Genomic DNA, 72089 nt, shown 5'->3' on the forward strand with positions numbered 1-72089 from the left:
TAGCTGGGACTGCAGGCGTGCACCACCATGCCTAGCTAATTTTTATATTTTTAGTAAAGACGGGGTTTCACCTTGTTGACCAGCATGGTCTCAATCTCTTGACCTTGTGATCTGCCCGCCTTGGCCTACCAAAGTGCTGCAATTGCAGGCATGAGCTACCGCGCCTGGCCTTTTATTTTTTTGAGAGGAAGTCTTGCTCTGTCTTTGAAGCTAGGGTACAGTGGAGCAATCTTGGCTCACTGCAACTTCCACCTCCCAGGTTCAAACAATTCTCCCTGCCTCAGCCTCCCAAGTAGCTGGGATTACAGGCACTCGCCACCACGCCCGGCTAATTTTTCTATTTTCAGTAGAGACAGGGTTTCACCATGTTGGCCAGGCTGGTCTCGAACTCTTGGACTCACGTGATTCGCCTGCCTCAGCCTCCCGAAGTGCTGGGATTACAGGCATGAGGCCCTGTGCCCGGCCTCAATCCCACTTTTTACTTAAATTGAAGCTAGAAAATCTACTTCAGTTGTTTGTTAGCTTTTGGGGGGAGGGAAGCGTGGGCAGTTAACATCACTACTCTAAGAGCTTAAGACATTTTACTGCCGGGCGCGGTGGCTCAAGCCTGTAATCCCAGCACTTTGGGAGGCCGAGACGGGCGGATCACGAGGTCAGGAGATCGAGACCATCCTGGCTAACACAGTGAAACCCCGTCTCTACTAAAAAAATACAAAAAAACTTAGCCGGGCGAGGTGGCGGGCGCCTGTAGTCCCAGCTACTCGGGAGGCTGAGGCAGGAGAATGGCGTAAACCCGGGAGGCGGAGCTTGCAGTGAGCTGAGATCCGGCGACTGCACTCCAGCCTGGGCGACAGAGCGAGACTCCGTCTCAAAAAAAAAAAAGACATTTTACTGACTTGCAACTTGGGCTAGTAAGTTTAAGTAGACTCTCTAAATATCTGTACAATGGACTAACATTTACTATAATAATGAAAGCAATGAAGGAAACCGAGAAAGGAAGGAGATAAATTAGACCAGAATGGTTTAAGTGCTCAAAATCTTTTTTTTTTTTTTTTTTTTTTTTTTGAGAAGGAGTCTCTGTTGCCCAGGCTGGAGTGCAGTGGCACGATCTCGGCTCACTGCAAGCTCCACCTCCCGGGGTCACGCCATTCTCCTGCCTCAGCCTCCCGAGTAGCTGGGACTACAGGCGCCCGCCACCACGCCCGGCTAATTTTTTGTGTTTTTAGTATAGACAGGGTTTCACCGTATTAGCCAGGATGGTCTCGATCTCCTTTCCTCGTGATCCACCCGTCTCGGCCTCCCAAAGTGCTGAGATTACAGGCGTGAGCTCCCGCACCTGGCTCAAAATCTTAACTTTAGGGACAAATGTTGGGGGTTGTAGGGAATGGATGAAGAGGGTAAGAAGAGCTCAGTTCTGGCTCATGGGTCATTTTGCTTCTCCTTGCATAACGACTAATATCTATCAGCTTAATCCTGAGTCTTTAAGAGGGTGCTCTGGTTCTCTTGAGGCCTCAGTTCATCCCTGCTTCTCACCATATATTACTGTGGTCAGGGATATGAACATTAGACTATGGACCCTGCCCAAGCCCACTTGTGCATTACCTATAAAGATGCCAGGCATCCCTAGCTTTCAGATTTAAGATCTAACTTGACTATCAGAACTTGAGTGATTTGCTGACAACAGCCCTGGCACAAACAGTTTTCAACAGCAGTTATTTTACTGAGCTAAACTTTCTTAACATATCAGATCATTACTCTTAAGTACAAATACATAGTCTTAGTGAAGTAACGGGGCATAGCTTGTATTGGATTTTGATAGTTCTGGCATTTGGTTGAGCAGCAACTTGACCCTTAGTTAATTAGTCTGACAATTCCTGCTGGCTGTTTAATCAAAATAGTGCAACTTTCAACTTCATCAGTAATTTAGTTCATTTGTCTTTATTATGATTCCGTGATTACTTCTGGTTAGAAGACTAGTATTTTTGAGAATTGCAATGTTAGTGATGAATGGCAATAACAATGTGTGCATGTAAAGAATATGCATTAATATATCTACAACAATATGTGCTTTAAAAATGAATTTCTTTGAAGGAAAGAAGATAGCTTTCTGTTCCTCTAATACTGAAACTATCTTTCCTATGTTTTGATAATTTAAATTACCATCCAACATAAGAAAACATTCAATCTAAGGAGAAAACAGTTTCTTCCCCCAAGTTGTTTTAATATTTTTTAAAATGATACAAGTAACTTTATACAAACTATAGCATTTTTGTAAAGAAACTCCTTCAATCTATTTTCTTAACAAATCAGTCACGTATTTTCCATGTTTTTTTGCAGTCTTGTTTGCATGCATAACCAATTTTATATAGTTGCAATTACAGTGTAGATTCAATTTGTATTCTGCTTTTTTCACTTAGCATTATTCTTCCATAATAATTTAAAGAGAGTTTTATTTACAGTTATTTCAAATGTAAAGAATATAATTTTCTGAACTGTACTTAAGTGCTCAATTTAAATATTTTAATGGCCAACCCAAATTATCAAATGTGCTCTAGATAAGGGTGCGTTATAGTTAATGCTTAACATTGCAGGAAGCAACTTGCATATACATTAGATTAAAGTCCAATGTTATATGCAAGTGGAAATGAGGCTATTAAAGGCTGGTTGTTTTTATGTATTTTGAAATTTTTCTCCTGTTAGACGTACTTCTAGAATTAGTGAGTCTGGCTGCTAAATTTTCATGCCCTGAACTAATTCAGCCAGTTGTAAAATTGTACCTTTCTGCAGATGACTTAACATGTGCACCTCATTTATACTTGAACTTGCTATGATTCAGATAGCATTATCCTAAATGATGTTAAGAAATTGTTCATTTTCTGTGTCAGCGAAAAATGAGGAAAGGCCAACTACATTTCGCCTGAAGAGAGTCATGTCAGAACTGACATCCTGGCAGATACAAAAATGCAAGTAAGATATTTTAACAGGGCATACTAAAACTAATGAACTGAGGACCAATATACACTTCTACATTGTATTAAAGTGGCATCTACTGAATTTACAAATGTTAAAAGACATGCTTTATTAGTTGCTATAGGAGTCCTGTTTCATTTAATCAGTTAGGAAAATAAATTTGTTGTCCTTTTGTATAATTTTTAACCCTTATTTTAAAATGTGGTTTGGGAAGATAGATTTTAAAAAATAATTGTTCCAATTATAAAATATTAAAAGGAAAATAGACTACCCATCTCTACATATTTATTAAATAAACAGGAAATTCAAACAATAAGTGTTTTGCTTGATAGACTAGCGTCATGGGGCCTTTCATGAGCAATGTTGTGCTTTAACCTGAAAAACTAATACGATACTTGGATATTTTTAAGTTATTGGGTTTTTTGCAAGAGCTGGGGAATGCTACTTCCACTTAATTCACTGTCTATTAGGTCCTTAATAACACATGATGTCCACTTTTAATTTATATTTTCAGGGTGATTTATTTTACCCAGAGAATTTAAGGAAGAGCAGAAGAATTGATTAAAGGGATATTAATTGGAAGATTAAATCTGATTGAGGTGTTTATCCTGAGGAGAAACTAAGATAGTTATTTATTACTTTCTTTAAGTGTATTGGTTATTTTAATGGCTAAGAAGAGTAATTTCAATTGGTTACTTCAATTTTATTTAGAACAGAGTTTCTCAAAACATGGGCCCCAAACCAGCAGCATCAGCATCACCTGGGAAATTGTGAGAAATGCAAATGCTTAGGCCCCAAAGCCGACCCATATCAGATCATATCTGCAGATAGGGACCAGCAATTGTTTTTAACAAGCCATACTGGTGATTCTGATGAAAAATAACGTTTGAGAACTAGTGTTTTAGAAGTAGGCTGGGGAAAAGAACAGATGATAGTAATAGAGATATCTTTTTTTTTTTTTTTTAAAGATGAACGAATTTGCTTTGACCTCAAGAAGAACCTTTCAAACTATTGTGGTTTTACTGTACCGGTATATTAAAGGAAGTGTCAGTATTTCTAGTCTTGTACATACTTACATGAGAAGCCAAGAACTGCTTTGTTGCGTTGGACTCATTGTGTAGTCAGACAAGACTGATTTGTGGTCTGTATTTCCAGTCACGTGTGCAGACAGGCAGGTTGGCTCTTGAGTCTTTCTCAAGTGGAAGGGAAAGCATCTCCGAAAGAGCTTAATTAGTTCCATCATTACTTTATTGAAACGTTAAAAAATTTGCATATTGCTTTGCGTATTCTACTTAATTCCTTCCCCCAAGATACCTGAGGCTATGTATAATTTACATCCACTTGTTTTAGAAGAGTAATTCGGTCTGGGATTGTAAAGTTGAACTAGCTTTTTAAATTATTCCCCTCTTTTGATCCTGTAAGATAACGTGTAGAAGAGCTTTGAAAATGAAAAAGACACTAATATTGAAATGTAAAGTAAAAATGTAAAAAATGTTTTTAACGTTTTTCTTTCTCAACGTTTTCTTTTTAAAGCTTGGGAAGGTAATAGCCCAAAGATCAGAAAAAAAGGTGACTTTTCTTCCACTGACTTCCCAGTCCTCCCAGGTCCCACCACATGATCGCCATGATATCTCTCAAACTTCCTGCAGCTACAGTACAAGACACGATCCGGGCATCCTCCCATCCGCACCACATATCTCTCAAACTTCCTGAGCCCAGTACAAACACATCCCATCCTCCCATCCCACCACATATCTCTCAAACTTCCTGAGCCCAGTACAAACACCACCTGGAAGGTCTCCGATAAGGAGACAGCCGTTCAAGGTTTTACTGAAAGCGCGGGAACCGAAAGAATTCCTTTGTTCCCCTGTAACTTTCGGGCTATAAAAAAGCAAGCACTCGCATTGTTCGGGGCCCTCTTGTATGCTGTGTAATGGAGGGACCAAATTCGAACTTGTCATAAAGATCCTTGCGGCTTGGCTTTGACTCTGGACTCTGGTGGTCTTCTTTGGGGAACAGAGGGTCTGGGCACAACAATCTAAGTTCTTATAATTAGAAGATGGGCACAGCTGGGCAGGCATTCAGTCATCACATCCTCTAGATTGGGCCTACAGGTTGTAAACTCCTGGAGGACAAAGACTACATGCTGCTTCTCTGTATTTGTGGTATCTTGGGGTCCAGTCCGAATTGCAGCCGAATTGCAGTTCAAGGAACGTTGTTATGGTTTGGATGTGTCCTCTCCAAGATTCAGGTGTGGCCAATGTGATAACATTGAGAGGTGGGCCTTAAAGACGAGATTAGGCAGTAAGACCCCTTCCCTTGTGTATGGCATTGAGGCCTTTATAAAAGAGGCTTCACACAGCCTTAGCCTAGTTTGCTCTTTTGCTCCAAGCGGATGAAGCAAGAAGGACGTCCTCTTACGTCAACCAGATGCTCCTTGAATTGAACTTTCCAACCACCAGGACTATGACAAGATAAAATTCTATTCTTTGTAAATTACCTAGTCTCAGGAATTATGTTATGGCAGCATAAGGACAAACATATTCTTTGTGAATGAGTTTGTAGTGCTTGAGGGGATTGAGGAAGGGCCTGCTCTGACCACAGTATTTAAATTTAGAGTTAGCTCCCCAGCCTGGATTCTTTTCCTTGCTTTATTTTTTTTCCTCATGGTAATGAACACTTTCTACTATTTCACATAGCTTACTTATTTAGCTTATTCCTATTTATCTCAGTCTACCACAAGGAGTTTTTTTTTTTTTTTTGCTTGTTTGGTTCCCTACTTTATGTTCCCATAAGACCACCTAAAACAGAACCTGGAGAAAGGAGACAATCAATAAATAGCAACTGAGTGAATGAAGAATTGCTGTCATGACAGTCATTCATTCATCCATTTGTTCAAGAACCGTTCATTAAGCACTGTGCCTAGTTGTAAGTGGTAATATAGTGAATGGCAGACTTTGCGCACATTCTGAATTAACAATTTAGTGTCATTCCATACCCATTCTAGCTCTTACTGCATTTTATGCACCTGTACAGTCAAGGTGTCTAGCATAGCTAACTCAGAAAATGCTAGAGGTGGGGCCCACCTAAGAGAGGAGACCAGCCCTCATATTGTCTTATGCCCAATTTCTGCCTCCAAAGAAAGAAAAAGTAAAAACTAAAAGGCAGAAACGAAATCCACAAGCAGACAGCCTGGCGCCCCACCCTGGGTCTGGTAGTTAAAGATCGACCCCTGACCTAATTGGTTATGTTATCTATAGATTACAGACATTGTATAGAAAAGCACTGTGAAAATCCCTATCCTGTTTTATACGATCTAATTACTGGTGCATGCAGCCCCCAGTCATGTACCCCCTGCTTCCTCAATCGATTAGGACCCTGTCACGTGCACCCCCTTAGAGTTGTGAGCCCTTAAAAGGGACAGGAAATGCTCACTCGAGCTCGGCTCTTGAGACAGGAGTGTTGCCAATGCCCCTGGCCGAATAAACCCCTTCCTTCTTTAACTCGGTGTCTGAGGAGTTTTGTCTGCAGCTTGTCCTACTACACACCCATCTGTGTTTTAACAAGCCCTTTAGGTGATTCTGATACACTCTCAAGTTTGAGAAACATTGTAATAGAGGACTCAGTAGAGGACTCAGTTCTAAAGCTATCACATGAGTACTTCTGAAAAAGAAACTTGGGGCTACTGATATACTGGTAATTTTTTTTTTTTTTTTTTTTTTTTATATTTTCACCCCTTTTTTATTAAACAGTGCCCTTCCAAGCTTCACACCAGTAATAATGCCAATTTTCACCCATAAATTATGCATATGTATAACATGGTCCTTTCTAGGCCCAGAATCCTATCATATTAACAGGAGTTTTGCATGTATAAGGAAGAACCTCCCATAATTCTCAAATATTTTGTTGCATTTCCCAAGCTGACAATTTATTTGTAGAAAGTTTATAATTATTTTATGAAAATATATCTTAATGCCGTCTTTAAAAAAAGAAAGTTTATGACTATCATGCACTGTTCTTTTTTTTTTAATTTCAATTTGAGAGCAGGCACTGTTTATTAACCAATCAGTTTAGAAAAGTAATCATGGTAGATACCTTAGTTCATTCTTCTAATAAGCCTGTTGATCTGATCCGATCTGTTACCAGCATCTCCACCTTCTACAAAATGAGTGGCCGTTTTCTTCACTCTGCCTAGTGGAAAACATAATTTGAAGGGCCACAGAAAGTTATTTGCTTCTCTGAAGTGCTTTCTAACAGTATAGATCTCATGAATCAGATCCTCCATGCAGATCATACCATATTTACCAAGAGATGGAGCGATCCTAAGCGTTACCTGTCAAAGCAATTCACTTCTGAGTGATTTTCCCATAACCATGCTTGTCGCTTAGTTCATTTACTGACTTCAGATTTGCGTACCCCCATGCAATATATGGCTCTACAATCCTCAGCATGTTAATTGAAGCCTTATTGAGCTTCACAAAAGTTCCCTTGAAGATTTGATGAAGGTGAAGAAGCAGCAACACCTTTCAGACCTCATAGGAAGGATGTGATATTCTTGTTTCTAGTGCTACATGGCATGTTTTTTGTGTATCTGAATTCAGAGTAACACAAGATGCAATAAGAATGTTCAATTGCAATCAAAGATTTGAATAAAACATGCCTGATAACATTGATACCTCTGATCCTGATGACAAACGTCAATTTGGGTTCTGCAGATACATAGAAGTTGCCAGATTTTCTTGCCATCCTCACCATTCGAATTTCAGTTCTGTACATCTGCCTATATTCCTTGTGATAGTGCTTCACTTTTTCCTAGATAAGCTTCCTCCTTGCCTTTCGAAGCATCTTTTGGGCAAACTTCTTTCTCAGGTGCTTGATCTTCAGCTCTGCAAAATTCCTTCGCTTTTTCTTAAGGGTTTCTGGCACAGAAGGAACCTTCTTCTTCTCTTCTATAACCTCCATGGTTCCAGCTATTTTCAGACCACTGTTGACCACAGGTAACTGAAACTCGTGAAAGAGAAACCAAGGATAAAAAGGACTGCTGTATACACCTATGTGTGTATCCAAAGCATAGTAGCCATTCCATTCCCTTGAGAGTTTCACAGGTCCAGTTCAGCCCAGATCGTTTGTCCACCACTTGGCAGGGGGAATACAGAGGGGAGGCACATTGATTGGCAGTTCCCACAAAGCTATAGAGAGTAGGGAGGGGTAGTTCCTTTAAAAAAAAAAAAAAAATGTTGGGCAGGTGCTCCCAACCAAGATCTACCATACTGCATGACTGTTCCCAGTCCAAAGATCTCCTCCCCAGTTTTCCAGTGATTGCTGAGATCTATACTGGCAATTTAACCTGTTCATTTTATGGGGCATATAGTATTTCCAATAATGTCACGCACATCCGTGTGAAGAGACCACCAAACAGGCTTTGTGTGAGCAACAAGGCTGTTTTTTTTTTTTTTTTTGAGACGGAGTCTCGCGCTGTGTCACCCAGGCTGGAGTGCAGTGGCGCGATCTCGGCTCACTGCAAGCTCCGCCTCCCAGGTTCAGGCCATTCTCCTGCCTCAGCCTCCGAGTAGCTGGGACTACAGGCGCCCGCCACCACGCCCGGCTAGTTTTTTGTATTTTTAGTAGAGACGGGGTTTCACCATGTTAGCCAGGATGGTCTCGATCTCCTGACCTCGTGATCCGCCCGCCTTGGCCTCCCAAAGTGCTGGGATTACAGGCTTGAGCCACCGCGCCCGGCCAACAAGGCTGTTTATTTCACCTGGGTGCAGGTGGGCTGAGTCCAAAAAGAGAGTGAAGGGACATAGGGGTGGGGCCGTTTTATAGGATTTGAGTAGGTAGTGGAAAATTACAGTCAAAGGGGATGTTCTCTGGCGAGCAGGGGTCAAGGTGCTCAGTGGGGGAGCTTCTGAGCCAGAAGAAGGAATTTCACAAGGTAATGTCATCAGTTAAGGCAGGAACCGGCCATTTTCACTTCTTTTGTGATTCTTCAGTTGCTTCCGGCCATCTGGATGTATACATGCAGGTCACAGAGAATATGATGGGTTAGTTTGGGCTCAGAGGCCTGACAAATAACAAAGTATCAAGAATAGAAAAAAATAATTTGAATTTGTTTCCTATTGCTCTTCCATCAAATCACCACAAATTAAAAGAAAACAAACGTGTTATCTTACAGTTTTGGAGGTCACCGGTTTGAAATATACTCCACTGGGCTAAAATCAAGGTGTTGGCAGATTATGTGCCTTCAGGAGGCTCCAGAAGCTGCCTGCATTCCTTGGCTCATGGTGCTTTCCTTTACTTTTTCTTTTCTTTTCTTTTCTTTTTTTTTTTTTTGAGATGGTGTCTCGCTTTGTCGCCCAGGTTGGAGTGCAATGGTGCAGTCTTGGCTCACTGCAACCTCCGCCTCCCAGGTTCAAGCAATTCTCCCACCTCAGCCTCCCAAGTAGCTGGAATTACAAGCACCTGCCATTATGCTTGGCTAATTTTTGTGTTTTTGTAGAGATGGGTTTTCACCATGTTGGCTAGGCTGGTCTTGAACTCCTGACCTTGGGTGATCCGCCTGCCGCGGCTTCCCAAAGTGTTGGGATTATAGGTGTGAGCCATTGCGTCCGGCCACTTTCCTTTACTTTCAAAGATACTTTTCAAAGATACAGCGGTGCAGTATCTTCACACCTCTATGACTCTGATCCTCCTGCCTTTTCATTTCACTTATAAGGATGCTTGTGATTACCTTGGGTACATCCAACTAATCTAGGATAATCTCCTGTCACAAGATCTTTCACTTTATCACATCTGCAATGTCCCTTTGACCACGCAAGTTACCACATTCACAGGTACCAGAGATTAGGGTGTGGACATGTTTGGGAGACTATTCTGCCTGCTACAGTATTCATTAGGTGGAATAAAATAACAAGCAGCTCATGTCTTAACAATAACTGTAGAATGTTGAAGTAGTTGCTTGAGGAGTAACAAAAGCAGCAATTACAGAGAGCTAGACAGAAAAAAAGCCCTTTGAAATCTATTAAAAATCCATTAAACATTTTATGTGGTTAGTCATAATAAAGACAGATGGTAGGCCTATTATACTTATGGAGACTGAAACTGTAGAACAAAGGCCAATTCTAAGGTAGGATGGGCAGATCCACTACCTAGGATTATTTGAAGGGTGGTAGAAGACCCCTCTAGTCTAAAATACCTCTATTGACAACATTAGTGAATTCTGTATCTATTAATAAACACTTTGAAGTAGAGAAACATCTAGAGAGGGCTGCTTCTAATTAAGGCCTGAGCCAGTTCTTTGCTTCAGCATAATTTATATATAAAATTCAGTTAAGATGAACTTGATTGATTGCCTGGAAGAAGAAAAGCCATAAACAGGGAAGTCTGAGGCACTGTTTACTAGCAACATGACACTTAGTTTCCTTTTCTGTAAAATCGTTATTCTTACATCATAGAATTCTTATGTGAATTAAAAAATATAATTCCTCTAAAACACTTTTCGCAAAGCTTGGAACACTGTTAATTGCTCAATAAATGTTACTTGAACTTATTAGTGTTATCTTCATTATTATTTATTAAGCCTAAAACTCTTTGAGAGGGAGAAGTGGAAGTGCTATTGCCTTTGCTTTGTTGTTGGTGATGGATTTCAAAGCCTGGACATAGACAAATGGCTTTTACTTAGTATATTGGGCAACTATATATTCTTCCCCCAGCCGACTTCCTGAATATCAGTGGACGTTGCAGAGGTGAGGAAGAAGAGCTCCATGAATAAGGAGTGCAAAAGATTCAGAAATGGAGGTAGTGATGGACAAATTTGAGTTGCTCCACAATTTTCCTGAGAGTCAAAGCAGACTGTTAGCCTGTGAGTGGGTTCATGTTGGGTATCATCTTTGCACAGTGACTGCCACCCATAGGTGCCCACCGAATGCTTATTGAATGTGTGAATTCTGACACTTCCTGGTGAGCCCTCATTGTGTTCTCAACCTGAAACCTGGGTGACCCCAATTTCTGCCATCAAGTCTCTGGGGCTAAACATCATATATTAGGCTACTTTCTCTGAAGTCTTTCCTGAGCCCTCCAAGATAGAATTTGCCAACCTGCCGCCCTTGGCCTATATGCTTTATATTATCTACCACTTTTTATCACTAAAAATAATTCTCTTCATATGCCAGACTGTAAGCTCATTGAAGACAGGAGCCATATTTTATTCACCTATGTATTTTCAAACCCTAGCATAAAGCCTGGAGCAGAGAAGGTGTTTAATAAGTATTTATTTGCTTAATGAAAATGAATGATGAACAGTTTCAGTAGGGGTTTTAGTTGGGGAAGTTTTAGACCATTGTGTTGAAAGGATCATTATTATGCACTATGCAGTCCGTAGGTTAAGGCAAAGTGGATGACTGGGAACCAGGGCTGAAGTCTCAGAAGGTGAGAGAGTTTCTTGTGTGTTGATTACCAGTGATGACAAGGGTAATAAGTAGAGAGAATGACCTTTTAAAGCAGAGAAGCAGAGAAAAAAATATGAAGGTCAAAATGAGAATAAAGAGGACTGTGTAGTGAACCATCATTCTATCCTCGAGGAATGTCAAAAAACAAGAGACAAACTGGAAGGAGGGTGATAGAGATGATGAGAGAGACTCTTCAAGGTGATCTATTTTCTCACACTCAAAATTTGTTTTTGTTTTGTTTTGTCTTTTTTTTTTTTTTTTTTGAGATGGAGTCTCACTCTGTCGCCCATGGTGGAGTGCAGTGGCATGATCTCAGCTCATTGCAAGCTCCGCCTCCCGAGTAACAACATTTCTATATTTTGGTGGGGCACAGTGGCTCATGCCTGTAATCCCAACACTTTGGGATGCTGAAGAGGGTGGATTGCTTGAGCCCAGGGATTTGAGACCAGCCAGGAAACATGGTGAAATTCTCATCTCTACCAAAAACACAATAATTAGCAGGGCATGGTGGGGCACACCTGCAGTCCCAGCTCCTGAGGAGGCTTAGTAGGGAGAATTGCTGAGCCCCGGAGGGCGAGGCTGCAGCGAGCCACCATTGCACCACTGCACTCCAGCCTGGGCAACAGAATGAGACCCTGTCTCAAAACAAACAAAACCAAACCCCAAGAAACAAATAAAAAACAAACAAAACCAAAAAGCCAATTCTGTATTTTAACCCATCTTCGTCTCTTTCCCTCCTGTTTCAAAGCAAGATGTGTTAGTCTCTTTTCAAGGGTGCTTTCTCACATGGGGTGTTAACCTTGTTCTCGTCTCGTCATCAGTTACATACCTTCTTTCTTCCCTTTCAATATTATGTTCTATGCTTGCTCCTTCTGCTTCCAACACATATGCGTAAGCCTTCCTTACTCTAAAATCATCCCTTCCTTTGACTTTGTTACCTCTTTTGAGCTTCTCTCTAAATCGTTGTTTCTTCTTCATTGCTAATCAGGTTGTCTACATCTGGGCCTCCATTTCATCACCATTTATCCGATTTGGTGATGTTGTTGCTGAAATTACTTAGCCACTCTCAGTGATCTTCTAGTCACAAAATATATTATTTCTTAGTGCTCAATCCACTAAACCTCTCTGAAGCATCTCACACTGCTGACTTTTTGTCAAAATATGACCATCAACATTTCTATCTAAAATCTAATCTCTATGGTGATTGATTAAACAAACAAATATTGAGAAGTTGGTATGGACCAGCACCATCCTGAGGAAAAAGTGGTGAGCAAAACCAGATGAGGTCCTTGGTCCTTGCTGGAAGTTCAAGCTTAATTGGTGGGTGAGACAGTCAATTCATCACACAAGTAATTAACATTGCAGTTGTGAAAAGGGTGACCAAGCAATCCTCCAACAGGGAGATGTGACCTCATCAGAGAAGTGAGGCAAGGCTGCTCCTGTGGAAAGTCCTTTACATGGACATCTGAGGGGTGTTCCAGCCTTAGCATGGATAAGAGAAAAACAGGAACGTGTTTAAGCAGAGGGAGCAACATGTTTAGATTGCCTATGGCAGGAGGCAGTGTAAAGAGTACACAGGACTGAAAAAAGGTCTGGTTGAATGGAGAGCACTCAGGAGTGCTGGGAGGGAGATGCAGCAGGAGAGGGATCACTGGAGCATTATAAAGCATGTTGAGGAGTGAAGCAATAGGGAGCTATTGAAGACTTTAAACAGTGGATGGCAAAATTAGATTCAGGTTTTGAAAAGATTATTCAGGCTGCAGCAAAATACAACTAGTGGGGAGAAGAATGGGTGGAGTTTATCAGCCAGCTAAGGCTATAGCTAACACATCCTGTAATCAAGAGATGATGGTGCCTTGAACCAAACAAGTGGAGGTGAAGGATTAAATAAAATAATTGATCGAATAGAACTTGGTACACAAAGGCAATCAAGAAAAAGTGGCCAAATGCAGTGGCTCATGCCTGTAATCCCAGCTCTTTGGGAGGCCAAATTGGGAGGACCACTTGAGTCCAGGGGTTTGAGACCAGCCTGGGGAGAAAAGTGAGACCTCATTTCTACCAACCCAACCCTCCCTACACACAAATTGTTTTAATTAGCTGGGCATGGTGGTGCTAGCCTATAGTCCTAACTACCTGGGAGACTGAGGCAGGAGGATTGCTCGAGCCCAGGAGTTGGAGGCTGCAGTAAACTACAATCACATCATTGCACTCCAGCTTGGGTGACAGGAAGACCCTGTCTCTAAAAAAAAAAAAAAAAAAAAAAAAAAAAAAAGAATAAAATAAATGTTCTATCAATTGGTAAATGGCTTCAGTTAGATGACACTGGCACATCTGTGCTGCATTTGTAATATGGGTTTACAACTGCATTCTTTTTCTGCCTCCTTTGACATTTCCCCCTGTTTGACTTGCTTACCTCAGTAGGCTTCCCTGTCTCCTCTCACAGCCTTTATCATAGTACACTGTGTTTACGGGTTTGCTTGTCTCCTCCAATAATTTGTAAGCTCCTTAAATATGAACAATGTATTACGTCAGCGGTTCTTAAACTTAAGGTTAGTAGGAGTCACCTAGGGATTTTGTTAAAATGCGTGTTCTGACTCATTAGATGTGGAGTGGAATCTGATTCCTTCCTAATAAGACCCAGGTGACACCACTGCTGTTAGTCTAAGGGGATTACTATTGGTAGAAAAGTCTTTATCCAACTTTTTATCCCCCGTGCTTAGTAGAGGGTCTGGTACATAGCAGACTTTTTGACAAATGTCTGTTGAATAAATAGCCTATTCTACCTTTCCAAAGTCTTTGCTAATGTTTCCTTTCTGTACCTAAATCCCAAGTTATGATTTTAACATCACCCTGTATTTTTAGTTTTCCATGTCAATTTCTTAGCTTCCCAAGTTACTCTTTCCTGGACAGCTCACTTTCATGTCATCCTGAAAACAATTTTGCAAATCCACCTCAACTACCACCATATTCTCTAAGTACTTTCTCAAGTCTCCTCCCAGGAAAATGATTTTTCTCCCCTTCTACTCCATTTTGCTGCTTCATTTAAAAAGAGCAAAGGTGGCTGTTTTTCTATTTTTTTACTGTCTTATGTTTACTTCCATTCAAATCTTGCTCAAAGTGCTACCCCTAACTCCAGAACCTCCAGACTATACATACTTTAGGAGGAAGGCAATCTAAATCTTTACTTTTTCTAATTACTGTATATGTAATAGGACCCAGCAAGTATGCATGGAACCAATGAATCAATGAATGTAGGTGAATGAGCCCAGGCAAATTTTGTGAAGAGACCTTGGCTTCCCTTCTTGAATTTTCATATTTGAAATATCTCAGGGAGGACTTGTAGCTATCATACATATCTTCCAAAGTCTAAATAAGCCAGTAGGTTCCTGTGGAATTTAGATAGAGTGAGTGACAAGTGTTATCAATGATCTCCCAGCTTTTGGCCGGACAGAATGGCTCATGCCTGTAGTCCCAGCACTTTAGGAGGCCAAGGCAATGGATCACCTGAGGTCAGGAGTTCGAGACCAGCCTGGCCCACCTGATGAAATCCTGTCTGTACTAAAAATACAAAAGTTAGCCAGGTGTGGTGGCGGGCACCTGTAATCCCAGCTACTCAGGAGGCTGAGACAGGAGAATCACTTGAAGCCAGGAGGCAGAGGTTGCAGTGAGCCAAGGTCATGCCATTGCACTCCAGCCTAGGCAACAGAGTGAGACGACGTCTCAAAAAAAAAAAAAAAAAAAAAAAAATTTAAGGTGTGAAAATGGAGCAGGTGATAGTGTCACATCTCTGTCTTCCTTGTTCTCTTCCCACTCAGAAGATATAATCACCCTGAATCATCTTGACACCTGTTTTTGTGAAAATACTCCATGTACACATAAAAACCAGTGTTCCAGACAATGATTAAGTCTCTTTTTCTGCAGCCATCTCACCAAAGATCAGGGAACTTTGGAATCTGCTGAACAAAGTGACTCTGTTCCTTGGGATAAAGTGTCCCAGGATCCAGAAATAAGATAACTACTAGGCAAATACAAATTTAACTTTAGAACATAGCAGCATACATCTTGTATGTAAATTGAGAGTGTCCTTTTAAGTTGACAAAGTATTCTAGCTACGCTTTTATTTTACTTTATAAACAAGAGATAGTTCCAAATTTTAAAAGAAAAAGTCTGCCACTGGCTTATTTCATGACTGTGTTCATGAAAAATAGGCTCTGACATTCCTGTTTGAAACTTAGACATGTATAGTACTTGATATCTGAGTAAGGTGAGGTATTGTTTGCTTTAGTAGGTCAAACAGTATTTTCTTCTACTATTTTTACATTATTAATTTGCCTACTGTTTTCTTTAAATAAATGAGAGGTACGTTTTCTCAAGGCTGGATATGTCACCATTTCTGAATTAGTGGGATCTAACTTAATGGGTTTTCCACATTCATCCATCGTCTGTCTTTTCCAGTTTGGTTTTCCGTGCCCATATCAGTAACCAGATAAACTAGGAGAGATTATATCTGTATGCAAATAACATAATTTGTAAACACCCAAAATGACTCCTCTGCCTTTGTCTCCAGAGATAATATTCAAATAAAAATTACCATGGATACACAATTAGGTCACTTTATTTTTCTTTAAAGAAAAATATTTTCCTCATCTTCATTAGGACAAAATTAGTTGAGTCATAAGCAATCAAGACTCTCCAATGTTTCGTAAAATACATCTATCAAAACATTCTACTGATGAGAGTTCAAAGCATTGAGAAATACTGAAGAGGCAGGCATGCAGGCAGGAAGGAGGCTGGCTGGATGGTGTCGGGATGCAGGTTTATTTGTGTTAAACCAAATGGGGCATTCTGGGCAGAATTTCTTCTGAGAGGGTTATTTTAGGATTCCAGGTAGTCATTTCTTGTGACTCCCCCTCTCTCCCAACTCACCACATTCCTCTCCCCATTTTCCCTTAATCTTTATGAGGCACTATTTAGTAAATTATCATGATAAAGATTGTGGCCATCCCTCTGCACATGTGTGGTGGTGGTTTGGTTTGCTCCCAGTGTTCTCCCCTGTACCGCTCTCCTTGCCTCTCTGCCCACCACTTCCTGCTCTCACTTCTCTCCTTCCAAGCAATCTCAGTCCTTCCAGTTCTTTCCTACCCAGTCTTCATCTCTCACTTACTGGCTGTGTGATCTACTAGGGCCTCATGAGCTGGTAGAGCTTTTAGCAATCATAAAAGTGAAAGGTGCTGTTGCATACAAGACAGGGGACCCCATGTGTTCCTTCCCCTCAGTATCACCATGGCCCCTCTATCATGTTACCTAAAGGAATTATTGCTCTTTCCAAGGGGTTAGGCATTTTCAAACACATCAACAAAATGCTGCTCTTACTTACAAGGGAAAATTGCCATCTTAATTCCGATTGAATTTTAGGAGTGTGTTTATCATAGAGAAAAACATCTATCTATTGATTTTATTCCCCCATCTATCTATTGGTTAGTCTCTTCTTTATTCTTCTCATCCCTGATATCTCTGCTCACCTTTTGCAGGTGTCTTTGTAAGTCTTTTACCCACTTCCTCTAAACTTTGAGATTTGACTTTCAAAGTCTCATTTTCAATGAGGCAAATAAATAAATAAAAAGCTTGTTTATTATTCTGTCATTATTGCTTTATCATCATGACATGAAATACTGAATAATGAGGATGCGAACACCCATTTTATGGGCCTATTGCAGTCTTCTCTGTATAATTAATACCTATCATTAGATGAAAGTCATATCATTTGCAATTTGATGCAGCTTTCTTCAGGATTTCTTGATGACTCCTAGGTAGTTTATATGCGAGTGCACCTGTTGCTTGTAATCAGGTTTTATTAGATAAATAGACATATAGCCCTTTGCATGCTCTCCTTCACTACTCATCTTCTCAAAGGGCCACTTGGAGTGCTGAAAAGCAGCTTTATTATAGCTTCTTTGCATAATAAGGCCGGCCATCCCTCCTCTGCTTCCTTGCTTCCCACTCGAAGGAAATATTGCATCTGTCTCACTAAGGGGATTCATGCTGGATGGCCTTATTATAAAGCATAGAAGTTGGAGGTATATAAATCTAACACATATCCATAAAAAGAACTTGTCTTAGACTAGGCTTATGGTACCCTGCTTGAGTTCTGTTTTATCCTATTCCTGGAAAAATGAACTATTGCTGACATTAAAAACATAGCATCTTGTAATAGTTTCTTATCTCTTCCCTTAATTGCACAGACAAAGCTGGAGAGAAATTGGGTCACACATTTATGGGGTTTAAGTTTGCATGAAATCTTGCTCTATTTCTTTTTTTTAGGCTCCCAAGTAGCTAAGGTTTTAAATTGTTGCTAATCTCATATATCATGACAACAATGGCCCTTGACTTCTAATGCCCTCCAAAGTACTTGTCATTACTCACAATGGGCCAGAGGAGCTGAGAGCTCACATAGAGACACGTGCAAATTCATCACCACTACTGAACTGGCAATTTCAAAGCCATGCCCTCCTGATGCTGGGTCAGTGGCTCTGGCCTCACCTATGAAGGATGGCCCATTCCTTCATTTGGCAGAGTGTTTTCCTGACCCAGAATCCTGAAGATGAGTAAGCTAATCTTAAAATGCAGAGGGACTGAATACTAGATGCCTTACCAGCACCCACAGGGTTCATTGCACAATGTTCTTGTTTATACTACTCCAGAGCTGCCCTCCTTTTCCTCTGAAGTTGCAAGGTTTCACTAGTGCAGTAGTTAAGAGGAATGAGACAATATGCTAATGGAAAATTCTGGGAACATTAATTAGTAATTTGTATGAGGTATTTGTGGAGGAGCATTCTCTAAGCTAGACCCTAATGGCCAAGTTTGACAGATAGTTTCTTTATCTTTTCTTGTGTTTAAAATTACATTTTGTATTTTGCACACCTAAGAAAATTTCTCTCACTTTTGTTAGAACATTGATTCTTAAAAAGTGTTTCTGAAGGGATAGTCCATTAAGTCATTGAGAATGCCAAAGTCAGTCTGCCTGGGACTTAATCTCCTTTTCCTACACTCTAACTAGACTTGGGGGACAAGTTAGTTAATGTCTCGAAACTTGATTTTTCTCATCTGTAAAATGGGAATGATAATAGGACCCATCTCGAAGTTGTTCTCGTGAGTGAATTCATGTAAAATGCTATACATGATAGCATAGAAAGTAGAGGCACTGGAGACAAATAGACTTGGGATTCAATCTGGATTTGTCTCCTGCAAACTATGTCATGGGCACATTTTTAACCTCTCTAAGCCCCAGGTTTTTCTATAAAAATGGGATAACTACTAGTAGAATAGGTTTTGGTTATGGATGAAAAGAATATCTTGAAAACATCTGTTGTATCATAAGTGGCCAATTAATACTGGTTTTCTTGTATTAAGTTGTTAGAAACAACATGATACAACTAAAAAGCATGAACTTTTGATGGAAACAGACTTGAAATTGACTCTACAATTAACTTGCACAAGTTACATACATCTTTGAGCTTCAATTTCCTCATTTATAAAATTATCGAATAACTGCAAAAATTAAAAGAAAAACCATATATTTATATTAAACTCATGGCTCATGTCAGCATAAGTTCTTGTCTACTTGGGGTACTAGAAGTCAAATATTTTATAAAAGCAAAGTAAGCCACAATAACATTTTGAATTCTGATAATAGGAGAAACTTAGATTAAAAAGGACTAGCACTTCTTAGGTAAAGGAACACTTACCCATAGTTCTTCAGATCTACTGTTCAAGATAGAATTATTTGTTAAATGCAGTGAGTGAGTGAGTATTAAAGGATAAGATTAGGGATCAGAAGTCCCTTTTTGATAAGCTTTCAAGGAGAAGAATCTAGGGACAGGGGCTATTTTTACTCATACATTTCAAAGTTAAAAAACAACTAGCATCTCTTCTCTTGAGTCTGTGATAGTTTCGGAGAAACCTGGCTTACAGGGACAGGACGTCTTTCTAACTTAGAAGTGGTTAAAGGGAGTAAAGCAGTCCCACCCCTCCTTGGCATGCATTGGTACTGAACATTTTCCACTTTACATAGAACTTGAGACCTTATCATGAAACCCTGTATTTGAGGCTCTATTCTTAAAAAAAAAAAAAAAAAAAAAAAAAAAGTTACAAGAAATTATAGAGGGAGCTTGCACAGTTGGCAACTGTTAGCAAACAAACCAAACCAAGAACAGCAGGCCAACATAAATTCTCACCAGAAAATACTGGGTGTGAGTGCCTTCTGGCCAAAAAAAAAAAAAAAAAAAAAAAAATTCAGTAAATCCAGAGCAAGGGATTTGAGGGGCTGAGACTGATTTTTTTTGTTGAACTCCTACAGTTTCTCACTTCAACTTTGTGAATAAAATTTAAGCAATAAAGACAATCTACATTACGTTACGGATTCTTACCCTGAGGTACTGAATACTTTCAATGAATATTATACTCTATCTCCCAGTCACAGATCAAACAACCCATTGAAATTTACTTCCCTAGACTGTATTCCTTATGAAAATAAAGGAATCTTTAAGATGTTGCTCTAATGCAGAGAGAAGGGAAGACTCAAAACTTAATGGGCTTCTCAGGCTCAAGATACCCAGGCTTCAAAAATGAGTTTAGGGGCTGGCCACGGTGACTCATGCCTGTAATCCCAGCACTTTGGGAGGCTGAGGTGGGTGGATCACCTGAGGTCAGGAGTTCAAGACCAGCCTGAACAACATGGTGAAACCCCATCTCTACTAAAACTAGACACAGCTCTGCCTTGTATAACCTGTATTTGTGTTGGTATTTTGGGAGGGTAAAATGTTGGGTAGTGATAGGCGTATCTTCAATAAAAGTGTGACTGTTTATGTGATAAAACTAATCAATTCATTAAAAAAGTTTTAGAATGTGAGGAATGAAACATTTCTTTTTTTTTTTTGACATGGAGTCTCGCTCTGTCGCCCAGGCTGGAGTGCAGTAGCACGATCTCGGCTCACTGCAAGCTCCACCTCCCAGGATCACGCCATTCTCCTGACTCAGCCTCCCAAGTAGCTGGGACTATAGGCGCTCGCCACCACGCCCGGCTAATTTTTTGTATTTTTAGTAGAGACAAGGTTTCACCGTGTTAGCCAGGATGGCCTCGATCTCCTGACCTCGTGATCTGCCCGCCTCGGCCTCCCAAAGTGCTGGGATTACAGGCGTGAGCCACTGTGCCCAGCCGAAACATTTCTTAAAGTCACACCATCCAGAGTCTATCATTGTTAACATTTTGGTTTACTTTTCTCCAGCATCCTTTTTGGAGGCTGGAAGAGGCCATTTATTTCTTAGAATAGTCATACTAATTATGCATCTTTGAATTTGGCATTTTTCATTATCTATATTTCACCTTATTATAAAATTTCCCCCAAACATAATTTTGATGGCTTTTTAAAATTTGGATAAGTCCTTATTTCTTCCTGAATCCCCTTCCTTTTCCTGTGCCTTCTTCTCTACCTTTCCATCTCTACAATCTCCAGATATGTATTTTATATGAAGTGCCAAATATAGGGAAAAAGAGAGGCTCTAAAAAAAGGAGCTGTTTCCAATCAAATACTGAACTGTCATAAAATAAGCATCAACATTACATTAAATAGACCGATGAGTCTACTATTACTATCCTGTTCTAGAGCACATAAGTTTTTTTTAATGCTGGTTCGTTAATTTATTTCTCCTTAATAAGTAATTCATGCTCACTATACGCAACGGTCAAACTAAATGAAATTATTATTATTTTTTTTGAGACAAGGTCTTGCTCTATTGCTCAGGCTGCACTGCAGTGATGTGATCATGACTCACTGCAGCCTTGACCTCCCCAGGCTTGAGTGATTCTCCTACCTTAGCTTCCCTAGTAGCTGGGACTACAGACATGCATCACCATGCCTAGCTAATTTTTTGTATTTTTTGTAGAAACCATGTTGCCCAAGCCAGTCTCGAACTCCTGGACTGAAATGATCACCTGCCTCGGCTTCCCAAAGTGCTACTCTCTCATCTAGAGAATAAAAGCTCCTTTCTCCTGGCCGGGCGCAGTGGCTCAAGCCTGTAATCCTAGCACTTTGGGAGGCCGAGACGGGCGGATCACGAGGTCAGGAGATCGAGACCATCCTGGCTAACACGGTGAAACCCCATCTCTACCAAAAAAATACAAAAAATTAGCCGGGCGAGGTGGCGGGCACCTGTAGTCCCAGCTACTTGGGAGGCTGAGGCAGGAGAATGGCCTAAACCTGGGAGGCGGAGCTTGTGATGAGCTGAGATCTGGCCACTGCACTCCAGCCTGGGCAACAGAGCGAGACTCCGTCTCAAAAAAAAAAAAAAAAGCTCCTTTCTCCTAAATTTTACTCCCTAGGGGAAATTGTTTTAAAGTCATCTGCATACTTCCAGACTTTTAATAATGCATATCAAACACATATGTAAGCATTCTGTTTTTAAATAACATGAGATTATTCTAGATACACTAGATACACTGCAGAACACTGTATATTCTAGATATTCTACAACACTGTTCTGCAGTGTAGCTAGAATAATGTTTTTACTTTCTGTATCTTAGCCTTCTTTCCACTGAGTTAATACAGTTCTCCCTCATGGTCTTTTGACAAATATATAATACTTCATTGTACAGATCAGCCATAATTTAACCATCTCCAATTGATGGACATTGAGTTATCTATTTCTTTGTTATATTAAATAGTGCTGCAATTGATATCCTCATGGATGTACTCTTGATTTCTTAAAGAAACACTCCAAAAGTAGAATGGCTTGGTCAAAAGTTATGGATACTTTTGTTTTGTTGGAAGATGGCAGATCACTGTCTTGAAAGGTTCTTTCATTTCACCAACAATGGATGAGAGTGTCCATTTCCCTACACATGTTCAAGATGACAATTACGGAGTCTGATGAAAATACTCTCAAGATACAATTTCCTATTATGTGATAAATCATTCTACATTTCTCCCTTTTCTCTGTTGCACACCAAATGAAAAGACATTTTGGAGAAAGGCAGGAGGCAAGGAGAGGCAAGAACAAATAGAGGAGACAGGTGGAGACAAAGGGTCTGATGGCCTTCTGCCTGGCTTGACATGCTGGCTTGCAAGTACATAAATTAGAAGCTTGAGGGCAGCTGGGGGAGGCTGAACCATCTTGACTTCTGGATGGCTTTGGAACTACAGCATTGCTTCTTTGGTGGGGCCTGGCTGAGGTTAGCACAGGTATAAGCTCAAAGATGCTCACAGTAGTCATATTTCAGCTCTTTGGGTCTTAAAGGCCTGCTTTTAACACGATTGGGGTGGCAAATGGGTGAGCGACTGATACCTACTGCTCTAACTCAACTACTCAACATTTTGCTGTTGAAGAAGGAAAGAATGAATGACGGGGAAGAGGCATAGCCCTTTCCAGTTGCTCCCTGGGAACCACTCTCAGAGCACCTTCTTTGCATTTATCACAGTGAAATTAAGTAATTAATTAGGTGGCTTATGTGATGTTTAATTTTTTTTCCTTCTGTTTCAACTGCAGGATTTCTAAGGGCAGGGGCCAGATGTGCCTAATTCATCCCCTCCTCCAGCAACACAGTTACCAGCACAGAGTGGGTGCTTAATAACAATCTGATAAACACAGCCTCAAGAGCACATCTCCTGTTTCCTTCTCCACAGTTGCCTCAAGGACCTACATCACAGTGCAAAATTGTCAGGGCAGTGACACTATTAAAAAAAAAAAGACTTTTTAAAAGAGCAGCTTGGCCGGGCGCGGTGGCTCAAGCCTGTAATCCCAGCACTTTGGGAGGCCGAGAGGGGTGGATCACGAGGTCAGCAGATCGAGACCATCCTGGCTAACACGGTGAAACCCCGTCTCTACTAAAAAATACAAAAAACTAGCCGGGCAAGGTGGCGGGCGCCTGTAGTCCCAGCTACTCGGGAGGCTGAGGCAGGAGAATGGCGTAAACCTGGGAGGCGGAGCTTGCAGTGAGCTGAGATCACGCCACTGCACTCCAGCCCGGGCGACAGAGCGAGACTCCGTCTCAAAAAAAAAAAAAAAAAAAAAAAAAAAAAAAAGAGCAGCTTTATGTTTGCAGCAAAATTGAGTGGAAAGTACAGAGAAAGTACCTTTACTCCCCTGTCCCTGCACAGTCTCACCCTCTATCAACATCCCCACCAGGGTGATGCATTTGTTACAACGGATGAAACTAATTTCATTGATTGGCACATTGTCACCCAGAGTCCATAGTTTACATTAGGGTCCACTTTTGCTATTGTACATTCTATGGATTTAGACAAATATTTAATGACATGTGTCCACCATTATAGCATCACACAGAGCAGTTTGACAGCCCTATAGACAATGACACCTTAATAAAAAAAATCACTTGTTTTTAGCACTCAATATTGCTTAAAAGTTTAGGAAGCATGCTTGACATCTATAAGCAGAGGGCTTAAATGGGCACAGGGTACCAAGAACTGCAGGACACAAAGCAACCCAAACCTGACTCTACAGCAGCATTCAAAAGAAAGCAGAGTGGTCTTGTGGAGTAGCTTTGTTAGCAAGCATGGAGAATCAGGGTACCCTTTTAGGACCCAAGGGACCTCTGGGAACCGGGTTTTGATTAGAAGTCAATGGTCATGGGGCTTGGAGAGACCAGTGAGTAATTTCCTATTTCAGCGTGGATAAATACAGGAAGCACCAAGACAGCTGAGCTCTGAAATGGCAGACAAAGGCCAAGATTTTCTTAAGTACTGGCTGAAGTGGCTCTCATCTAAGCCTGCTAATTAGGGGATTTCATCTCCCAGCAGGTGAAAAGGACAAAGGGCTTTTTCCATAGTGTTTTGCCAAATTCTAAGGTTAAGCACAGTCCAAGAGCTATTAGCCTTCTGCCAATATGAGAATGAATCACAAGTAATGTGAGGGAATTAAAATCAAGGTTAGATTAAGGCAAAAAATAATTAAAAACCGTTTAAGGGAATCAGGAAGTTATGTGATGTGTACCTAAGTATTTCTTTTTCATTTAATCTTATTTCAAATTGTATATATTATCATTAACATGCACATGTAGGGGTGGTAGAGGTTGCTATTTTAGTAAGGTTATATATAAAATACTATGGAAAGAAGCATATGAGACATAGAATTCCATGCTAAGCACTGGGAAGGTAATTACCCTGCTGGGAAGGATGCCTGACCTAGGGTCCCCTAACAGGCACCACCACCACCTGGTGGCTTTTGATGACGTTGCAGGAGTAAAACTTCAGAGGAAGCCTTTAGCTTCTGGGGAGCATTTCTTACAAATTCAATTCATTTTTCAGTGAATATGATTCAGTTGCTATACTGCCAAAGAGGAGAAAGGGTCTAATACTTACTGAGCATCTACTTTAGGACAGGAACCACTCTAGGGACTTTGTGTATCTCATCCTCCTAGCAGCCCTATGTTGTATATAATATCACCGTTTGGCAGCTGAGAAAACCAACACCTAGCAAGATCAAGTGACTTGCCCAGACTCAGAGAACTGGGCCTGCCAGAGCTGTGGGCTGAAATCAGATTTGCCTGACTCCAGAGCCCATAGTTTTTGCAAAGCTTACTGCCTGAACTTGGCATAAGAAAGGGTGGTGAGATGCCTTATGACTTTTTTAAGGGATCGATCCAGAATTTAGACCCACAGTTAATGTATTCATTTTTGGGCACATTTAAGAATAAGTATTTGTCATACCAAAATGATATACTGTTCATCTTTTGGAATACTGGATGAGATCTTTTGCCAAGGTGGTGTGGGTATCCAAGAGAAGTGAGAAAAGGTTAAATCTGTTAGAATGTCAAAGCCTACAAATTAAGAAGATTTATTTATCTAGCAAGTATTTATCAAGGATCTGTTTTATTCTAGGTATGGAGAAATACAAATGAATTGAATATGATTCCTGCCCACAAAGAACTTATAAAGTTGTAGACATGTGATGTCATATCTTATACCTCTATTCTATCACACAACTTCAAGTAATCTCTTAGAAACAACAATCACAAAATGAAATAATGAAAATGTGGTACCATTCTTACCTGGCTTTCCTGCTGTCTTATATAGCCTTATCCCTATTTTTTTTTTTTCTTTTGCTTGTTCAACATTAAGGTTCTGATTTTAGCTTTCTTTTTCTACCCATTCTCTCCTGATGACCTTACTCATTTCTATTGCTTCAACCACCATTCACTTTATTATTTTTTTATTTTATTGAGATGGAGTCTTGCTTTGTCACTGAGGCTGGAGTGCAGTGGCACAATCTCGGCTCACTGCCAACCTCGCTAACCTCTGCCACCCAGGTTCAAGTGATGCTCATGCCTTAGCTTCCGGAATACCTGGGATTACAGGCATGCGACACCACAGTAATTTTTTTTTTTTTTTTTTTTTACTAGAGATGGGGGTTTCGCCATGTTGGCCAGGCTGGTCTCGAACTCTTGACCTCAGGTGATCCACCCACCTCAGTCTCCCAAAGTGCTGGGATTACAGGCATGAGTCACTGCTCCCGGCCTGCCATTCATGTTAATAAGTCCCAAGTCAATATCCAGATGTTCCTCCTGAGTTCCAGACCCTACATTTTTAATGATCTATTATATATTGAACTCAATATGCTCAAAATTCTTCTATTCTCAATTTCAGTTAGTCACATATGTGATATGTGCTCATTTGCCCAGTACTCTAAGTCAGAAATCTGGGTGTTATTTTAGATTTCTCTTGCTCTTTTTCTTTCCCATTCAATTGGTCACCAGGCCCAGAAAGAATACTTGTTAAACACCCTTGTAAGTCTCTTCCTTTTCAAAATTTCCACTGCTTTGAGCACATGTTGTCTTTTACCTGAGATACTGTAACAGCATCCCACCCCCTCCCCCGCGTGTCATTCCTTCTATTTCAGCCTTTGCACCTCTGCTGGTTGACGTTTCTAAGATGCAAATTAGATGCTGTTATTCCCAGTTAAATTTAATTGACTCTCTCCTCTGATAGCATATGGCATTGTTAAGAACAGGAGCTTGGGAGCTAGACAGCCTGGGCTGGAACCCCAACTCCATCACTTGATAGGCTTATGTTTATACAAGGGTTAGTTACTTAACCTCTGTGTCAGTTTCTTCACTGTAAAATAGAGGCTGATGATAGTATATATTGTGTAGGATTTTTGCAAGGTTTAAATGAATTAATACTCATAATGCACTTAAAACAGTACTTGGAATATACAGCTATCTCTACAGAAATGTTTGTTAACTAAATAAGGTTTAAACATACACATGTACTATAATACTTAAGACCTGTAGTGACCTCTCTGGTCCATGTCCACTTTTCCAGTTGCATCTATGTCCCTCCGTGTGCTTCTATTTTAGCCATATTGAACTGAAAACATAGCGTTGTCATATACCTCCAGGCCTTTGCACAGCCTATATCTTCTGGGTAAGATTCCTTTCACCATGATCTCTTGAAGACTTCTACTCGCGATTAAAGTTCATTCAAGGGTCACCTACTCCGTGAAGACTTGAGAGCAGTTAGCTTCTTCTCTGTGCTTCCATAGCAGTGTGTACAATCATTACAGTGCTTGCCACACTGCTGTGACTCTGAGCTTACAAGTGTATCTAACCCGCTAGTATATTAGACCTGCAATGGCAGGAATTGACTTTGTTCTATTCTTTTTTTTTTTTTTTTTTAACTTTTCATCTCTAGCTCCCAACATAGTATCAGACCCAGATATGTGCTGTATATGTGTTTGTCATTGTTATTTTCTTTTCGTTTTTCTTTTCTTTTTTTTTTTTTTTTGAGGCGGAGTCTTTCTCTGTCGTCCAGGCTGGAGTGCAATGGCGTGATCTCGGCTTACTGCAACCTCCGCCTCCCAGGTTCAAGCCATTCTCCTGCCTCAGCCTCCCGAGTAGCTGGGACTACAGGCGCATGCCACCACGCCTGGCTAATTTTTGTATTTTTTAGTAGAGACCGGATTCCACCATGTTGGTCAAGCTGGTCTCCAACTCCTGACCTCAGGTGATCCACCCGCCTCGGCCTCCCAAAGTGGTGGGATTACAGGCGTGAGCCACTGTGCCTGGCCTGTTATTTTCTCATCGTAATGCTATAGTTGGAAGGGCTTTAAAACACCTAATCCAACCTTTTTATATTGAATATGTAGAAACTGAGGACAGGGAGAGAAAGAGATTTACTTAAGGTTTTCTTGCTAGAGAGTAGCAAAGGTGAGACTAGAACCTAGTTTTGTTCCTCTATCAATGCTCTTCTTCTCTACATTATTACATGAAACTCTTGTTCCTCCATTTTTTATGGGTCTATTAGGAGTCAGGAACCACGTGATCTATAGGGTGTGCGAATCTGTTTGCCAGCCCGACACCCTCGCAGCTGATTTTAAGAAGAGACGCTTACTCAGAGACCACACTCCACCTGGTGGCAATTTACCTAAACTGCAAGTACCTCTTCCCTTGGTGTTGGTGACTACTTTTCTTTGCCTTCTCTCTTCCTACTGATTCTTCTTTCTCACTTTTGTCTGTGAGTTTCTCTTTTTTCATCTGTTCAGTAAATATCATGGTTTCTTTAGGTTCTTGACCCTCCTACTCTACATTCTCTCTTTGAGGGGCAGGGGAAATTCATTTACTCTTGAGCTTCAAATACTATCTACATGCTGATGACCCTTACGTCCTCATCTCCAACAAGAATCTCTCTCCTGAGCTCCAGCCAGAGCCACCATATACATTGACACAGTTTGGTCCCTGTACTTCCATGGGGGGCCATTCTCATGGTAGTCTATGTGACTGGCATCCCCCTGGGGTTAGGTAGTGCACTGCAGCAGGCTTTCTTCAGGAATCTCAAACATAACATGACCCAAAGTGAACTCATTATTGCCCCTCTGAAAGCCCTTATCCGGGTATGATACCCCCTTCATTCCTTTGTCATTGCTGGCACTTCTCTTCCTGACCACCACCTCATCAGCTCAATTACCAAGTCTCGTGGCTCCTACTATCTAGCAATGCTGGTTTCTCTTCCTGACCACCACCTTGTCCACTCAATGACCAAGTCCTATGGCTCCTACTATCTAGGAATGCTTGTGGCTATTTGCTCTTCACTTCAGCCTTTCTTATCTTGGCTCAGGCCTTCAGTATTGCTGGCTTGAGTTATTGCTGCAGCCGCCTTCTAACTGGTCTTCCTAGTTTTGCCCATCTTTAATCCAGTCTTCACGCTGCTGCCAGAAAAGACTTTCTAGAATATAAACTTGCATGACGTTTTTCTGTTGAAAACCCTACAATTGTTTCCTGTTGTCTTAGGGTTAAGTTTAAATTCCTTAAAGTGACTTACAGAGTCATCCAGGACCTGAGCCTTGATTTCCCGTCCAGCTCCCTTCTCTCCCTTTTCCTGCGCCATTCACTCTCTATTTTGGAAGTGGCTGTTCAAGTGAAACATAGTCACTTTCACGTCAGAGCCTTTGCATCCCTACTCTTCTCACTATATTTGTGATCCTCCTCGCCTGGCTAATCCCGATTGGTCTTTGGGGCTCAGCTGAGCTTCCTCTGCCAGGAAGCCCTCCTTGACCTCCTAATCCTGGATCAGTGCTCCTTTTCTGTTTTTAGAGGATACCAATGTCCTCTCTTTAAAACCTTTATCTTACTTTATTGTAACTTGGCTCTCACCTCCCCACCTCCCACATTAGGTTTATCTTCACTAAGGCCAGGGCCTACTTTTCCAGTGAAAGAATACACAGAAAGGAGAAAGCCTCATGAATAGTTTCTTTGTAATTTCAAATCTCCAAAGTGATAGAATGGTAGCGGTTTTATCTAAAGGCACAAAGTATGCTGGGTAAGTCCTCTTCGTGAGAAGTGGCAGGACCCCAAGTAGGAGGGCCTAGCCTGTGCCACAGGCTAAGGGCCCGGAAAATATAGGCTGGCATGAGAGCCTAGTGAACCTTAACAGCTGGAGATCTTCACATTGACACATCTTGTTCCAACAGCACTCTGAAATTCCTATGTAGAAGATTGAATCTTTTAGCTTAAAGACTTATATTCAATTCAGCTGGAGCAGTTCCTGGCCTCACACCCCCACCTGGAAAACAATAATTACAGTCCAATGAGAATTAGTCTCAAATTTTCTTCCAAAAGGCAGTTATAACAGAGTGAGCATGAAGTTAGTGGATGCTTGGCAGATGAAAAAAGGATCATTTTAAAGTTGGGAAAAATGTTCAAAACCAACAGGCCAAAGCACAAAGTTTGCCTATTTCAAGATGAAGTGTGAATATTTTATAATTTTGCAGGATTGGCCTTTGCACATATATCCTTGAAAATTCATCAACTCTATGAATGTCTTTGGTTTCTAGACAAATTAATTCTCTTGATGTCCAATGAGAAAGAAATAGAATGAGTTACCAAGAGTGTTTAAGATTGTATGATTCTTAGTATAAAAAAGAGTCACGGAAATAGAGAATAAATTTAATGCTCTAAAAAGTTGTCATTGTTAAAATGACGTGTTAGAATGATATGTTAAAAAGCAAATTTAAAATTCCTGATAAAATTTTTAATGATATTAGAAACATATTACAAAGTCAAAGATTTTTTTCTTTGTTAAAAACTAAATTTAAATGATCATTTTCAATAAGCTCCATAGAAGTGACTTTCGAAGTCAAAGTTTTTAAAAACAATCTTGAAATGAGCTATCTATATAAATGATGGAGTTTCAGATATTGCGACTTCACTGCTTCCACATTCCTAAAGCAATACTGAAAACCCAAGAAACTATTCTGCAGTACTGGCAAAGGCATGCATGGTTTTATTCTTTATATGTAGGAGTTTAGCCTACTCTAGACCTCATGAAAGATTGACTTGCTTAGGGTAAAAGTAATAATTTTAAATATCACCTTTCTATTAGTTCTAGTAGAATGCACAGGAAGGCATAACTCATTCCTGTAACAATAATGAAGAGAGAAATATGTGTATGGATGGATGTCATCAGTAAATGCCTTTGGCTAAATAAGGCACAATTTATTTGAAGGACATACAGCTGAATGGGCCTTCGAGTGGTCCAAGCATGAAGAGGAATGCAGAACTGTCAATGTTCATTGTAGGTGCCTGCCCTCTCTCTTTCTCTCCCTCCCTCCCTTACCCATCCTACCTCTTTCTCCCTTCTTGAAGGAGATAAGTGAAAAGGAAAAATACACATGGTAATGGGAGAGGAATGAAGTTACACCAGATGTTAGAAGAAATATAGGTGGAGTTGCAGTTAGCTAAATGAAGTAGAATGAGGAAGACAAAGCATGATTACAGGGAATGGGAAAGAGAAGTAGAAAAAAAAGCCATTTGAGGCACTGTTAACAAAGAATGGAAAAATTATTTTTGGGGGGAGCCATTTGAAATTACAAAAAAGCAAAATAATCTTTCTGGTTGCCATATGCTTCAAGAATCATAATATTTGAAGTTTGGTAGAGGCAGAAGTAAGCATAATTTCATTGGTCAACATGTAGTGATTTATACAGTAAAGTCAGTAAACAAATGATGGCAGGAATATTAACCTATTGTCAAGTAGACAAATTTATGAAATAGAACTTGCAATGTGGAAAAGACTATTAAAAGCAGAGGAAAATATGGACCATTACATGAGCCATGCAATGTAGTTTTCTTTCTTTTTTTTTTTTTTTGAGACGGAGTCTCGCGCTGGAGTGCAGTGGCCGGATCTCAGCTGACTGCAAGCTCCGCCTCCCGGGTTTATGCCATTCTCCTGCCTCAGCCGCAGGAGTAGCTGGGATTACAGGCGCCCGCCACCACGCCCAGCTAATTTTTTGTATTTTTAGTAGAGACGGGGTTTCACCGTGTTAGCCAGGATGGTCTCGATCTCCTGACCTCGTGATCCACCCGTCTCGGCCTCCCAAAGTGCTGGGATTACAGGCTTGAGCCACCGCGCCCGGCCCCCAATGTAGTTTTCTTAAAACAACAATGATATGGTTTGGCTCTGTGTCCCCACCCACATCTCATGTTGACTTGTAATCCCCACGTGTTGGAGGAGGGGCCTGGTGGGAGGTGATTGGATCATGGGGGTGGATTTCCTCTTTGCTATGCTCGTGATAGTGAGTGAGTTCTCACGAGATCTGATGGTTTAAAAGTGTGTGGCACGTCCCCCTTCACTCTTTCTCTTGCCGCCCTGTGAAGAAGGTGCTTGCTTCCCCTTCACCTTACACGTGACTGTAAGTTTCCTGAGGCCTCCTAGCCATGCTTTCTGTACAGCCTGCAGAACTGTGAGTCAATTAGACCTCTTTTCTTCATGAATTACCCAGACTCAGGCAGTTCTTTATAGCAGTGTGAGAATGGCCTCATACACAACATGGCACTGCAGCAGCTGAAGTGAACCAGCCCATCTTATTGTTTTAATTTTGACATCTTTTCAAGTGAAATTAAAATGCTGTTGGTGTCACTTAAAATAAATGTTTAACAATAAGACAAGGTTGAGAAGTTGGTTATAGCAGACGTCACTGGGGAGAAGAAAAACATGCGTCTCAAACTTGAGTCATGTGGCATGTAATTACAGAGAGATGTGCACAGCTCTAAAAAATGCATTTTGAAAAGCATTAAATTTTGTAAAAAGCATCAACCCTCAGGTCTGGAGTTGAAGAATGAGTCATGTCTGAAAGCAAGGAAGTGCTTGTGATTTAGCATTTTAACTCTTGGGGAATGGCTTTATACAGAATAGTTGGGCAGATTTAGCAAAATTGGTACCTTCTCTTTAGAACAGTGAAGCCGCAGGATTCCTGAGAAAAGTGGGCACAGTTGGTGCTTAAGCTTTTAGTCAATGAGTGTTATGAAAAACAAGAATAAAATCATAATGACTTCTTCAAATTAAAATGATGTCAGAGGCCACTAATAATCTAAATAGAGATGACCATTATATATAGATGGAGCCTAGCTGCAAGGTCCAAGCTTGCCTAATTTGGTCCAAGATTGCTGAAATATTAAAAAAAAAAAAGTAAAGATGCCAGGTGATATGAAACTCTGACTACAAGCCCCCTGCTATCCTACCTTCTGCATTTTTAAGACCTTGTGGAACACTAGTTTTGACTTACCCTCGCAAGCCTTAGCTTCACAAAAGCAGTGGCCTAATCATTATCAGGTCACTAAAATCACAATGCTCCCAAGAACCCAGAGTCAAAATTCCTGAGTCTTCTTTGATACCTTCTTTAATCTCATCTCCCATATCCTGTAAGTCATAGTGCCTTTAGAATCTTTTAAAAAATATCTGAGCTTTGCTCCTTCCTTTCTACATCTAAAGTCACGTCAGTCTGCGACCTAATAATCTCAAGCCTGGATTGCTAAAATTGCTTCCTAGAAGCACACTGCTATGACAATAAAAGTATGCCTGCACATTTCAATTAAAGAGCCGTTACTACCCTTGATGAGTCTGTAACTGCTAACAGTTTTTAATGTGCTGAATTGTCTACAAAATTACTTGTATAGACTTCATCAAAAGCATGTAAATGTGTTGCAAAATTCATAATTATAAAATATAAAGTGTAAAGTTTATTGAAAAATGCATCTCCTATTGAAATAGATAAAGATGGCATTTCCTCCCATCAGTTTGCCAATCTACAGATGAATATTTCTTATCTCTATAAAGGGACAGAATTCACCTTCAGTTTTCTCCTCCTTCTGTGCCTCCCCATCTCCTCCATCCTTCTTCCTCACTCTCTTTTTCCCTTTCTTTCTTAACCTAGGGGTGGGTCCTGAGAAAACTTGCTGGCAAAAGTTGGCGGAATGGAAGGAGTTTTGAGATAGGACTATCATTCAGTTATTTGAAGTCCTTCTAAATTGTGTGCCAGAACAATATAGTAATCCATAATCAAACATATTTTTAATTATTTGGCAGCTGATGACCTCATGTAATTTTGTAAAATGCAAGCATTGGAAACCCTCTGATTTTGCAAATCATTTAATTTCCCAATATCTAGGAAGTGTATTGAAAAGACTTTAATACAACTTATTAGCTATTATTCCCATTAGTCTTTAACTTAGAGACCCTTGTTTATGGTGCTAAAATGACATAAAACTGGGGTAAAAACAACTCCAAAAATTGGATGCTTTGTACTTTAGGAATGTACCCATTTTTTTCTGAGCAGAGATCTATATATTAATGCCAAATTTCAATTATCTAGGAAGTTATTTCAAAAGTCTTTAAAAGTCATGACATCTGAGAATTATATATAAATTCTAATATTATGTTTTAATGGAAAATAAATTTTTATAATTATATATTTGACAGAATTAGAACAGATTTGAATCCTCAAAAGAGAAACTAATTCTAATTCAATGAAGCTGGTTTTTTAGGATTTAATATGTTATGTACTAGAATATGATATGGAAACATTTTGTCTGACACCTGCATATAGGAGGATATTCTGTTTTAAGACTATAGGTTTAAGTTTTTGTAAAAATTGACATAAAAACTGTAGACCATTATTAATTATAGGGCTTATAAAAGATGTTTTAAATTAAAAGATGCACTAAATTAAAAGATGAATTAAATATTGCTCTCAGTACCTGATTTATGATAGACGCCTGTAACATAATCCTTTTATTTTAATCTTAAACTCTGAAGTCTTTGTGGATTATATACGCATGGATGTAGTTGACAAATGCAGGCAAATGGGAGACTTGTGCCCAAATGAAAAATGAATACCTGTTTATAGCATCTAATAAATTTTTTTTTGAGACAGAGTTTCACTCTTGTTGCCCAGGCTGGAGTGCAGTGGTGCGATCTCACCTCACTGCAACCTCTGCCTCCTGGGTTCAAGCAATTCTCCTGCCTCAGCCTCCTGAGTAGCTGGGATTACAGGCACGTGCCACCATGCCCAGCTAATTTTTGTATTTTTAGTAGAGATGGGATCTTGCCATGTTGGCCAGGCTGGTCTCAAACTCCTGACTCCAGGTGATCCACCTGCCTCACCCTCCCAAAGAGCCAGAATTACAAGTGCAAGCCACCACACCCAGCCTATAGCTAATAATGCTTTGGCAAAGGTTAATAAAATGTTTCTTCTACCTGTGTGAATAATATTAAAAAAAGACATTAACTTACCTATTACCATATATTCTTTATACTCAAAGTTATACTGTCCTTCTACAGAAGTGATAATGGAAATTTTGGCCTTTTCTTCTGAAATCATGCAAAATATGCAACGAAGACACCCTGGCCTGGGCTCCCCCCAACAGCAGAGCCTGAGACAAGGTATTACATGCAGATGGCTTATTTTGAGAAGTGATTCCCAAGGAATGAGAGTGGGAGATAGGAAGGGTTGAAAGAAAGAAGAAGGAAAAGCTATTTAAAGGGGAATGTTACTGAGTTGGGTCACCACTGTGGGCAACTGCAGTTCAATTCTCTTAGGGACCCTTTGAGGAACCGTGTCAGATACGCCTCAAAATTGCCCACCCGAGGGATGTATTAGAGGAGTATTTAGCCTTTGGGTCTTGTTACTATTGGTCAAGGGTCACCTCATGAGATATTAATTTTACCCCACTTCCAGGTTTATGCAAACATCAAATGTAGCATCCCACATGGCAGCAGCAGAAAGGCACTGGGGTAGAAGATGAGTGATAATGAGGTTATCCCGGAATGCAGTTGGTTGGCTGGCATGCAAAGGTGGGCCTAAAAGGTAGACAATAGGATGCAGTAAGTATCTCATCTATAGATCTTGACACTAAACTGTTAGTACTGAAAATGGTGAAAATGCAGAAAGACTGGCTTTGCAGCAAATTGGTGTTTCTCAGCACGCTCTGTTTTGTTTTTTACGAACATCTCCTATTGTGAGATACGTAGGAAAGGCCTGGAATCTTGCTGGGTGTTGTCACCTTGATGGAATAAGAGTGACACTCTTTCCATTTGTACCCACATTTGTTGCTTTGCCTTCCCAGGCTCCTCTCTCAGAAGTGCTTAATTCTTTGACCATAATTAGGGGGTGGAAGAGGTAAGGTTAAAAGAAATAGTCTTCACTTCTGCCTCCCCATTCTCCAGCAGAATGAACATGATGGCCGAGGGAGGCTTCACCTGTACCAGTGTTTGGAATGTCCCGTTCTGTGTCGTCCTGGAAGTTTTTACACCATAATTCAGTTCACAGTGTGTGAGAGGTGAGTCTTTTATTCCTGAAGTGGAAACCCTCCAGTACTGAACAGCTGTGGAGGGGAAAGAATGAAAGAGAAACAGGCTAATCCTCCCCCAGGTTCTCAGGCAGGTCAGTTCTAGGAAGATGTACAAATAAAGTTGAAGACATGAAAATTGATTTTAAAAATAATTATCCATACTCTGTACACCTCAGAAAGTCTTTGTCTTTTTCAGGGATCTTCTCACTTTGTTGGATATCTGAAATGTGTATTATTATTATTATTTTTTGAAACAGAGTCTCACTCTGTTGCCCAGGTTGGAGTGCAGTAGCACAGTCATAGCTCACTGCAGCCTCAACCTTCTGGGCTCAAGTGATCCTCCTGCCTCAGCCTCCTGTGTAGCTGGGACTACAGGCATGTGCCATCATGCCCAGCTAACTTTTCAATTTTTGATGGAGACAGAGTCTCACTGTGTTACTCTGGCTGGTTTCAAACTCCTGGCCTTGGCCTCCCAAAATGCTGGGATTATAGGCATGAACCACTGGCCCAGCCTGAGATGTGTATTACAGGCATGAACCACTGGCCCAGGCTGAGGTGTGTATTGTTATTGTTTGCTTTGATGTTGCTTCCTGCAACGTGGATCATGCCTTACTGTCAATTCCTAGAAGCATTTATTCCATTGCCAACAGTGAACTTTCATGGGAAATTGGGCTGTGGAGGAGTTCTAAAATATGGCTTCCTTCCTTCCTTCCTTCCTTCCTTCCTTCCTTCCTTCCTTCCTTCCTTCCTTCCTTCCTTCCATCCATCCATCCTTTTCTTCTGGGTTTTGTTCTGTTACCCAGGCTGGAGCACAGTGGCTCAATCATGTCTCACTGCAGCCTCTGCCTCCTAAGCTCAAGCAATATACTCAGCTTCCTGAGTAGCTGGAGCCACAGGTGTGTACCACCTTGCCTGGTAAATTGTTTCGTAGAGATAGGGTCTTGCTCTATTTTCCAGGTTGGTTTCCAACTCCTGGCCTCAAGTGATCCTCCTGCCTCAGCCTCCAAAGCGGTATGATTGCAGACATGAGCCACTGTGCCCAGCTGAGGTTATTTTCTATGTAAATCTTGATGTTCTGGAATTGGTGAGTGAATAAAAGCTGGTGTCCTTGTCTGCATGTTTAACAGTATGGCATTTTAGTACTTGTACAGATTCCTTCTTGAAACTTGTTTCTTAAACAATCACAGGAGGTTATTCACCAAAGTCAATGAAACTGAAATGTTCTATGTCAGCAGGAGAATATGACTAGAAGAGCTCTCATTATATCCATTGGAAGCATTTCCTCTGAACCTCAAAATATATTATTACATTTCGGATGACATTAAGAGATAGGTCTTTAGTCACGGAATTCTAGTAGGAGGGGGAAAAATGTAGTTTTGGTTATTTTCTTTATTATTGTTGTTAAAATGTGAATCATGCCCTTCAGTTGATGAATTCTCATTGAAGCTTCAATGGAAGGGGAAGATGAAATAACATAAATGATAGCTATAATTAATTTTATACTAAGCTTCCTTGATGAAATTAATATTGTCAGATGGAAATGTAATTTAAGCAAAATATGCTTATATGCTCATGTAAGCTAAGTTACACATTTGGACTTTAAGAAAAAAATCACTCTTGCATTTCATAGAACCGCTTACAAAATGATTTAGCTTAATTGTTTGTACAGCTTTCTAGACATTAGAGCTCTTTAAAGGAAATAAGGGCACATGAAATGAAAGAGAGAAAGACAAAGGGTCATTTTCAATTTGCTTATATTATTTGGAAAAATAACATAATCTTGCAGGACATTTCTAATTCTCAAAAGAACTAGTTTTTAACATATATTTTATTATACTCTGGCAGTGGTTTTGTATTAGTAAACAAGAAACAATTCTGACAATTTAAAACAATCTAAATCTCAGCTGAAATAAATCATATTGACTTGTTAAGTAAACTTCAAAACATATTGACCTAAGAGGTCAGCAAATGTTAGTGAAAAATACACAAGTCAATATTCATTGCATGCCTGAATTCTTTGTCTTTATATGACATTTCAAGCAATTTTAGTAACTGGTCAGGAAAAAGTGAAAAATAAGAAACACCAAGAGAGCTCACTGATTTCAGATAAAATTTTCCATGTTCTCAAGAAATACCCATAAATATCATACACTGACATTGATCATTATTCTGAAAAAAACATCTGCAACTTGTTTCTTAATAGGAAACCAACCATCATGTAACATAATGGAAAGTTGCAAGATCAATCTTTAATATTTCTTTCCTTAAGAATCAACTTCCTGTTCATAGTCAATAAAATACTTATTAAATTTACCAGTTACAGGAGCTTAAGGCTCATTGACAGGAATACAAAAACTCCAGTTGATGGACCAGAAAAGAAGGTGGTTTACTGGTAAAGTTAGCATTCCTCTTTAAACCCACATATGGGAATATGTGATTATAATCTACCTTTTCTTCCTTCAGAATATAGTGAATGTATGCAGTTGTGTTAAAAGTGTGGCATATTTATGTGACTGTAAAGAACAGGCAAGGTTGCCCTAGTCTTTGTGATTAAATGCCTGAACTATAGGTCTTGCTCTTAACCACTACACTGTACTTTTCTCTCAAATACAGCAGAGTAGATGTATCCAAGCAATGGTCATTACCTCACTCCTATGGCCACATAGGTTAGCTGTAAAATTTCAGGGAGCAAGAGCCAGTAGGAGGAAGGAAAGATACTAACATTTATTTAGGGTTTATTTCTTGTGTCATGAAGTGTGTAGCTGTTCTCCATGTGTGGTCTCATATTGTTCATTCAACAACTCTGAGAAGTGATGTTCTTCCCATTATACACATCAGAAAAATCTCAAACAGATTCCACAGTTATAACGTGGTGGAATTAAGGTTTTTAAGTTTAGAGACAGGGTCTCACTTTTTCACTCAGGCTTATGTGCAGTGGTACCATCATAGCTCACTGTAACCTCGAACTCCTGGGCTCAAGCAATCCTCCCATCTAAGCCTCCTGAGTGGTTTGGACTCCAGGTGTGTGTTAACCTGCCTGGCTAATTTTTAAAATTTTTTGTAGAGATAGAGTCTTGCTATGTTGCCCAGGGTAATCTAGGCCTCAAGTTAGCCTCCCACCTTTTTCTCCCAAAGTGCTGGGATTATAGGCATGAGCTCCTGCACCTGGTCTGGAATTAAGATTTTTTTTTTTTTTTAAACTGAGGCCTGTATGTTATCTCAGTAGTTATTTATTGCCTCTCTGATTGTAATTACCCCATCTTTTTTGTTGCTGATCTTTGTCTTCTATCCTTGATGTATCTCTAACACCTCCAATTTATTATGTCCCAAGCCATTCATTACTTTCCTTTTCAAAGCTGTTCCTCTCTTGTGCCCAGCCTCTCATGATAGAAATCTTAACTCTCCACTGCCCTTGCCCTTCTGGTCCATTATGTGTATTTACTCTTTAAGTCTCTGAATCTTGCTAAATAGATCCCAGGTTCCTTTGCATCTTGATGAAGCATCTATTAATATTATTCCTCATGTGGAGAACTACTGCAGACAGACTCCTAAATATGGTGGCCACATGCTCCTAGTGGTCCCACGTTGTGATCTGCTCTCCACAGTACAACTAGAATTATCTTTCTAAAGTGCAAATCCAGTCATAACACTATCCTTTAAAAATCCTTCAAAATCTCAGCACAGTGTCTCCAGGATGAAAATCTAATTTCCTTACCCTGTCACAGTAACGAAATTTGCATGCTGGCTCCCATCTGCCTTTCCAGCTCCTCCCCTGGTTTTCATTCCAGTGTCCTGTGCACTTCAGCTCCGCAGAACAAGTTGCCATTCTTGACCTGAAAATCCTCCACTTGAAGCGCCTTGATTTCATTTTCTTCCTTATTTGGGGGAAACCCTATGAAGACCTTGACCAACCTCCAGGCTGTTTTAGTTTGTCCCATCTCTGCATCAAGAGCTCTTTTGACCTTTGTGACCTCCCTCATTGTATTACATTAAAAAACAAAACCAGCTGGGTGCAGTGGCTCACACCTGTAATCCCAACACTTTGGGAGGCTGAGGTGGGCGGATCATGAGGTCAGGAGTTCAAGACTAGTCTGACCAACATGGTGAAACCCTGGTCTCTACTAAAAAATACAAAACAAATTAGCTGGGCTTGGTGGCACACACCTGTAATCCCAGCTACTCAGGAGGCTGAGGCAGGAGAATCGCTTGAACCCGAAAGGTGGAGGTTGCAGTGAACTGAGATCGTGCCACTGCACTGCAGTCTAGGCAACAGAGCAAGACTCTGTCTCAAAAAACAAAAAAAAACCAAAAATAAAAACCCCTCAAAAACCTATATGTCTCCTCTGTAAGACTGAATCTCTGAAGGAGGAGTAAGAACTGGCTGCCTCATTTCTTTTTGAATTATAAATACCAAATAGTAGATGGTCAAGTAGAATTTTATTTTTCTTTTTTGAGACAGAGTCTCACTCTTTCACCCAGGCTGGAGTGCAGTGGTGCAATCTCAAATCACGGCAACCTTCACCTCCTGGGTTCAAGCAATTCTCCTGCCTCAGCCTCTCAAGTAACTGGGACTACAGGTGGATTCCACCACGCCAGGCTAATTTTTGCATTTTTAATACAGGCAAGGTTTCACCATGTTGGCCAGGCTGGTTTCAAACTCCTGACCTCAAGTGATCCTCCTGCCTTGGCCCCCCACAGTGCTGGGATGATAGGCATGAGCCACTGTGCCAGGCCAAGAAGAATTTTTTTTTTTTTTTTAAATAAGACCTTTTATAATTTTCAGGGCAATTGTTGTCAGGATTTTTGGCCACAAGTGAAAGAAACCCAATTCAAACTGGCCTAAGCAGAAAAGGAAGTTTACTGCTTCATGAAGTTGCAAAGCATGAAGAGGTGCTGGTCCTCAAAATGCCTCCAGGATCCTTGTCTCTCAGGTCTGTGGGGCTTCACTCCTGGGTAGAATCTCCCCCGCAGCAGCTCCAGGGTAGTTACCCCCAATGAAAAGAAAGCTTCTCTTTCCCAGACTTTCCAATTACAATATTGAAAGGGAGTCTAATTGGACCAAAATGGTTATGTACCCATTTGAAGCCAATCATTGGGCTTACGAGTATGGGCTCAGTGACTGGCCTGCTCACTCTGCACTGAGGGTGGGGAGGCATAGCTTCCTGATGGAACACTGAGATGTTGTTTCCAAAATAAGGGGAAAAGGATATTGGGCAAATAAAGTCATCATATGTCTATTACACAGTGTCAGAGTGAAAAAAAAGCACTAGAATGCAAGTTAGGATTTCTGAGTTCTTTTAAAGGCATAATGTTTTATACTTAGTTGTTAACTTATATGTGAACTGTGGAAATTTGACCATAATGTATTCTGTGATTATCTATCAAACCAGGAAACCCTAAATTATATTAAAACTGGAAAAATTATTCTTTAGATGGCAATTTATTGTATCTTGTCAAATAAGTAATTCAAGTAATTCTGTGTTGACATCACTCCTCTCAAACCTATAAACTTAGTAAGCTCTAGTATAGCTAACTAGAGGCCCTGCTACCCAATAGGGACATCTTTGTTGCCAAGCCTCTAGGTGATACCCCAAGTCTTGAGGCATTTAGGAAGCCAACCAAATTGTATTACAGATGTATTTGGGAAACTTGAGGCAGACACTCACTTCCTAAAGCATTGCATCTCAAAATGAAACATGACTGAAACACCTGAGAATTTCCTAGTGTGAAATGATTTGGGTCTCTGCACCAATTTCCTTATTCTCACCTAGTAAGGATTCAGTGAAGAAAATGAAAAACTCTCTAGGCATTCTAAACAGAGAGAGATTGAAGACAGGGACTATCTTAGTCCATTTTGTGCTGCTATAACAGAATACCTGAAACTGGGTACTTTATAATGAGCAGAAAAATGATGGCTTATAGTTCTGGAGGCTGGAAAGTCCAATATCAAGGTCCAGCATCTGGTGAGAGCCTTCTTGTTGCACTGTACATGATGGAAGACATCACATGGTGCCCAAGAAAGAGTAAAAGGAGGCAAATCCACTCCCATGATAATAGCATTGGTCCATTTGTGAGCACAGAGTCCTCATTACCTAAACACCCTTCTCAACATCCCACCTCCCAATATCATCACAATAGCAATTAAATTTCAACATGAGTTTTAGAGGAGACAAGCATTCAAACCATAACAGGGCTTTATGGGCTTACAAAATCATTGAAAGGGATATAGGAATAAGGTATAGGCTGGGATTCTAGAATGATCTAGAACTGACTCACTAGGGGAGCTAACATGAGTTCAACAACTCATCACTGTAGATGTGACCCCGAGTTCAAAAAGTTGCTGCTGCTGCCATGCTCACTACTGAAACAGCCTCCTGACATCCAGAGAGCTGGAAGGTGGACACCTGTGGCTGTAAGTGATGGATTAGAAAGCCAGAATCAAGCATCCACTACTATACCAGCTGTTGCCACAACTGCATGTCAGCACCGGGAAGCTAGAATATTTCTGAAGAAAAGCTGTTTCTATAACCTTGCTTGCCAAAATAAACAGCCAAGGCTGGGCATAGTTGCTCACGCCTGTAATTCCAGCCCTATGGGAGGCTGGGGACGAAGGATTGCATGAGCTCAGCAGTTTGAGACCAGCCTGGGCAACCTAGGGAGACCTTGTCTCTCAAAAAAAGAAAAAAATTAGCTGGGCATGGTGGCATGTGCCTGTAGTTCCAGCTATTTGGGAGGCTGAGATGAGTAGATTGTTTGAGCCCAGGAGGATGGCGCCACTGCCCTCCAGTCTGGGTGTCAGAGCAAGACCCTGTCTCAGAAGAATAAAAATTCAAAAAAAAGAAAAAGCAAAATAGACAGTCAAGATGAACAGGGAAATTGCCTCTGCCTGAGATCCACCTCCCAAATCTTGTGTTGAGTTCCTCTAATATGCTAAGCCTCATTCGTATCCAGAATCCTAGTGATTTTTAGCTTTTCAACCTTTTGAACTAGGATGAGGCCATAAAGGTGACTGAGAAAGCCAAACTGCACTACCCTCCACAATGTGGTGAACTGTTTTAGTTTTTTTTGTTTTTTTTTTTTAATACAGCTTTTCCTAATTATGTTACATGTGTAGTATATGACTTATAAAAGTATAATATGTTTAAACATATTGTATTGTGACACAAAATATGTCTTAGAGAGCTTTCTTCGTGAGTGGATGTGAATGGAGCCCATTATTTTTTTTTTTTAACGGTGTCCGGCATGTGCATATAAGTTGTTTCTAGTTTTTGCTGGAACTAAAACTGCAGCAGAAACATACTTGCATGTACATTTTGGTGCATATGTGTGTTTTCATCCACCAAACATGCAGTTGGAATTGCCCCAAAAATGGTAGCAGGGGAATTCCCACAAGAGAATGCCCCAAACCGGATATGAGGCTGGCTGGGATTCCAAAGAAACAAGCACTAAATACCAGGGTAATCAGTCCAAAGCGCTTATAAGGGGTACCTACTTATAGAGTACTGCAGCAATGTTTGTGATGGACATCAAGAGAAAAGAAGTGTTCTATCTACGTTTGTCTACAGCAAGAGGGTTAGGGTATGAAGTCTGTGTGAGAGTTTAAGGAATTTGGTACAAGGCCAGGACCAGTTTCTTTCAGTGTTTTGGGCGACAATGTAGAAACCTTTATCAGTGCCTTGGAAATGTTCAAGGCCCCAGTTTGAGTTCAAAAATCCTGCAGCTGGCTGAGTCACAGAGTGGTCAAGGCACTCTGTGACTTCTGGTCAGGACACAAAAAGAAAGCTGAGAGGGAAGGGGGAACACTACAATGTGAATGATTTTATGGCATAGATTCCTAAAATTCAAAAACATCCATATTTAAATTTTGTCAGATATTGCCAAATTTCAACAGCAAAAATATTGAAACAGAGTATCTTCCACTGACCAGTTCAGAAGGTTCTTTCTTTGCTCAAGTCTTTGTGAAGACTGGATGTTTATTTTTTGCCATTCTAAAGACTAAAAAATAATATTTCACTGCTTAATTTGCATTTTTGGATTATGATTGAAGAGGTCTCTTTTTTGGTGTGGTTTTTTTTTTTGATGTTTGTAGTTCTATGAATCCCATTTAAAAATATGAGTTGTCATTTTCCTATGATTTTAAGGAAATTCCTTTAATAAATAACATTTCATTGTCTATCATGGGTTTCAAATATTTCTCATTATCTGTCTCTTATCTTTTAATTTTGTTTTATGGTATCCTTTTTTTTGTACAGAAAGTTTACATATTTATATTATCAGATTTGTCCATCTTTTTCTTTATAGTTTCTATGTTTTGAGTTGTGCTAGGAAGGCCTTGTATATTCTAATATTATTGAAATGTTCACCTCTATTTTATTTTGGATGTTGTCTTAGTCCATTTTCTGCTGCTATAACAGAATACCACAGACTGGGTGATTTATAAAGGACAGAATTTTATTTGGCTCATGGTTCTGGAGGCTGGGAAGTCAAAGAGCATGGTGCCAGCATCTGGCAAGGGTCATCTGTGGTGGAAAGCAGAAGTGAGTGCAGGAGACAGAAGGACAGCTGGGGGCCAAATTCCCATGATAACTACCCCACTCTAGTGATAATGGAATTAATTCATTCATGATGGCAGAGCCCTCATGGCCTGATTACCTCCTAAAAGCCCCATCTCTTAGCACTGGTAATTATGTTTCTAACACATTAATTTGGGGGGACATATTCAAACCATAACAATAAAATGTTTGTGAAAATCAATGTTAAGGGCACAGCCCTGCGCAAGACTGCTCTTATGTCAGATGCCAGCTGCAAGTTTGGGGGTCTCTGGGGTCACCCTTACTTCTGACCAACTAGCTACATATTCAGGGATTACTATGGCTACCCTCAAGTTTAATAATTCACTAGAAAGACTCACAGAATGCCCCCAAAGTGCTTTAGTTATGATTACAATTTTAGTATAGCAAAAAATTACAAATCAGAACCAGCTAAAAGAAATGCATAGCTGATGTCTGGGAGGGGTCCAAATGCAAAGCTTCCAGTTATCTTCTCCCTGTGGATTCCTTCATCATGTTACCGCTTCCAGCTCTGGTGTGTGACAATATTCAGAGTGTTGCTAACCAGGAAAGTTCACCCAAGCTTTGATATCTAAAGTTTTTATTGAAGTTTCATTGCATAGGGATAATTGAATTGTTGGCCATGTGGTTGAACTCAATTTCCAGCCCCTTCTGTTGGAGTGATCAGTTTGATACCATGTGACTCAAAGCCTCAATCCTTTAATCATGGCCTTCGTCTTTCTGGTGTGGCCAGTTCTCATCTTGAGTTAACTCTTTAGCACAAACTATCTAGGGGCCTATGATGAGTCATCTGATTATCAGATGTGGTCTGAGGAACCCCTTCTGAATAACAAAGGCACTCCAATCACTGGAGATATTTTAAGGGTTTAGAGGTTACGTCCCAAGGCTGGCACAAAGGTCATACCTCTGTTTGGGTCAATTAACTACACAGATGTAGTATTTTTTACTACACAGATGTTTTAATTTAAAAACTTTTAGATTTTTAAACATTTTTGGAATGATATTTTTATGACTTGCATAATATACAGATTAAACTTAATTTTTTCCCCAAATGAGTAGCTAATTGTTTCAATACTGTTACAGGTAGATAGGCATGAGTGGGGCAGGAGAGGGCTCTTCCCACCACCCACTAGAAATGTTGGGTGATGGTTCGGCAATGATTGCGTCGCATCTCTAAAAGTGATAAATCGGCAGCTGGCGCCAGGGAGAGGCCATTTTCTGATGGTTCACACCTGTTAACATTAAAATGTTAATTGAATGCAGGCCCCAGAGAGAAGCAGCTTCTTGGGCATGCACATTAAGAGACAAAAATGGCGAAGTATGATCTTCCTGGATCACTCCACCGGAAAAAGGAAGAAAGCCTCAAATGGGCATGAATACAAATCCTAAATGTACTGCATGTGCTCAATTAGCAAGGGTAAGGAGGCACCGCATGCAGAAAACCCACCCTGAGGGAAGAATCATGGGAAAGAGGTGAGCCTATAAAGTCCCAGGATCAAGTTTAAAGGTGCTTCTTTTGTCTTTCTTTTCTTCCTGAAAAAAAACCTTCAGGGGCTCACTTGGATCTCTTCCAAGGGTTCTTTACTTTCTTTGCTGTTCTGAAACTTTTTTAATAAACTTCCACTCCTGCTCTGAAACTTGCCTTAGTCTCTTTTTCTGTTTTATGTCCTTCAGTCAAGTTCTTTCTTCTGAGGAGGCAAGGGCTGAAGTTGCTACAGACCCATACGAATACGCCTCTGGTAACTCGGTGTAACTCAGGTCTCTGCCGCCGCTAACAATACTACTTATTGAATACTATATCCTTTCCTATTATTATGAAGTGCCATCATAATGGTGTACTAAATTTTCATATGTACGTGGCTCTGTGTATGTATTTCTACTTTGGCTAATTCATCTTTCTCTACCAACCTTAATATCACACTGTTCCAATTCCTATAACTTTATAGTGTTTGTTTAATACTATGCTTTGATAACTAGTAGATCAAATTTGACTAAACTATTCTTTTCCCAAAATATTTTGGCTCTTGTACATTTTCTTTTCTAGATAAACTTTATAATTTTGACAGACACACAAATACATTCTCAATGAGATTTTTATTGGAATTACATTGACTTTGTGAATTATTTAAGAGCAATTAGAATATTGAGTTTTCTCACTCAAGATGATGGTAATGTATTCTATTCTCAGTCCCTCTTAAAAATGTCCTTCAGCAAAATATTATTTCCTGTCTATATTTCTTGCTTGCTTTTAAAGATTATTTCTAGGCATACTGTTTCTTGGTATGCAATTGTCAATGAATTTTTTTTTTTTTTTTTACTGTTTCTAACTGAGTATTACTTTTAGATAGGAAAGCAATTAATTTATGTTTCAATCTAGTGCATCACTAAAGTATATTTATTAGTCCTCATAGGTTTTCGGTTACTTATTTTGGATATTTTTAGATATACAATTATATCACCTCCACAAAAATACTATTGTCTTCTCATGAATAAATATTAGGATATAGAGGTATAGAAAATAATGTGGAATAGAAGTATTGTTAGCAGGCACCACTGTTCAGTTTATAGTTTTAACATAAATGTTTATAATATTTCACTTTTAAGTAAGATGTTTGTCATATATTTCTGTATTATATCCTTTGTCAATTTTAGTAAGTTGTTTCTATTTGTATCACACTAAAAATTTTAATCAGGAGTGACGGCTTAAAGTAATACTAAGCAAAAAGAGCAATTCTGAAGGCAACACATTACCTGACTTCAAACTATGCTACAAGGATATAGTTACCCAAACAGCATAGCACTGGTATAAAAATAGTCGTATTAGACCAATGGAACAGTATAGAGAATCCAGAAATAAAGCCAAATCTTTATAGTCAATTGATCTTTAGCAAAGCATACAAAAACATAAAGCGGGGAAAGGACACCCTACTCAACAAATGGTGGTGGGATAATTGGCAAGCCGCAAAGTAGGAGAATGAAACTAGATCCTCATGTCTCACTTTATGCAAAAATCAACTCAAGATGGACCAAAGACTTAAATCTAAGACCTGAATCCATAAAAGGTCTAGAAGATAACATCGGAAAAACTCTTCTAGACATTGACTTAGGCAAAGAATTTATGAGCAAGAACCCAAAAGCAAATGCAACAAAAACAAAAATAAATAAATGGGATCTAATTAAACTAAAAAGCTTCTGCACAGCAAAAGAAATAATCAGCAGAGTAAAGAGACAATCCATAGAGTGGGAGAAAACATTTTCCAACTATACATCTGACTAAGGACTAATATCCAGAATCTACAAGGAACTCAAACAAATCAGCAAGAAAAATACAAACAATCCCAGCAAAAACTGAGTAAAGGATACAAACAGACAATTCTCAAAAGAAGATGTACAAATGGCTGGCAAACATATGAAAAAATGTTCAACATCGCTAATCATTAGGGAAATGCAAATTAAAACCACAATGAGATACCACCTTCCTCCTGCAAGAATGGCCATAATTTAAAAATTAAAAAAATAAAAAGATATTGGAGTGAATATGGTGAAAAGAGAACACTTTTACACTGTTGGTGGGAATGTAAATTAGTACAACCACTAGGGAAAACAGTATGGAGATTCTTTAAAGAATGAAAAGTAGTACTACCATTCGATTTTAGCAGTCTCACTACTGTGTATCTATCCAGAGAAAGAGAAGTCATTATATGAAAAAGACACATGCACATGCATGTTTGTAGCAGCACAATTCACAATTGCAAAAATATGGAACCAACCAAAATGCCCATCGACCAATGAGTGGATAAAAAAATGTGGTATATCTCTCTATATATACCATGAAATACTACTCATCCATAAAAAGGAATGAAATAATGGCATTTGCAGCAACCTGGATGGAGTTGGAGGCCATTATTCTATGTGAAATAACTTAGGAATGAAAAACCAGATATTGTATGTTCTCACTCGTAAGTGGGAGCTAAAATATGAGTATGCAATGACATAAGAATAACATAATGGACTTTGGAAACTCAGGGGAAGGGTGGGAGGAGGGTCAGGGATAAAAGACTACACATTGGATATGTTGTACACTGCTTGGGTAACAGGTGCACCAAAATCTCAGAAATCACCGCTAAATAATTTATCCATGCAACCAAAAACCACCTGTTCCCCCCAAATTGACATTTTTCTAAAAAAGGAGTGAGGGCTTAATTTACATAAGCCTTCTAAACTCCAAAAACACTCTCTTATGTTATTTCATTTGTAATTTTTTTTGGATGTGAGTGTAGATATACTGAGAAGGGAAGAGGGTCAAAGACAAAGTCCAGGATCTTTCCAACATTAAGAGAGTGGTAGGAAGATGGGGATAACCAATCAGATAGACTGAAGAGCTAGGGTAGACAGAATAGGAAAACTAAGAAACCAATGGCTTCTAGGCCCAATGAAGAAAGATCACCAAGAAGAAAAAAGGAATCCATTGCTTCAAATGCTGCTGATGGGTCAGGTAAGAAGAGGACTAGAAGAGCATTGACCACTGGCTTTGGGAGTAAAGGGGTCACTGGAGCCCTCTACGAGAGTCCAACTTCACACTTTGCCCTGCACAAGTGCTCTGCTCCTTACCTGTGTATTAAATTACGTTTAGCTAAGAGTTAGTAAAGGTGTTAGTCTTCTCAGACTACCATAACAAAATACCCCACTCTGGGTGTCTTAAATCTTGAGTTCCTTGAGAGAAACTTTTTCCCTTACACTTTCTGGAGCTGGAAATCGAACATCAGAGCTCTGGTTGATTCAGTTTCTGGTGAGGACTCTCTTCCTGGTTTGCAGACAGCCACCTTCTCTCTATGTCCTCGCGTGGCCTTTCCTCCATGCATGCCCTTGGGGGTTGGGAGATAATTCAAGGAAGAGAGCATGAGTGGAGAGAGAGCCCTTTGATGGCTCTTCTTGTAAGGACACTAATTGTATCACATCAGGACCCCATCCTTATGACCTCATTTAACCTTAATCACTTCCTAAGAGTCCCCGTCTCCAAATACAGCCACACCAGAAGTTAGGACTTTAACTTATGTATTTTGAGGAACATAAACATTCAGTCCACAGCAGTAAACTATAGTTCATGGGCCAAATCTGGCTTACTATCTGCTTTTGTAAATAAAGTCTTGTTGGCAAACAGCCATGCTGACTAGTTTACATATCATCTCGGCTACTTTTGTACTACAATGGTGAAGTTGAGCAATTGCAACAAAGACCGTGTGACCCACAAAACCTAAACTATTTATTCTCTGGCCCTTTACAGAAAAAGTATGCCAGCTCCTACACTTAGCTTGGCACATATCTTAGTTTCTCTGAGACAAAATTGATCATTCTTCTGAACTCCTGTGTTGGTTTTTCCTTCCTTCCTACCTCCCCTCCTCCTTCCCCTCTTTCCTTCCCTTTCTTCCTTTCCCTTCCTTTTCCCTTCTTCCTCCCTTCCTTCCTCCTTCTTTTCCCTTCTTCCTTCCTCTTTCCTTCCCTTCCCTTTTGTCTCACTCTGTTGCCCAGGCTGGTATAGTGGCATGATCATGACTCACTGCAGCTTCAAACTCCTGGGCTCAGTGATCCTCCTGCCTCAGCCTTTGGAGGAACTGGCATTGCAGGTGCATGCCACCATGTCTGACTAAGCTTTTTAAAATTTTTAGTTGTTTTGTAGAGATGGGGGTCTCACTGTATTACCCAGGCTGGTCTTGAACTCCTAGCCTAAAGCAGTGATCCTGTCTTGGCCTCCGTAAGTGTTGGGATTACAGGCATGAGCTGCTGTGCCCAGCCAGTATTTATTTTCTGATACAGTCATCTGACTGTTAATTTATTATCATGTGTTGTTATTTTTAGGTGTGGTTATCTTGCCCTCCAATTACATTAACATTTCTTCAAAGGCAGAAACTCTGCTATTTTCCTTTGTTTCTCCCACAGTCTTATGCAGATAAAAAGGATGTAAAATAAATATTCATTAATTTATGCTACATATGTGCAGATTTCACTGCTTACTCTGCCCACAACTTCCGAAAAGCTTGCATCACTCACAGCCTCGAAAAGGGGCAGGGCTAAATGCCATGGGATTACAGCCCTGGCCACCAACAATTCAGATTGTTTTTGAGAGTTTGAACTAAGACACGGAGTGGATGCTGCTGGCATCCTGTCAGAGAATTGCCTCAGACAAATAAGAGCCACTTCTTCTTGGGGTTAATATGATAAGGTCTCCGCGCTGTTCCTCTGTCCTTCTCCTAGAGCACTCTTCCAATAAATCCCTTAAATAAAATTTCCCTATGTCAGGCTCTGCTTCTAGGGAACCCGATGTAAGAGCTAAGTGAGGGCCTTCAACTCAGACCAAGACTTCAGGTAGGTTCCTGTCTCAGGTAATTTCCAAGTCAGAGTCAAATCTCCAGAAAGTGTTATGTCTGTAAAAATGGACTGCTGCAGTGTTCGAGAGGTGGGAATGCTCCCTAGTGCTACTCTCATTGATGGAAGATGGAGAGGAGAAATCCTCCAGTGGGCAGTCTTCCTCCTACATCAAATTTAAGGCAGTTCACTAGCTTGCGAAGAAAATGTCAATAGGCTGATGTGGTTGGGGTTTGCTGAACCTGTCCTATAATTTACCATAATGTGATCATCTCACCTCCAGTGCCAGTCATGGGTCCTGATGCAACAAAGTATGTGTCTGTGTCTGGGGTGGGGAAGGATGGTAAGGCAGAGCTTCTATTTTCTGGTGTATGTGCTTTAAACTGGTGCCATCTTGCAGACCTTTTTCTTTTTCTCCTCTATCTTTTTGGTAGGCGTTCTGTTTTTCCTCTGTTAATATATGTTTGGAGGTGGTGATTAAATCTACGATTGCATCCATAATGTGAAAAACTGAGGTAGAGCTGCAAGAGGAGAAGACTTTACTTGGAGAAAAATACCTTCGTGGCATCACCTCAGGACAGAATAGCTGTCTGTGATCTTGGATTGTTGGGTAGAGGTAAAAGTAATTATGATTTTAATGTGGATACTCTAAATATGTCAGGTATGTACACATGCCTTTAGAATTGCAAATGCCATGGCAGGGGGATGTACCAGAAAAATTTGATTGACTATACTGCTTTGGCTCCTCCTAGAGAACCTGCTGGACTCACTGCTGCTGGTTGGAGCAGCTCAGTAGGAGACACATCTCTCTCCTCGACCATTCCCCGTGTGGCTACCTAAACCATTTCCCTTGTGGCTACCAGGCACGGACTCTGAGCCGAGACCAGCTGATGCCATGGATGACCGATGCCAAGTCAGCATCCCTGTTGAGAACTGCAGTGAAGGAAAGGAGAGAGCATTGTTGATGGTTGGTTCTGAACCCTTGAGCTTTAAGTTCATGCAGACCTAGGGACTGAGGGAACAAATAATGGGTCATCCACAGGAAAGGAAACCTGAAGGAGAAAGAAAAATGACAATGTTAAGAAATGATGAAGAGATAGTAATGGTGCTAAAGATGGTGAAGAGAGTGCAGAGATAACATTGGAGAAAGAGATGATGACAAAGACTAGACAGAAGAAAAGACTTTCCAAAGAGACTGAGAGCGCTTTGTGCCTCACATTTCAATTCCCATCTCCTATCCCCAGGAGACACATATTTGACTTTGGAGCCCATCTAAAATAACAAATACCGCCTCTGCTCTCTACAGGCTTATAATATTAAAGAAACAGCACTCAGATGAACCATCATATACAGAAGATTGAGACATTAAATGCAGAAGGGTAAGTATACACAAAGCATAATACATTGGAAATAATAGTCCATTTTACTTGTTGCCCTTAGAAAGCATGAGATTGTCTCACATTCTCTGAACAGACCCCTCTTGCTTTCTTGATCTGGCATGAGAGAATTTATTTTCCATGTAACAAGAAGAGCCTTGACTACAGTACATCAGTTAATGAGAGACATTTTCCAAAGCTTGGCAGAACAGAGTCATCAGGTTTCTAGATCCTTAGGGAGTAAGATCAGAATCTACAGCGACCCTGTGAATTGGGAGGAGAGACGGAAGCATGGACAGTGAAAGGTGGTGTGATTATGCAGGGGAAATAAAAACAACCTTTGAAAAACAACGGGAAGGCGATGGGCTACATGAAATATGTCGTGTGGTAGTGCGTGTAGTTGTAATGAGCAGTAGTGGCAGAATAGACACTGCATCTGGGCCAGCCATGTAGCCAGTTGGTTTAAAAAGCAAAATTAGTTCAGTGATAAGCACAGGCAGGGCATATTTGATACTGGAGAAAATGTTCCTTTTATACTCAGCATTGCCAACTTCAGACCAGTAAAATGCAGTATTTGTTATTGCATATTTGCCTGTGCAACTCTTCTAAAAAATATGATATCTGTTCTCCAGCATCTTACAGGCTAAAAGGGACAACACTCAGATTAACTTCTACGTGAAGTGTTGAAGATTCAATGCAGAACTTATAAGTAAAGCATTGTAATACTTTAGGAACAAATGTTCTGTTAATTTAAAAAAGCATTTTCAATATGCCCTATGTTTTTAATAGCAATCAATGTTCTTAATCAGAACCAATATATCCTATGTTGTTAAGACTTTGGAGGCAGAGCTGAGTTCAGAGGCTGCCTGTGCTGTCCACCTGCTGGGGCCCATGGACAAGCTGCTTAGCCACTTGGAGTCATAGTTTTCAATTTGAATAATAGCGATGATAACCATCCTGCAGGGTTGCCATCTTTGTACTAGACATAGGAAATTTAGTTTGCTACAGTATTGCCACTTGATATGGTTTGGTTCTGTGTTCCCATCCAAATCTTACCTTGAATTGTAATAATCCTCACAAGTCGAGGGACGGACCTGGTGGGAGGTAATTGAATCATGGGGATGGTTTTTTCCCATGCTGTTCTCATGATAGTAAATCTCATGAGATCTGATGGCTTTATAAAGGGGAGTTCCCCTGCACATGCCCTCTTGTGTGCCGCCATGTAAGACATCCCTTTGCTGTTCCTTTATCTTCTGCCATGATTGTGAGGCCTCCCCAGCCATGTGGAGCTGAGTCCATTAAGCCTCTTTCCTTTATAAATTACCCAGTCTCGGGCATGTCTTTATCAGCAGTGTGAGAACAGACTAATACACGACTCCTATTATGTTATCTTCCTCCCCTCACATTTGGGAGCCTCTGTGTGCATTAGGGCTTGTGATCACCTGGGTACAGGTTGTTACTTCCAAGAAAACCCAGCGTTTCTTTGTAGTTGAAAAATACATGAGGAAATGTTAAAGGAACCAGGGAAAAATATGTAGTACCCTGGAAAAACCCGATTAATTCACTGTGTGTCCTTAGCCAAGTCACCCAAACTCTTTGGGCTTCAGTTCCTTCATATTTTAAGTTGTGGAGGGTGGGATGAAAATGAGAGGGTAATTGCTTGAGATGATTTCTAATATCACTTCCAGCTGTAAAATGTGAGGTTTCTCTAAGATCAGGAGCAAATCTAATTTTTCTTTGACACAAAGGGCTCTTACACGAAACATAATGATCAACTTTAGTATATCTTCCCTGAGGACAGAAAAGAAGAAATAGGGTGGACAGAGACTCCCTAGATTTTGGCTGAAGATAAGGAAGACTTTCCAGACTGTGAGAATTATTTATTGGTGTGAATCAACAAGGGAGCATGGGATATTCGAGTAGGATAGATTTCTCTCTCTTTGGACAAAGTAGGATCGTGAACTGAAGCCTAAGTTTGCAGTGAAGGGAGGGTGAGTGCAGTGGGGGGCTGTGGGGTGATGAGAGGGATGAAGAGGTTAATGGCCTTTCTCTACTAGTCCCACATCTTAGATGTGACTTGCCAACTTGCAGTCCCGGGTTTCATGCAGTTTATGCTCCTCAGAGGGTCCAACAAGCTTGGTGACTATCCGTGAGTCACCAACAGCTACCAGTGTGATTTGCATTTTGACCCAACAGGACTGTATGGAAGGTGGTAATTAGCACAGAGACACAGCAGGTCTAAGCGTCACCATTTTTACTTTTGTGTTTGAAAAGATAGTAAAATTCTAGAGAAAAACAACAAAACAAAACAACGATTCTTCCTCCCCTAACCAGCCCCAAGTTTCCAAATTAAGCAAGCAGTGAATCTAGTAGGGTGACACCACCAGAAGAAAACTCTGTGGGCTGTGGGGACCCAGTGAAGCTATGGCTGTGATCCTCAGCCTTGCAGGCTGTGCTGCCGGCCCTTTGTGAAAAGACCCTGGCCGGGCGCGGGGACTCACACCTGTAATCCCAGCACTTTGGGAGGCCGAGGTGGGCGGATCACGAGGTCAGGAGAGAGAGACCATTCTGGCCAACATGGTGAAACCCCGTCTCTGCTTAAAATGCAAAAATTAGCTGGGCGTGGTGGCAGGCGCCTGTAATCCCAGCTACTTGGGAGGCTGAGGCAGGAGAATCGCTTGAACCCGGGAGGCGGAGGTTGCAGTGAGCCAAGATCACGCCGTTGCACTCCAGCCTGGGCGACAAGAGTGAAACTCTGTCTCAAAAATAATAATAATAAAATTAAAAAAGGAAAAGACCCTTACTCTCTCATTGGGACGGCAGTTTTGTCATTTACATTTCCACATACATCCATTTTGCAAACGATGTTGCTCTTTTAATCTTTTTCTCTCAGCATTCCTCCTGTCTCCATGTTCAGTTTCTCTTAAATTCAGTCTCATTGTCTCAGCTTCAGCTTTTTTCGCTGTTATTGTTTGTTGTATTTTTTTTTCCATGATGGGACTTTTATAGAAAATACTTCATTACATCTCAGGACATTCTTATATTCACCTACTATGGTTTTACTATTTTATCTGCATTTGTTCTCAGTCAGTCTTACTACAACTTGGAACCGCTGAGGCCCCACTAGGGGGCTGCAAGTGCCGTAGTCAGAGCTGGCTGTTGCTGCTCTCACAGCAGAATTCTATCAAGTTAAGACAGACACACTCTTTAGAAAGGACAGAGCACAGCTGTGGCAGGATTGAACCACAGATCCCATTGTTTTGTCCAGATGCTGCAGCTGATTTTATCTTCAGAAAAAGAGGGCATTCAAAACAAAAACAAAAACCAGGTTTGCTATTTTAAATGACATTGGATCCTTGGGAGCTTTGTTTTCTTTTGGAAGCCGAGAGGAAATGTCAGGAAGAGACAGAATGTGTAGGTGGTGTGAGATGCTTGCAGAGAGTTGTTCACGGCTTTTCGGATTGGCTTGGATGACTCTTTCCTGCCTCAATTCTCTCTCCTATTTCAATTCACCTGATCCACTACTGACACATGGATCTTTCAAAAAACTCTGCAGTGATCATGTTATTCCCTATTTCAGGAATCATGAATGATTCCACATTATCTAGACTCCCTATCTTTCGGAGTAATAAGGATGCCTTTTAAAGTTAAAAAAAGAGAAGCACCTTATTTCCGCATTAGAATGGATTCACTACACTTTTAAGTGCAGTTGTATGGAAGTATTCACAACAGCATCTATGTACTTTAAATAAATAGTCCAGCTGAGAATAAGTGTTTATTTTGTCAGCTTATAATGCTTAGCTCACTTCTGAATTCCTGGACCCCAACTAATCCCCTGGTCCCAGGGTTCTGTGAAGCTTGGATGAGAAGTAGTACCCTGGAGGACTAGACTCTAAGCATTGCCAGGATTGTTCCTTGGTGAGCATCCTCTGATTCCATTGACTTTCCCCAGGTAGATGTTTTCTAGGTGTGTCCTCTCTCCTGTCTTTCTGGAGCCTTCTGGACTATTCTCTGGCCTTCTTCCTCCCTCTTTTCTGTGTTTTCAATTTTTCCCTCTTTATTGACACGTTCCTCGCAGACCCAGATATACTAAAATATCAACTCATTTAGAATATCCTTGTAATCCTAAATATCCTCCCACTTTCTAGTTAGCAGGTGCTCTATTTTCTTCCCCTCACAACCACACTCCTCTACTGGACGGTAAAACTCAGTTGTTGAATCCCATCTACGCCCAAGTCTCCCAGCCCCTGCCTCGTGTTAGGCACTGATCATTTTATACTACTATACTTTATATACCTTGTTTCTAGTTATATTGACACAACGTTTCAATTGCTGGTTAAGTGATCTTTACAATAGATGTAACAGATAAGAACTGTGTTAACAACATATGCTGGCAATAAAGTGTTAAACAAACAAAAAGCTTTAATGGTGATAAATTTTGTAGGAGTAAATAAAAAGAGCTCACTTGATTTGTGGCTGTCCTCTGTCGGGTCTCTAGGGGCAGCCTTTCCTGCATGCGGCTGCTACAGCTTATTTTGATCTATGGTCTTTCTAAGCATTTCGATTTTGGCATTCCAAAGATGACCATCTTGGGAAGACTAAAATTGACTACTATCTACTAACTAGTTAAAAAACAATCTTCTGAATGATTAAGCAATATTTCTTATAATGCCATTTCATTTTGGTAAGAGGAAAAAAGTGATTACATTTATTGTCCTTTATTATTTATTTATTTATTTTTTCTATTTATGTTTTATTTATTTTACTTATTTTTTATTATACTTTTAAATTTTTTAATATTTTATTATACTTTAAATTCTAGGGTCCATGTGTATAATGTGCAGGTTTGTTACATATGTATACATGTACCATGTTGGTGTGCTGCACCCATTAACTTGTCATTTACATTAGGTATATCTCCTAATGCTATCCCTCCCCTCTCCCCCCACCCACAACAGGACCCAGTGTGTGATGTTCCCCTTCCTGTGTCCAAGTGATCTCATTGTTCAGTTCCCACCTATGAGTGAGAACATGTGGTGTTTGGTTTTCTGTCCTTGCGATAGGTTGCTGAGAATGATGGTTTCCAGCTTCATCCATGTCCCTACAAAGGACACGAACTCATCCTTTTTTATGGCTGCATAGTATTCCATGGTGCATATGTGCCACATTTTCTTAATCCAGTCTGTCACTGATGGACATTTGGGTTGATTCCAAGTCTTTGCTATTGTGAATAGTGCCACAATAAACATACATGTGCATGTGTCTTTATAGCAGCATGATTTTTAATCCTTTGGGTATATACCCAGTAATGGGATGACTGGGTCAAATGGTATTTCTAGTTCTAGATCCTTGAGGAATTGCCACACTGTCTTCCACAATGGTTGAACTAGTTTACAGTCCCACCAACAGTGGAAAAGTGTTCCTATTTCTCCACATCCTCTCCAGCACCTGTTGTTTTCTAACTTTTTAATGATTGCCATTCTAACTGGTGTGAGATGGTATCTCATTGTGGTTTTGTTTTGCATTTCTCTGATGGCGAGTGATGATGAGCATTTTTTCATGTATCTGTTGGATGCATAAATGTCTTCTTTTGAGAAGTATCTGTTCATATCCTTCACCCACTTTTTGATAGGATTGTTTGTTTTTTTCTTGTAAATTTGTTTGAGTTCTTTGTAGGTTCTGGATATTAGCCCTTTGTCAGATGAGTGGACTGCAAAAATTTTCTCCCATTCTGTAGGTTGCCTGTTCACTCTGATGGTAGTTTCTTTTGCTATGCAGAAGCTCTTTAGTTTAATTAGATCCCATTTGTCAATTTTGGCTTTTGTTGCCATTGCTTTTGGTGTTTTAGACATGAAGTCCTTGCCTATGCCTAAGTCCTGAATGGTATTGTCTAGGTTTTCTTCTAGGCTTTTTATGGTTTTAGGTCTAACATTTAAGTCTCTAATCCATCTGGAAATAATTTTCGTATAAGGTGTAAGGAAGGGATCCAGTTTCAGCTTTCTACATATGGCTAACCAGTTTTCCCAGAACCATTTATTAAATAGGGAATCCTTTCCCCATTTCTTGCTTTAGTCAGGTTTGTCAAAGATCAGATGGTTGTAGATGCGTAGTATTATTTCTGAGGGCTCTGTTCTGTTCCATTGGTCTATATCTCTGTTTTGGTACCAGTACCATGCTGTTTTGGTTACTGTAGCCTTGTAGTATAGTTTGAAGTCAGGTAGTGTGATGCCTCCACCTTTGTTCTTTTGGCTTAGGGTTGTCTTGGCATTGCGGGCTCTGTTTTGGTCCCATATGAACTTTAAAGTAATTTTTTCCAATTCTGTGAAGAAAGTCGTTGGTAGCTTGATGGGGATGGCATTGAATCTATAAATTACTTTGTGCAGTATGGCCATTTTCATGATATTGATTCTTCCTATCCATGAGCATGGAATGTTCTTCCATTTGTTTGTGTCCTCTTTTATTTCATTGAGCAGTGGTTTGTAGTTCTCCTTGAAGAGGTCCTTCACATCCTTTGAAAGTTGGATTCCTAGGTATTTTATTCTATTTGAAGCAATTGCAAATGAGAGTTCACTCATAATTTGGCTCTCTGTTTATCTGCTATTGGTATATATGAATGCTTGTGAGTTTTGCATATTGATTTTGTATCCTGAGACTTTGCTGAAGTTGCTCATCAGCTTAAGGAAATTTTGGGCTGAGACAATGGGGTTTTCTAAATATACAATCATGTCATCTGCAAACAGGGACAATTTGACTTCCTCTTTCCCTAATTCAATGCCCTTTATTTCTTTCTCTTGCCTGATTGCCCTGGCCAGAACTTCCAACGCTATGTTGAATAGGAGTGGTGAGAGAGGGCATCCCTGTCTTGTGCCAGTTTTCAAAGGGAATGCTTCCAGTTTTTGCCCATTCAGTATGATATTGGCTGTGGGTTTGTCATAAATAGCTCTTATTATTTTGAGATGTGTTCCATCAATACCAAATTTATTGAGAGTTTTTAGCATGAAGGGCTACTGAATTTTGTCAAAGGCCTTTTCTGCATCTATTGAGATAATCATGTGGTTTTTGTCTTTGAGTCTGTTTATATGCTGGATTATGTTTATTGATTTGTGTATGTTGAACCAGTCTTGCATCCCAGGGATGAAGCCCACTTGATCATGGTGGATAAGGTTTTTGATGTGCTGCTGGATTTGGTTTGCCCAGTATTTTATTGAGGATTTTTGCATCGATGTTCATCAGGGATATTAGTCTAAAATTGTCTTTTTTTGTCATGTCTCTGCCAGGCTTTGGTATCAGGATGATGTTGGCCTAATAAAATGAGTTAGGGAAGATTTCCTCTTTTTCTACTGATTGGAATAGTTTCAGAAGGAATGGTACCAACTCTTCCTTGTACCTCTGGTAGAATTCGGCTGTGAATCCGTCTGGTCCTGGGCTCTTTTTGGTTGGTAGGCTGTTAATTATTACCTCAATTTCAGAGCCTGTTATTGGTCTATTCAGGGATTCAACTTCTTCCTGATCTAGTCTTGGGAGAGTGTATGTGTCCAGGAATTTGTCCATTTCTTCTAGGTTTTCTAGTTTATTTGCGTAGAGGTGTTTATAATATTCTCTGATGGTAGTTTGTATTTCTGTGGGGTCAGTAGTGATATCCCCTTTATGATTTTTTATTGTGTCCATGTGATTCTTCTCTCTTTTCTTCTTTATTAGTCTTGCTAGCGGTCTATCCATTTTCTTGATCTTTTCAAAAAACCAGCTCCTGGATTCATTGATTTTTTGAAGGGTTTTTTGTGTCACTATCTCCTTCAGTTCTGCTCTGGTCTCAGTTATTTCTTGCCTTCTGCTAGCTTTTGAATGTGTTTGCTCTCGCTTCTCTAGTTCTTTTAATTGTGATGTTAGGGTGTCAATTTTAGATCTTTCCTGCTTTCTCTTGTGGGCATTTCGTGCTATAAATTTCCCTCTACACACTGCTTTAAATGTGTCCCAGAGATTCTGGTATGTTGTATCTTTGTTTTCACTGGTTTCAAGGAACATCTTTATTTCTGCCTTCATTTCGTTGTGTACCCAGTAGTCATTCAGGAGCAGGTTGTTCAGTTTCCCTGTAGTCGAGTGGTTTTGAGTGAGTTTCTTAATCCTGAGTTCTAGTTTGATTGCACTGTGGTCTGAGAGACAGTTTGTTATAATTTCTGTTCTTTTACATTTGCTGAGGAGTGCTTTACTTCCAACTGTGTGGTCAATTTTGGAATAAGTGTGATGTGGTGCTGAGAAGAATGTATATTCTGTTGATTTGGGGTGGAGAGTTCTGTAGATGTCTATTAGGTCTACTTGGTGCAGAGCTGAGTTCAATTCCTGGATATCCTTGTTAACTTTCTGTCTTGTACATCTGTCTAATATTGACAGTGGGGTGTTAAGCTCTCCCATTATTATTGTTTGGGAGTCTAAGTCTCTTTGTAAGTCTCTAAGGACTTGCTTTATGAATCTGGGTGCTCCTGTATTGGATGCATATATATTTAGGATAGTTAGCTCTTCTTGTTGAATTGATCCCTTTACCATTATGTAATGACCTTCTTTGTCTCTTTTGATCTTTGTTGGTTTAAACTCTGTTTTATCAGAGACCAGGGTTGTAACCCCTGTCTTTTTTTGTTTTCCATTTGCTTGGTAGATCTTCCTCCATCCCTTTATTTTGAGCCTATGTGTGTCTCTGTACATGAGATGGGTCTCCTGAATACAGCACACAGATGAGTCTTGACTCTTTATCCAATTTGCTAGTCTGTGTCTTTTAATTGGAGCATTTAGTCCATTTACATTTAAGGTTAATATTGTTATGTGTGAATTTGATCCTGTCATTATGATGTTAGCTGGTTATTTTGGTTGTTAGTTGATGCAGTTTCTTCCTAGCATCGATGGTCTTTACATTTTGGCATATTTTTGCAATGGCTGGTACCGGTTGTTCCTTTCTATGTTTAGTGCTTCCTTCAGGAGCTCTTGTAGGGTAGGCCTGGTGATGACAAAATGTCTCAGCATTTGCTTGTCTGTAAAGGATTTTATTTCTTCTTCACTTATGAAACTTAGTTTGGCTGGATATGAAATTCTGGGTTGAAAAATTCGTTTCTTTAAGAATGTTGAATATTGGCCCCCACTCCCTTCTGGCTTGTAGAATTTCTGCTGAGAGATTCGCTATTAGTCTGATGGGCTTCCCTTTGTGGGTAACCCGACCTTTCTCTCTGGCTGCCCTTAAGATTTTTTCCTTCATTTCAACTTTGGTGAATCTGACAATTATGGGTCTTGGAGTTGCTCTTCTTGAGGAATATCTTTATGGCATTCTCTGTATTTCCTGAATTTGAATGTTGGCCTGCCTTGCTAGGTTGGGGAAGTTCTCCTGGATAATATGCAGAGTGTTTTCCAACTTGGTTCCATTCTCCCTGTCACTTTCAGGTACAGCAATGAGATGTAGATTTGGTCTTTTCACATAGTCCCATATTTCTTGGAGGGTTTGTTCGTTTCTTTTCACTCTTTTTTTCTCTAAACTTTTCTTGCTTCATTTCATTCATTTGATCTTCAATCACTGATACCCTTTCTTCCAGTTGATCGAATCGGTTACTGAAACTTGTGCATTTGTCACATAATTCTCGTGCCATGGTTTTCAGCTCTATCAGGTCATTTAAGGACTTCTCTACATTGGTTATTCTAGTTAGCCATTCATCAAATCTTTTTTTCAAGGTTTTTAGCTTCTTTGCAATGAGTCTGAACTTCCTCCTTTAGCTCAGAGAAGTTTGATTGTCTGAAGACTTCTTCTATCAACTCGTCAAAGTCACTCTTCATCCAGCTTTGTTCCGTTGCTGGTGAGGAGCTGTGTTCATTTGGAGGGGGAGAGGTGCTCTGATTTTTAGAATTTTCAACTTTTCTGCTCTGTTTCTTCCCCATCTTTGTGATTTTATCTACCTTTAGTCTTTGATGATGGTGACGTACAGATGGGGTTTTGGTGTGGATGTCCTTTCTGTTTGTTAGCTTTCCTTCTAACGGTCAGGACCCTCAGCTGCAGGTCTGTTGGAGTTTGTTGGAGGTCCACTCCAGACCCTCTTTGCCTGGGTATCAGCAGCGGAGGCTGCAAAAGAGTGAATATTGCTGAACAGCAAATGTTGCTGCCTGGTTGTTCCTCTGGAAGCTTCGTCTCAGTGGGGTACATGGCCGTGTGAGGTGTCAGTCTGCTCTTATGGGGGGGTGCCTCCTGCTTAGGCTACTTGGGGGTCTGGGACCTACTTAAGGAGGCAGTCTGTCCATTCTCAGATCTCAAACTCCGTGCTGGGAGAACCACTACTCTCTTCAAGGCTGTCAGGCAGGGATATTTAAATCTGCAGAAGTTTCTGCTGCCTTTTATTTGGCTATGCCCTGTCCCCAGAGGTGGAGTCTACAGAGGCAGGCAGGTCTCTTTGAGCTGCGGTAGGCTCCACCCAGTTCAAGCTTCCCAGCTGCTTTGTTTACCCACTCAAGCCTCAGCAATGGCGGGCGCCTCTACCCTAGCCTCGCTGCCACCTTGCAGTTAGATCTCAGACTTGCTGTGCTAGCAATGAGGGAGGCCCCGTGGGCATGGGACCCTCCAAGCCAGGCACGGGATATAATCTCCTGGTGTGCCATTTGCTAAGACCCTTGGAAAAGTGCAGTATTAGGGTGGGAGTGACCTGATTTTCCAAGTGCTGTGTGTCACGGTTTCCCTTGGCTAGGAAAGGGAATTCCCTTCCCCCTTATGCTTCCCAGGTGAGGCAGTACCTCACCCTGCTTCAGCTCTCTCTTGGTGAACTGTACCCACTGGACTGCACCCACTGTCCAACACGCCCCAGTGAGATGAACCCAGTACCTCAGTTGGAAATGCAGAAATCGCCCGTCTTCTGTGTCGCTCATGCTGGGAGCTGTAGCCTGGAGCTGTTCCTATTTGGCCATCTTGGAACCGCCCCCTGTTGTCCTTTAAAATATAAATTCAACATTGTCATTATTCCTAGAACATAGCTAGCACTCACTATATGTTTATAAATTGTGCAATGGTGATTGATCGACAGTGATTCTCTCAATTCCTACTTGTTTATTCATGCATTGATTTGATTATTCAAGGAGTATTGAGTGCTCACTGTGTGACAGATGTTGAATCAAACATTAAGGGGATAATAGTAAACATGCTAAACATAGTTATGGTCCTCAGAGGCCAACATTCTGGTGGTTGAGACAGATGACTGATAGGCAATTATCATGCAGTGAGGTGAGTTCTATGACGGTGGAAGGGCAGAGGCTCTGGGAATACTTGGAAAAGTCTCTTAACTTGGATGGGGGTGATTGGGAGATCAAGAAAGTCTTCCTGGAGGAAGTAGTGTTTACGCTGAAACGTGGATAAGGAGTAGAAAATAGCCATTTGGATTTAATTAGGAATGATGGTCACCAAAGTGTTACTATGGCTTTGAGTCATAGGGCACCTATTGAAAGCTTTCAAGATGAAGCCAGCCATAGGAAGAGAAGATTGTGCAGGAAACGTTCAACATCATATGTGATGATGAACATTGGTTGCAATATTGGTACTTTGGAAACATAAATAAATTTATGAACTATTTTTTAGAAGATTAACTGCTGAGAATATGAGTAAAAAAATGCACCTTTTAACAAACATCCCTGAATGAGATTGTCTTCTGTCTCTTATATGCATGTAATTTGTCAATTAAAAGTTTCATTGATCTAATTTAAACAGGTCAGAATTATTCACTGAATGAGCAAATACTGTCTTGTCCATCTCTTCAACATTTCTCAGATCTGTAAGTCTTATCTCTCTCCATTTGATCCTTTAAAGTTTTCCTTTAGAACCTCTAGTGTCTAACAGCATCTCCTCAACATTTCTCAGATATGTAAGTCTTGCCTCTCTCCATTTCATCCTTTAAAGTTTTCCCTTAGAACCCCCAGTGTCTACCAGGAGACACTCTCAAGTGGTCACAGGAGGAAGGGGCATAAAGTATCATCATGACATGGTTCCACCAGTTTTTCATCTCCCCACTGCACATGCCCTCCAGCATACTTGCAGCCTACCAAAAATTCCATGTTCTTTCCTTTTATCTTTCTTTCATGTTTTTGTAGAGATGGGGGTCTTGGTATATTCCCCAGGGTGGTCTTGAACTCCTAGGCTCAAGAGATGCTCCTTGCTCAGCCTCCCAAGTAGCTGGGACTACAGGTACATACCATTATGTCCGGCTTTTGTGCTCTTTGTTGTCTCAGGGCATTGCACCCATTTCCTCTAACTATAATGACCCCTTCCATGCCACACCATCCCTTTTCCCTTGTGGGAACTGCCCACTCCTCATTTTTACTTCATGTGGTTCTGATGGAAATAACCACACCCCTAGCTCCAAAGGTGGGTATGTGACCAAAATCTGGCAAAGTAGTTCATCCCCCTACTGGTTCAGGAATGGACTTGTCACCCAAGTTAGGTCAATCAGAGTCACAGGGAGACTGATTGGAGCCTATGGGCAGAGGAGTTCTATTCATGCCAAGTCTATTTAAAGGGGAGAACATGAGCCTGGAAGTTTCTGGTCCCACCTTGGGGAGACTGTGCCTGAGAAGGAAGCACACATTGAATAAAGAAAGCAGGAGCGGGAGATACTGACCTTGTTAAGCGAACTGAACTCTGGTTTCTCAGCTATATGAGGCAATGAATTCTCGTTTTGCTTAAGTGAATTTGATTTGAATTTCTTTTCCATATAATAAGAGTTCTAACTTATACATCATGTCTTCTGATTTCAAGTCCTATTATAAAAATTTCTAACATTTTTATTGGTGTGAAAAATGTTCATTTTTGCAAGGAGAAGACACAATGCAACAGCATATGTTTAACCCTGTGGATTCAAATGTAACTTTGGAAGAACAAAGTAGCTTCAGTTTTTTTCAGCCGAACCTGGCAAGTGAAATTTACTTCTACTCAAGTCATTCCTACATAGCTTTATTTTTTAGTTTTTTTTATTTTTTATTTATTTATTTTTTTAAGACAAGGTCTCTCTCTGTTACCCAGGCTGCAGTTCAGTGGTCTGATCACAGCTCACTGCAGCCTCAACCTCCTGGGCCCAAGCAATCCTTCTACCCCAGTCTCCTGAGGAGCTGAGACCACAGGTGTGTGCCACTACGTTCTTACCCTGTCTTCTGTGGTAGAAATTATGTCATTGGTTTCTTCTGTTTATCTACCTCACACTAGACTGTAAGCCTCCTGAGGATGGGGGCTACATATTTCCCTTTAAAAAAATCTTTAGAAGCAGTTAAAACAATATCGATAGTGCCTAACACATGTTGAGTGTTTACCATGTGTGCCAGGCACAGATGCATATGTTTTACTTGTTTAATACTCACAATAAACCTAGGATGTGGGTCATTTTATAGATGGAGAAATGATGTTTATAGCTCGTCAGTGGTGGAGCTGAGATTCAATCTTACACAGTCAGTTTCTTAACCAGTGCCCTCCACTGCTTTCCCTGATTCACAGTTATGCTTCGTAATTACTTGTTAAATGAAAGAATAAATATCTCTGACACTGGGATATGATACCCATTTTACCTTTGGAGAAACTGAGTCAATAATGAGCAGAACTAGAGCCTGTGTCTCTCAACTCTTACTGAGGCACCCTTGCCATGATAAAATGCTGATTTATGAATTAAAAATACAGGCAACTATTTTTAATTTGAAGTTCCAGGTAAGATTTGGGGCTTATCAGTATAACTTATGTTTTCCCAAAAGACTATCTTCTACATTAAAATATTTTAAAGGACTGCTTCTTTAATGCATAAAAAATAAAAATAATGAGAAAACCACCTAAAATGCAAAAAACTTCTAAGCATTTCCCCAGAGAATGCAGAAAAGAATTAATGAGGGTGAAGGATAATCACTTCTACATAAATATAGCAGGTGGAATTACTTATGTTGCTATATATCATGTTAATAACTTGAAAACAAGCTAAACTGAATATAAACTATTTCTTTTATTTGTAATTTAGAAAGCCTAGAATAAGGGGCTTTAAGACTAAGATAGGCCATGTTCTCCATGAAAGATTCCTGGAAACTGAAAAATAAGGTCTTTTAACATTTTGTGATATAACTGTTTTTCTTGGCTTAAGCGTAGGTTTTAAAAAATGGTGCTCATTGTTTTGCTTGTAGTTCTTTTATGCATGGACAACCCTGCTGATGATGCATTCAGTTTAGGAGAATTTTCCAATTGAAAAAGTGCTCTGGAGAAGTTTAAGCGCCATGAATCACCCAAACCTCATCTAAGTCTCGTGAAGGCAAAGGCTGTGAAAGGCAGTCACAGAGAGAAGACATATTGTAGTTGTGCTGCCTGATTCAACTAAATAGAAAAATATTTTGTAAAGACACGAGAGTTTCAGGAATCTGGCAGAGTGGTAAGGATAAATGTCACTTTCTGTCAGAAAGGCAAAAATGAGTGACCTGCTACTCACCTCCCTCCTCCTCTTTTTCCCCCTCACTGAGGGGCAGACCTAGAATCCCAGTCTCCTTCTTATGTAAAATACAAACCCAAAGTCTGTTGGTGACAGTTAGGAAAGCATAGAAATGCAATGGGTCATCCCCCCCCCCTTCCCAATTATTTCCTAATGGCTTTTAGACATTCAAAACGGTTTTGATCAGGTGAATAAGTCAATACATTTTTCCATTGTTAAGGAAGTAGATTGCTCATAATAATAATAGCTATAACAGCAGCCGCAGCAGCAAATATTTTCTGTTCAAAAGGACTGGCTCTCTCCATCCCTGCCTGCCCAGGTGAGACCAGGAGTGTGGATGAGTGGAGCTTTTCTTTTCACCTATCCTTTAAACTAGCATTTAATTCTGAATAGAATAGATATTTTTAGTATTTCTCAATTATTAAAACATGGCAAATGTATCTGATTCCTAAACCTCTTTTCCCAGCCTTACTAGCCCTTAATATTTCCTTAAGAAACATTATCTTTCGGGTCTTTGAAGTCTTTCCCTTCTCATCTCTCTGAGTCCTTGCTCCATTGGCTGGGAATTTTCAGCCCAGGAAGATAAATGGCGTGGGTGTTAGGATGGCCTTCTGGAGTCTGGAAGCCCCAGGTCAGCAGCGGGGAGTATCTAGAGAGGGGCTTTATTTGTCTGTCCAGCTTTCTCTGCATCCACTCTGTTTCCAGTTTCAGGAAGGAGAATGTGGACTATGTGGACTGTTACATAGGTGACCTAAAGATAAATTTAGAGTAACTTTAGGGTTTCTACCCCTTCCTCACTCTTTCCCTATCCCCAGGTAAGCGACCCTAAGGGATGCTTTTCTAAAGTACCCAGCGCATTCCCCAGAGTTTGCAAGGTACTTCTCTGCAGGGGTGTGTGTGTGTGTGTGTGTGTGTGTGTGTAGGGCTACTCCATGCACCACATCACTAGGTAGGCTGATTCTGAGCTTTTGAAATCATTGTATCCAGCAGAGCCTTATCTCCTTAGAGCCACCTCATTTTGGGGCTGAGCAGCTGATGGACCAGCGAGAAAGTAGAGGCTGTCATACTTTGCCATCTTTAATTTGACAAACGCTAGCTCATCTCTTTGTTTTGTTTTTTCATAGGGACATTTTTGGCCTTTAGTAGCTTATTTGTTTATCATAGTCTGTTAATTCATAGCCAATAATTTGCTTGTTCCCCAAAAGATAAATAAATGACATTACTTTAAAGGTTAACAGCTGCAAGTTTGACTGGATATAGGTAATCATTGGTCAGGTAAATGCAGCTTCGAGTCTACTTAGATAGTACCTAGGCTACCTAGGCCTACCTAGGTACACCATTAGAACAACTCTGTAGAATATGGAGATATATAAATATCAGCCAATCACCCCCTGGTTGAGTAGTGGTTGTGGGCTGTGATTATAGGCAATACAAATGATGTTGAAACTGCTTCTCCAAAAGGTCTCTGCTGATTCCCTTAACCTCTCCATTCTCTAGAATGTATATTCAGCACTAAATGGGGGTATGGCTGTACTCCATATTAGATGTGCAGATACATTCCAAACTGAAAGCTAAATTTTCCTTTGCCAACGAGCAAATCACTACCGTCTCCAGATTGCACTACCAGCATGCCCCAACCGTGAAATGATTTAAGTGGTAATGGTTTAACTACACAGTCCTCATTTACTCAGCTTTACATATGTCTATTTTGCCTTCCCAGACCAAGAAAACTTCTACTTTTCTGTTCTCATTGTCTAGAGTTGGGCATACAACCTGCTCTTGATAAATGATTCTTTAACAATGGTATGTTTCTAAGTTGCTGTATGTGCAGCCAAGACACGTATCTTTTCTTTTGAGGGCTTGGTCCTTAGTAATAATCTAGCTTGATGGATTATGAAATTGAGGGTCAATTATGATGCACTTATAAAGGGAAGGAGCAAAAAGAGGCAGGAGAGTCACAGCTTGCTTGGAAAACCGTGGTATAATAGCAGCTAACTCCAGCTGTGCTATTGACAAGCTGTAACACCCGATCAATCTGCTTCCTCTGTAAGTCCTGCAGTTCCTCGTTTAGGAACGAGGATAACACCCTGCCTTATCTCACAGTGTGGTTATAAGCACAGGGCAAGTGAAATAATGCCTATGACAACACTTCATAAAATGTGAAGTACACCATGAGTGAAGTGGTTGTTATGATGATTATGATTGAAATACTCTTAGTGTAATTATTCTCAGACTCTCAACATGTACTGAGAGACACCCAGTGTATTTCTAACAAGAACTTAGAAAAATTCAAAGGTTATCTGTGTCCACAGCTTTCCCCATTCCTCCTCACTAATCTCTACTATTGTCCTCATCTATTCCATCTCTAAAGAAGTGAAACCCATATAAAGCTGTTTGTTTTCTTGAATAACAAGTGAACTATGTGCCAGCATAAAGAGGTATAGTCAATTTCCATTATTCAAGGTAGTTATGTTTTATAAACTCACTGTCAACACTGATTTGGTAAATAATGAACCATTCCTCTTTTTTTTTTTTTTTTTTTTGAGACGGAGTCTCGCTCTGCCGCCCGGGCTGGAGTGCAGTGGCAGGATCTCGGCTCACTGCAAGCTCCGCCTCCCGGGTTCACGCCATTCTCCTGCCTCAGCCTCAGGAGTAGCTGGGACTACAGGCGTCCGCCACCTCGCCCGGCTAGTTTTTTGTATTTTTTTTTAGTAGAGACGGGGTTTCACCGTGTTCGCCAGGATGTCTCGATCTCCTGACCTCGTGATCCGCCCGCCTCGGCCTCCCAAAGTGCTGGGATTACAGGCTTGAGCCACCGCGCCCGGCAACCATTCCTCTTAGGAGAAATTCAGGGTTAGGTTCCCGAGAGCCTCTGGTCACAACTCCTTTGTCAACCAATCAACATGTAACCTTGTTTTATGTGTGTTTTTGTTAGACACGTTTTAAAATATATATTGTTGGTTCATTAATGCTAAATTCATAGCCAACAGCACTACAATCCATTCCTAAAGCTTATTTAAACACACATATTTTCTTTGTAAAGAACATCACAGCTTTCTTGTGCTTAGGAATACTAGACAATACTTCAGCAGCATGCTTGGGGGCCATTTTAAATAGCAAAATCACTGAAAAAAAGCACAACAATGAAAAAAAAAAAAAAAAAAAAAAAGGCACTAAATAGACCATGAAAAGGATGCTTGTATATGTAAGCAGAAACAGGAAGGCAGAATGTTGCCTTGTTTGACTTCAGTTGGGATTGTGCATGTTTGGGACTCTGTCTTTTTGCCAGTCTGCACATGCTGCAAGTCGTAATTGTAGGGTTACAAATAAATGTTAGTGAGTAGGTGAATTTGCAAATACAGAATTTGCAAATCATAAGGATTGACTACCTATGGAGGGAAGAATTGGGACTGACTGGTGGATATCCTAGGAGAGCAGTTTTCACATTGCTTCAAAAAGCGTGTTTCCCTATACTAATTATAATTGTCCATCAAGAGAACAACAGGCTTGCCAGTGAGCCCCTATCATTGCACGTGTTCTAGTAGAAGGGGCATGATTTAAGTGGCCTTGCGAAAAGTATTTAGGTCCTGAGAGAAGGCCACAAGCTATGAGATGAGCAATGATTGCAGAAAGAGTAGAAAAAGCCAAATATAGTTACCATCACTATGATCATTCTATAAAATCAATCTCCATTTTTTCATACTGAAAAGGGAATTTCAATCAGGACAATATCTAGCATTAAAAAAAAAGCAGCGCTCTTTTAACTGGGAATGTGTGCATAAATATCCTTTATTCTTGTAAGCTGTCAGATGTTCTAAGCCACAAGCAGCACTTAGTAGATTATAGAACAGTGAAGAGGAAAATGCTAAGAGAGAAGGAAAGGTCACTGAACTGGAAGAATAAGTTCTTCAGTAAATCATCAGAACATTAAAGACAGAAAGTTCTCTGGGAGGAAGTCACTTTCAGAAATGTATAACCAAAGCAGGAAGAGAGGATGCATTTTGGTGAAGGTTTGAAATATCCAGAGTGCTACATTAACAGGAAACAATCTGTGCCCCTTTGCTTCCAAATAAAAGAGAAAATGACACTCCTTCCCCCGAGTAATACTAGTTGTTTAATAATAAAGCACTTAATTAAGGCCACACAGAAACATTTGATGCTTAGGTTTAAAATGTATTTCCAGATGCTAGGTTAGGGAGGAGAGGCCACACCACCTTGAAATATCTCTCTCTTACCCTCCAGTTCCTGCAAAGAGGCAAAGAGGCAAGGGAAGTTCTAACAACATTTACCAAGAGTTGACTTTGGTTTTTTTTGTTTTGTTTTGTTTTGTTTTTTTTTAAAAAGCAAAGCCAAGTGAAGTAACAACAAATTCTTTCATTTCTATCCCAGTCTGGCTTCTCTCCTTGCATGGATCATGGACATGCTCCTGCAGGACTCATTCCCATTTGCTTTTGCTGGGATTTTATAGATTCTGGAGCAGTGGGGAATTTTCCCACACCCACTCATGGGGCTGGGCTGAGTTTCTGATTTCTCCCTTTCTTTTTCCACTCATATCTCTGGGCAGAGAGCCAGCAGACATGCAGAGTCTGTGAGGTCGAGGGTGTTTTGTATTTATTTGTTTATCTTATCTATCTGTCTGTCTGTCTGTCTATTTTGAGATGGAGTCTCACTCTGTCACCCAGGCTGGAATTCAAGCAGTTTTCCTGCCTCAGCCTGCTGAGTAGCTGGGATTACAGGCGTGTACCACCAGGACTGGCTAATTTTTGTATTTTTAGTAGAAACAGAGTTTCACCATGTTGGTCAGGCTGGTCTCAAACTCCTGACCTTGTGATCTGCCCGCCTCAGCCTCCCAAAGTGCTGGGATTACAGGTGTGAGCCACTGTGCCTGGCTGGGTTTTTTGTTTTTACATTTCATATATGGGGCCAGGTGTGGTTGCTCATGCCTGTAATCCTAGCATTTGGGAGGCCAAGGTGGGCAGATTACCTGAGGTCAAGAGTTCAAAACCAGCCTGGCCAACATTGCGAAAACCCTGTCTCTACTAAAAATACAAAAATTAGCCAGGCGTGGTGGTACCTGCCTGTAATCCCAGCTACTCAGAAGGCTGAGGCAGGAGAATCTCTTGAACCTAGGAGGCAGAGATTGCAGTGAGCCAAGGTTGCGCCACTGCACTCCAGCCTGGGCAACAGAGCGAGACTCTGTCTCAAAACAAACAAACAGATTCCGTATATGAGAGGGGCTTTTACTGACTATCCCAGGAGGATAGTCGAGCCCCTGTCAGCAGACACCCAGGAATGGTCCCCTCCAGCCCTCAACACCCTTTCCTGGTTTGGATGCTTCTGGGCTGTTTGATTCAGCTTCTATTCAACTCTTTGCCTTTAAGTTCTGTTCATTTCTGGAAATTGAGATTTCTTTTTCTCGCTTGCAAGCCTCGCCATGTATTAAGGGAAAAACATATTTTTATATGGAATTTTTACATATTTAGAGTAGGAACTGGGAGAATTTCTTGCTTCTGCCCAATCTGCCATACTGAAGAGAAGTCAGCAAACAGTACTCCTCAAGCCAAATGGTTAATTCTGAAAAATTCAAACTTTTAAAAAGTTGAAGAAGTGGTTCAATGACTACCCATATACCCTTCATCTAGATTCACCAATTGTTAACATGTTGCCACATTTGTTCTGTCTCTCACTATGCTTATATTTTGCTGAACAATTTGAAATTTAGTGGTAGATCACAGCACAGCTCAAAAATACTTCAGCACAAAATCTGC

The 72089-nt window shown here is 40.4% G+C and overlaps 1 long non-coding RNA gene and 1 pseudogene across 1 annotated transcript; one reads left to right on the forward strand and one right to left on the reverse strand.

Annotated features, from left to right (window-relative positions):
• Positions 1–7066: 7066 nt before the first annotated feature.
• LOC108586519 lies at positions 7067–7932 on the reverse strand (annotated as a pseudogene).
• A 26430-nt stretch (positions 7933–34362) lies between these two features.
• On the forward strand, positions 34363–39628 carry LOC110741764. Its single transcript, XR_002518586.2, has 4 exons — positions 34363–34645; positions 34941–35069; positions 35429–35541; positions 36511–39628. It is a non-coding gene; the product is annotated as an uncharacterized LOC110741764 (long non-coding RNA).
• The last annotated feature ends 32461 nt before the right edge of the window (positions 39629–72089 follow it).

This window comes from Papio anubis, chromosome 19 (genome assembly GCF_008728515.1).
Source record: "Papio anubis isolate 15944 chromosome 19, Panubis1.0, whole genome shotgun sequence".
Classification (NCBI taxonomy): Eukaryota; Metazoa; Chordata; class Mammalia; order Primates; family Cercopithecidae; genus Papio; species Papio anubis.